Below are 72,089 nucleotides of genomic sequence, written 5' to 3' on the forward strand. Positions count from 1 at the left end.
CATGTGATGTTATGGAACACATGTTGGTGTAAGGCGGGCATGGCACACCTTGAAAAATAGTGGCGGCTGGGAACTGCGTAACGCGGGGCGGCCACCCACATCAGGCTGCAAAAGGCCTTAGTGTCCACAAGCTTAAATGGCAACATTTCAAGGTCCAGTAATTTGGAAAGCTGCTCATTTAGTCCTCTGGCCTGTGGGTTGGTGAGTATTTTCGCTTGCATTCAAAGGCCTGGGGTAAGGACATTTGGACCCTGTGCTGGGACACGGAAGTGGATGTGGCCGCTGATGGTGCTTGCGAAGGTCCAGATGCAGAGCGGGAGGCATCCGGGCCTGTGCCTTCGACAGGGGATTGGCCAGCACGTAACATAGGGGAAGAGGAGGCAATGGTGTGACCTGCAGACACAGATTGTGGACCTAGGCGTTCGTCCCACTTATTACAGTGCTTGGATGCTATGTGGCGGATCATGCTGGTGGTGGTGAGGTTGCTAGTGTTCACGCCCTGGGTCATTTTCGTATGGTACAGGTTGAAATCTACTATTCTTTTGTAGTCCGCACTTTCCTCAAAAAAGCGCCATACGGTGGAAAATATACCCTTGGCAAAGGAGATTTCTGCAAGGGGGCACTTCAACAAACAGTTGCGGGCCTGTTTGGTGGGGCCCACCTTCTCCCTTTTTGCACCCCACTGCTTCTTCCAGCCTGTTGCGGTGCTGCAGATCCCCCCCCCCCTGTACTGCTCTCCTCGCTCGGCTTTCGGTCAGTGCCCTCATCGTCCACCACCTCCTCTTCCACTTCCTCATTCTGATCATCCTCCAAATTTGTTGACCTGACCACAACCTCAGTTATTGGCAACTGTGTCTCATCATCATCCACCTCATTAAACACAAATTTCCGTTCCCCACCATCATGTTCTTGTTACTGTGGACGCTCAAGAGGTTGGGAATCAGGGCACAGGATCTCATGTCCCACTTCAAGCGTGCTTGGCGAGATGGCCAAATCAAGTAATGGCGATGAAAAGAGGTCCTCGGAATATCCGAGTGTGGGATCACTTGTTTGGCCATACTGTACATGGTGGGAGGAAGGAGGATCAGGGTGAGGATTGTGTTGACCAGACTCCTGGCTACTGAGACTGGACTTGGTGGAATACAGGGTGGTGCTTAACCGACTGGAAGCATTATCTGCTGCAATCCAACCAACCATCTGCTTGCACTGGGCTGATTTCGCTAGCCTTGTTTTGTGCTGCCCTGAAAACTGGGACATGAAGCTAGGTATCGTGGATGATTGTTTTTCTTGTGCTCTGGCAGCAGGCACAGTTTCCCGCGCCCAGGGCCATGGCCTGTGCGTGCACCATCAGCATCACGGCCACTTTCCAGGGTCTTACTGCTCGCCTTCTTCATTTTAAATGTGATATATGCTTGAAAGTATGTCACACGTACAGTAGCATAGGATTTGGAAGTGTATGCGCAAAAATTTTTACAAAGGTATTTGTGAGGAGGAAACGTTATACAGGACAGGTACCACAGGTAATGTCACTGTTCGCAGTGTCTACGGAAAAAGTACACTGGATGTCACTGATATTTAAGGGATGCGCACACTTTAAACAGAAGATGTGGCACAAATAATTTAACTGTGCGCAGCGGAGTACTACACGGTATTTAGCGCAGGATACGCTAAAAATATATATTGCTGCTGTCACACACAATAGTCCTTAAAATGACTTTTGGGTCTCTGAGAAGTTTTTTGTATAAAAATCTTCCTATTACACTCCATGCACTGTCTTTCCCTTCCTATGCACAGCTTTCCCTAACACTGATCAATTTAGGGCAGGTTGCGCTACAAACATATATTGCTGCTGTCACAAACAATAGTACTTACAAGGACTTTTGGGTCTCTGAAACGTTTTTGTACAAAAAAAAATATATTTAATTACACTCCCTACACTCTCTGTCCTTTCCTATGCTCAGCTCTCCCTTACTACGAATGAGCCAAACATGAGTCAATATATCACCCGATGACGTGTTTCGGCAAGCAAGCCAATCACTGTAATGCCAGTAGCCAACATGGCTACTGGCATTACAGTGAGGGCAGTAGTTACCTGCACATTTATTGGCTGCGGAGACTCGAGCATGGCGCTCGAGCACATGTGGTACTTGGCCGAGATACTGAAGCCGAACAGGTGTTTGGCCGAGCATGCTCAATCAAAACTATTCCTGACTTGTTGACAACTGTGTCTCATCCTCATCATGAACCTCTTGAGACACTAATTGCGGTTGACTTATTGGCAACTGTGTTTCATCATCATCATCCACCTCTTGAAACACTAATTGCCGTTTCCCACCGTCATCTTTTTCTAAATGCTCGAGTTTGGGAATCAGTGTACAAGATCTCCTCATGTCCCTCTTCAAGAGGGCTTGGCAAGAGGGCCAAATCAAGGAATGGCACTGAAAAGAGCTCCTCGGAATATCCGAGTGTGGGATAACTTGTTTGCCAAGACTCTCCATTGTAGGAACAAGGAGGATCAGGGTGAGGATTTTGTTGACCAGACTCTTGGCTACTGAGACTAGACTTTGTGGAAGACAGGGTGGTGCTTAACCGAATGGAAACATTATTTGCTGCAATCCAACCGACCACCTGGTCGCACTCGTGTGACTTCGAGAGTGGTGTCCTGCGCAGCCCTGTAAACTGGGACATGAAGCTAGGTATTGTGGATGAGTATGTTTCTTGTGCTCTGGCAGCAGGCACAGTTTCCGCTCGCCCAGGGACACGGTCTCTGTGTGCACCATCAGCAACACAGCCATTTCCCTGTCCCTTACTGCTCGACTTCTCCATATTAAATGGTATATATGCTTGCAAGTATGTCACACGTACAGTAGCGCAGGTTTTGTAAGTGTATGCGCAAATAAATTAAACTGAATGTCACAGATATTTAGGATGCGCAAACGTTATACAGGAGATGTAGCACAGGTAAGGTCGCTGTCACCAGCGGCGAAAATATTAAACTGAATGTCACTGATATTTAGGATCTGCAAACATTATACAGGAGATGTAGCGTGTGTAATGTCACTGTCACCAGCAGCGAAAATAATAAACTAAATGTCACTGATATTTAGGATGTGCAAACGTTATACAGGAGATGTAGCGCAGATAATGTCGCTGTCAGCAGCGGTGAAAAAATTCTACTGAATGTCACTGATATTTAGGATACGCAAACGTTATACAGGAGATATAGCGCAGGTAATGTCGCTGTCACCAGCCGCGACAAAATTAAACTGAATGTCACTGATATTTAGGATGCGCAAACGTTATACAGGAGATATAGCGCAGGTAATGTCGCTGTCACCAGCCGCGACAAAATTAAACTGAATTTCACTGATATTTAGGATGTGCAAACATTATACAGGATATGTAGTGCACGTAATGTCGCTGTCACCAGCGGCGAGAAAATTAGACTGAATGTCACTGATATTTCGGATGCGCTAACGTTATACTGGAGATGTAGTGCAAGTAGTGTCGCTGTCACCAGCAGCCAAACAATTGCGCTGAATGTTACAGCCCAAATGTAACACTACAGATGTAGCAGAGGTTGTGTCACTGTCAGCAGTAGTGTTGAGCGCGAATATTCGAATAGCGAATTTTTTTCGCGAATATCGGCACTTCGCTAATTCGCGAATATTTCGAATATGGTGATATAAATTCGATATTTCGAATATTCGTTTTTTTTTTTTTTTTTTATATTTTTTTCTTTCCCACTTCCCTAAAGTTGTTCTACCTGTCCCTTGGATTCCGGGCTTCCTGGCTGCTCCAGTCAGTGCCCGTTGCCGCTTCTGCCGACTTGCGTGCTCATGGAGCGTCCCCATCACCATGGGAACGTCTCCATATACTAGAATGTACTGTCGGATTTGAGAATTACGTTGAAATCGCAATTCGATTATTTCAAGTTATAAAAATCGAATTTCGATTTTTAACTTAGCACTGCTATATTCCATATTCGTTAATTCTAGCCTAATATGGACTATAGCAGTGCTAAGTTAAAATCGAAATTCGATTATTATAAGTTGAATTAATCGAATTGCGATTTCAACTTGGACCTGGTTTACTATGGTTGGCTTGGTAGAATTAGCGAATATGACGAATATATTCGTTATATTCCACAAAACGAATATGGCGAATGTATTCGTTATATTCCACAAAACGAAGATAACGAAATATTCTCCATCTCTAGCTAGCTACCTACCTATCCATCAACTTCGCTAATTCTAGCAATCATATAGCAAAGTTTACTATAGAGACAGCTAAGTTTAATTCGCTATTCGATTATATTATATATTTTTTTAAAATAAATACAATAATTATGATAATTATCAGGTATTATAATTATTCTATTTACTTTTCTAAAAAAATCAAAGTAATTTTCGCATAGCGAATTAAACTTAGCTGTCTCTATAGTAAACTTTCCTATGATTGCTAGAATTAGCGAAGTTGATGAATATGGAGCTAAAACGAAGATGCTGAATACTTCGTTATCTTCGTTTTGTGGAATATAACGAATATATTCGTCATATTCGCTAATTCTACCAAGCCAACCATAGTAAACCAGGTCCAAGTTGAAATCGCAATTCGATTAATATAACTCGAAGGAATCGCATTGCGATTTCAACTTAGAAGTAATGCTATATTCCATATTCGTTAATACTAACCTAATGTATTTTGCTAAATCGTAATGCGATTACTTCAAGTTATATTAATCGCATTGCGATTTATATTTGATGCTGCTGCTGCTGGGTCTTTAATGGAATGGGTCTAGAATTAACGAACTTTAACTGATATTGAATCTTGCAGTGGTAATTTTTAATCACAATGTGATAATATTTTCTATCATTAGTAACCACATTGTGAATCCAAATTTTATAATGCACTATTCTGACATACAGTAATATATTTGTTTTATTAGTTAATTCTACCAATACCACCTATAGCAAAATCTCCAAAGCAGGAATTGCAATGCAATAAAAATAAGTTGCATTTTGAATTCAACACTATTGCTAAAATATTCGTATTGCTGGTATTGTTATAGTTAACAAGTCACCACTACATCTTATGGGTTAAGATGTCCACCATCGGTATTACTGGTGGTCACGCACATTAGCCGTGGGTGTATGCAGCCACACAAAGCAGGTGGCCACTGCGCCCGCATAAGTATTAATCCATGTTTAATTATTCTGCTGGATGAAGTATAGCTACGTCATTGGGTGTGAAGCGGTAAATGATTATGGCACAAATTATGGTGGTTACATCACACTACAATGTCTGTAACATGTATGTATGGAGAGCAGACAAATGTCTCTCATAAGCACATAGCACCTCTATTTACGTGCTACACACTGTATATCCAACGCTATAAAATCCACACCAACCCCACCTCCCCCCTTAAACCCTCCACCACCTTAAACCCCCCTCCATCATGTCCCCCCCCCCCCACCTCCTCACTCACACACAGTTTATGAGAAGTAAAGATTGACCTCCAGTATTTCAGTATTCGCTGGTTCATTTACCATAACCCAGGGTGCACAGCGTAGAGGCGAACCAGATGTACACCCCATACCGTACCGTCACCTCACTACACAGGTACACCTCTCCTTAGATGACCATTGGCCAATACCCCATTGCTCATACCCCACACACAATGGAATGTTCTAACGGTAACCTAAAATCAATTTTTCTTCATTCATATATTTTTTTTTAATTTTGATGACATGATCACATTAAGTACAAATACTTGTATTTCCAAAGTTTTTGATTACATGTATGCATGTTGTGCAAGGTCTATGATTGGACCTGGTCCCGTCACGCGTGTTGCTAAGAGCGCCACAGTCCGCAGTATTCGGTTTGAATTGTGGCACACACATGACCACCGGCACAAGAAAATAGTCATAGTGAATAAGTGGTGCGACCATAAGCGGCGCCATGTCTATTACCCTGTTTCCATGTAACGGCGGCTGCTGTATGTAATGATAATGAATTATTACTTTGGCCCAGACTAAATTGTCCGTACTCTAACCCCATTGGTTAAAATAAAACAAAACACAATAAATGAGATAGTCAATAAATTTTTCGAAAACAATCTTTAAATAAAGAAAAATATTATTAACAAATAACAGAAGTAACGTACAAAAATAAAATGAAAAAAATTATGGAAGCCTTTTCATGTCTATCAGCTCTTGGATCCCTTCCTCAAAGGCCTTTTGGTTGGTCATCTCCATCACCGTTATCTCATGTGAGAATTGGAGCTTCAGCTCCCTCATCCTCCTCATTTGATTTGCCCTCAATTGCTTCATCCTCTCGAGCTGCTCCTGCCTCATCTTTTGAAATTTCCGTATACACCTGTTAAGCTCTGTAAAAGTAAAGGAAATGTACATTTTAAATCTACTTTAAAAGACAATCATTGATTGGTGTATAAAGCAGATGAATTCCTGTCTGACCCAGGAAGAAGTACATCAGCGACTTAAAAAGATTAAAATAGACAAATCGCCAGGACCGGATGGCATACACCCCCGTATCCTAATGGAATTAAGTAATGTCATAGCCAGACCCTTATTTCTGATATTTGCGGACTCTATACTGACAGGGAATGTCCCACAGGATTGGCGCATGGCAAACGTGGTGCCAATATTCAACAAGGGTCTAAAAACAGAGCCTGGAAACTATAGGCCGGTAAGTTTAACATCTGTTGTGGGTAAACTGTTTGAAGGTTTTCTGAGAGATGCTATGTTAGAGCATCTTAACAGAAATAAGCAGATAACGCCATATCAGCATGGCTTCGTGAGGGATCGGTCATGTCAGACTAATTTAATCAGTTTCTATGAGGAGGTAAGTTCTAGACTTGACAGCGAAGAATCAATGGATGTCGTGTATCTGGACTTCTCCAAAGCATTTGACACTGCACCACATAAAAGGTTAGTATATAAAATGAGAATGCTCGGACTGGGAGAAAACGTCTGTACGTGGGTAAGTAACTGGCTCAGTGATAGAAAGGGGTGGTTATTAACGGTACACACTCAGATTGGGTCACTGTCACTAGTGGGGTACCTCAGGGGTCAGTACTGGAGGGGTCACTGTCACTAGTGGGGTACCCCAGGGGTCAGTATTGGGCCCTATTCTCTTCAATATATTTATTAATGATCTTGTAGAAGGCTTGCATAGTAAAATATCAATTTTCATAGAACACACTAAACTGTGTAAAGTAATTAACACTGAAGAGGACAGTATACTGTATATATACTACAGAGGACAGTATACTGCTACAGAGTGATCTGGATAGATTGGAGGCTTGGGCAGATAAGTGGCAGATGAGGTTTAACACTGACAAATGTAAGGTTATGCACATGGGAAGGAATAATGAAAGTCACCCGTACATAGTAAATGGTAAAACACTCGGTAACACTGACATGGAAAAGGATGAATGAATTTTAATAAACAGCAAACTAAGCTGCAAAAACCAATATCAGGCAGCTGCTGCAGAGGCCAATAAGATAATGGGTTGCATCAGAAGGGGCATAGATGCCCGTGATGAGAACATAGTCCTACCACTTTACAAATCATTAGTCAGACCACACATGGAGCACTGTGTACAGTTCTGGGCTCCTGTGAACAAGGCAGACATAGCAGAGCTGGAGAGGGTCCAGAGGAGGGCAACTAAGGTAAAAACTGGAATGGGGGGCGGTGGGCACACACACGACTACAGTACCCTTAAAGATTATGAAAATTAGGGTTATTCACTTTATAAAAAAGACGACTGAGGGGAGATCTAATTACTATGTATAAATATATCAGGGGTCAGTACAGAGATCTCTCCCATCATCTATTTATCCCCAGGACTGTGACTGTGACGAGGGGACATTTTCTGCGTCTGGAGGAAAGAAGGTTTGTACACAAACATAGAAGAGGATTCTTTACGGTAAGAGCAGTGAGACTATGGACTCTATACTGTAAGAGCAGTGAGACTATGGACTCTATACTGTAAGAGCAGTGAGACTATGGACTCTTTACGGTAAGAGCAGTGAGACTATGGACTCTATACTGTAAGAGCAGTGAGACTATGGACTCTTTACTGTAAGAGCAGTCAGACTATGGACTCTGTACTGTAAGAGCAGTGAGACTATGGACTCTTTACTGTAAGAGCAGTGAGACTATGGACTCTTTACTGTAAGAACAGTGAGACTATGGACTCTTTACGGTAAGAGCAGTGAGACTATGGACTCTATACTGTAAGAGCAGTGAGACTATGGACTCTTTACTGTAAGAACAGTGAGAATATGGACTCTATACTGTAAGAGCAGTGAGACTATGGACTCTATACTGTAAGAGCAGTGAGACTATGGACTCTGTACTGTAAGAGCAGTGAGACTATGGAACTCTCTGCCTGAGGAGGTGGTGATGGTGAGTACAATAAAGGGATTCAAGAGGGGCCTGGATGTATTTCTGGAGTGTAATAATATTACAGGCTATAGCTACTAGAGAGGGGTCGCTGATCCAGGGAGTTATTTTGATTGCCTGTTTTGAGTCGGGCTCGGAATTTTTTATTCCCCTAAAGTGAGGAAAATTGGCTTCTACCTCACCTTTTTTTTTTTTTTTGCCTTCCTCTGGATCAACCTGCAGGATAACAGGCCGAACTGGATGGACAAATGACTTTATTCGGCCTTATGTACCATGTTACTATTTTAATCCATTATATATTGGTTTAGTTAGGATTAATAATAGTTCATTAGACTTTATGGTTATGGACTTATTAGTTAAGTTAATGCTTTTTATGTATATTAATTACTTTATAGTGTTCATGTTTTATATTACTGTTGTGTGTTGTACGTTCTTTGTTGACATTTTTTTATATAAATATTAATATTGTTTTGTGCACTTTCATTTTTTAGTCTAAGAACATTTTTATATTTTGGATGTTCGTTACAGCCATTATTAAACAGTATGCCTCATTTAGATACTTTACGGAAATCAGTACACCAGTAACATCAGCTAGCTGTAAAAAAAAAAAAATTACTAGTATTTAATTAGGGTCCGTGTTTTTGGACTGAGTGCCCAGACAGATATAGTGGCACAGGTCACTCCCATACTCCATCAAGCCTTTTTAATAAAGTTTGGTTTAAAAATGCTGTTCTTTTCAAGTGTGGACAGGAGATGTGAAAACTTAACCTGCGGAGAAATAAGCATGGTCTCTGACAGACCCTAAAGACTGGTGATATACTAATATTGTTGTTACACTGCTTGGAGCGAACGCAAAGTGGAGGACTTTAGGTTATGCAATATCTGAAGTCTGAATAAGAATTAGAGGTTTAACTTGAACTTGTTTAAAATTGTTTTCTTGACTAAAATCTGCCTGTGGTGAAGACTAAACTGACACCTGTATGTGTGTGGGGACATTTTTTGAATTAAAACAACAGAATGTATTTACCCTCCTGGTGGGGGGTGGTCACCACCTCGTCTTGTTCCTCCTCCTCCTCATTCTCCTGGACCTCATCTGCCTCCGGTGGGCTATGGGCCTGATGCCCCGATGGTCCTGCCTGCTCCTGTTCCTGCTCCTCATCCTCCTCATCCTCCTCATCCTCCATCAGCTCCTCTTCCACCACCACCACCTTCATCTTATTGGAGCGCTTAGGGCGCACTTTAGGAAGAGTAGCCCCTGTAATGAACAAATGTTACAAAAATCCAATATAAACAAGCAAAGCAAAAAAAAAAAAAAGCTACCGGTACACAAATGAATCTATGGTGTGATCTCGATGGGATGATGATTATTACCCCTATGTTTGATTTCACATGATTTGGTGTTTGATGAAACTATGAATGAAGTCTTTCAGATGGTTTACAGTTGAGTACGTTAAGAGCTAGGATGAGGTACCGGGGGGGTATTTGTTTGTAAGGTACTGTTGCAGGGTTATTGAAATGAGGTGGACCAAGTCAACTGTTTTGACATTGGATAAGGGTTTACATCATATATCTGTATCTCGCTGTCAGTGTATGTATATATTGTAAATATCCGCTACGTGTCCCACCATGTACTAAATCCGTGCTGGAGAACTTTTAGGCAGAAGAGAAACCCAACTAAATTATTTATTGCAAATTTCCAACGTTCCCATTGTACCATAATACCAGTATAGTCTGTCCTCTACACAATTATCATTTTGCTGTAACAGCTGCTTACATTCAATATGCTGACTGTGCTGTTAATAGTGTGCCTGCCAAGCTGTATGGTAGGAAAGGTCTAAAGGCGATTAGCACCTTAGACCTTTTCAAGGGTATGCGGCCCACAGAGAGGGCTCTGAGTGCTGCCTCTAGCACCCGTCCCATCGGTTCGACACCACTCAACTAAGTTATCAGTTGTAAAGGGATAGAAATACTTATTTGACTAACTGAACACATAAATAACAATAGGTGGGTGATAGAAAATTAATGTAAGCATCATACCTGGACAGTTCCTGTCTCTGACCTCTTTGATAAATTTCATTTTGTGCCTCTTCAGGTCGGACCATTTTTTTAAGTAGGCATTCTTTGAATGCCTCCTAGAATTCAAGTTAAACAGGTGCTGGGCAATTCGCCTCAGAATCACCTGCTTCTCTAGCCGTGAAGTCTTTTCATCATACTTTTTTTCCAACATGTTCTGCAATATAACAATTAAATGATGTAATCCCAAAATTCTAAAACGAGTACATATTTATATAGTTCACTATGGAACTATATGAAAGTAAAGTAATAATTTTTTTTTTATTAAAAGCAAATATACAAAATAAACTTCACATTGGACGCCACTTTAACAGTGACTTTCAACAATGGCCTCCCATGTAACAGTGACCTTGACAGAGTCCGCCCTTTTAATAATGACTTTGACAAAGACCTCACCTTTAACAGTGACTTCCCCTTTAAGAGTGACTTGAACAGCTGCTTCCCATTTAAGAGTGAGCTGTAACAGTGGCCGCACCTATAACAGTGACTAGAACAGTGGCCGCCCCTTTAAGAGTGACTTGGAACAGTGGCTGCACTTTGGACTTGAACAACAGCACAGTGACCGCCCCTTTAACAGTGACTTGGAACAGTGACCGCCCCTTTAAAAGTGACTTTGAACAGTGGCCGCACCTATAACAGTCAATAGACTAGTGACCGCCCCTTTAACAGTGACTTGGAACAGTGGCCGCCCCTTTAAAAGTGACTTGGAAACTGGCCGCACCTATAACAGTCAATAGACTAGTGACCCCTTCAAAGTGACTTGGAACAGTGGCCGCCCTTTAAAAGTGAATTTGAACAGTGGCCGCACCTATAACAGTCAATAGACTAGTGACCGCCCCTTTAAAAGTGACTTGGAACAATGGCCGCACCTATAACAGTCAATAGACTAGTGACCGCCCCTTTAAAAGTGACTTGGAACAGTGGCCGCCCCTTTAAAAGTGACTTGGAAACTGGCCGCACCTATAACAGTCAATAGACTAGTGACCGCCCCTTTAAAAGTGAATTTGAACAGTGGCCGCACCTATAACAGTCAATAGACTAGTGACCGCCCCTTTAAAAGTGACTTGGAACAATGGCCGCACCTATAACAGTCAATAGACTAGTGACCGCCCCTTTAAAAGTGACTTGGAACAGTGGCCGCCCCTTTAAAAGTGACTTGGAAACTGGCCGCACCTATAACAGTCAATAGACTAGTGACCGCCCCTTTAAAAGTGAATTTGAACAGTGGCCGCCTAAGGCCTATAACAGTCAATAGACTAGTGACCGCCCCTTTAAAAGTGACTTGGAACAATGGCCGCACCTATAACAGTCAATAGACTAGTGACCGCCCCTTTAAAAGTGACTTGGAACAGTGGCCGCCCCTTTAAAAGTGACTTGGAAAATGGTCGCACCTATAACAGTCAATAGACTAGTGACCGCCCCTTTAAAAGTGACTTGGAAACTGGCCGCACCTATAACAGTCAATAGACTAGTGACCGCCCCTTTAAAAGTGACTTGGAACAATGGCCGCACCTATAACAGTCAATAGACTAGTGACCGCCCCTTTAAAAGTGACTTGGAACAGTGGCCGCCCCTTTAAAAGTGACTTGGAAACTGGTCGCACCTATAACAGTCAATAGACTAGTGACCGCCCCTTTAAAAGTGACTTGGAACAATGGCCGCACCTATAACAGTCAATAGACTAGTGACCGCCCCTTTAAAAGTGACTTGGAAACTGGCCGCACCTATAACAGTCAATAGACTAGTGACCGCCCCTTTAAAAGTGACTTGGAACAGTGGCCGCCCCTTTAAAAGTGACTTGGAAACTGGCCGCACCTATAACAGTCAATAGACTAGTGACCGCCCCTTTAAAAGTGACTTGGAACAGTGGCCGCCCCTTTAAAAGTGACTTGGAAACTGGTCGCACCTATAACAGTCAATAGACTAGTGACCGCCCCTTTAAAAGTGACTTGGAACAATGGCCTCACCTATAACAGTCAATAGACTAGTGACCGCCCCTTTAAAAGTGACTTGGAAACTGGCCGCACCTATAACAGTCAATAGACTAGTGACCGCCCCTTTAAAAGTGACTTGGAACAGTGGCCGCCCCTTTAAAAGTGACTTGGAAACTGGCCGCACCTATAACAGTCAATAGACTAGTGACCGCCCCTTTAAAAGTGACTTGGAACAGTGGCCGCCCCTTTAAAAGTGACTTGGAAACTGGTCGCACCTATAACAGTCAATAGACTAGTGACCGCCCCTTTAAAAGTGACTTGGAACAATGGCCGCACCTATAACAGTCAATAGACTAGTGACCGCCCCTTTAAAAGTGACTTGGAAACTGGCCGCACCTATAACAGTCAATAGACTAGTGACCGCCCCTTTAAAAGTGACTTGGAACAGTGGCCGCCCCTTTAAAAGTGACTTGGAAACTGGTCGCACCTATAACAGTCAATAGACTAGTGACCGCCCCTTTAAAAGTGACTTGGAACAATGGCCGCACCTATAACAGTCAATAGACTAGTGACCGCCCCTTTAAAAGTGACTTGGAAACTGGCCGCACCTATAACAGTCAATAGACTAGTGACCGCCCCTTTAAAAGTGACTTGGAACAGTGGCCGCCCCTTTAAAAGTGACTTGGAAACTGGCCGCACCTATAACAGTCAATAGACTAGTGACCGCCCCTTTAAAAGTGACTTGGAACAATGGCCGCACCTATAACAGTCAATAGACTAGTGACCGCCCCTTTAAAAGTGACTTGGAAACTGGCCGCACCTATAACAGTCAATAGACTAGTGACCGCCCCTTTAAAAGTGACTTGGAACAGTGGCCGCCCCTTTAAAGATGACTAGGAAACTGGCCGCACCTATAACAGTCAATAGACTAGTGACCGCCCCTTTAAAAGTGACTTGGAACAATGGCCGCACCTATAACAGTCAATAGACTAGTGACCGCCCCTTTAAAAGTGACTTGGAAACTGGCCGCACCTATAACAGTCAATAGACTAGTGACCGCCCCTTTAAAAGTGACTTGGAACAGTGGCCGCCCCTTTAAAAGTGACTTGGAAACTGGTCGCACCTATAACAGTCAATAGACTAGTGACCGCCCCTTTAAAAGTGACTTGGAACAATGGCCGCACCTATAACAGTCAATAGACTAGTGACCGCCCCTTTAAAAGTGACTTGGAAACTGGCCGCACCTATAACAGTCAATAGACTAGTGACCGCCCCTTTAAAAGTGACTTGGAACAGTGGCCGCCCCTTTAAAAGTGACTTGGAAACTGGTCGCACCTATAACAGTCAATAGACTAGTGACCGCCCCTTTAAAAGTGACTTGGAACAATGGCCGCACCTATAACAGTCAATAGACTAGTGACCGCCCCTTTAAAAGTGACTTGGAAACTGGCCGCACCTATAACAGTCAATAGACTAGTGACCGCCCCTTTAAAAGTGACTTGGAACAGTGGCCGCCCCTTTAAAAGTGACTTGGAAACTGGCCGCACCTATAACAGTCAATAGACTAGTGACCGCCCCTTTAAAAGTGACTTGGAACAATGGCCGCACCTATAACAGTCAATAGACTAGTGACCGCCCCTTTAAAAGTGACTTGGAAACTGGCCGCACCTATAACAGTCAATAGACTAGTGACCGCCCCTTTAAAAGTGACTTGGAACAGTGGCCGCCCCTTTAAAAGTGACTTGGAAACTGGCCGCACCTATAACAGTCAATAGACTAGTGACCGCCCCTTTAAAAGTGACTTGGAACAATGGCCGCACCTATAACAGTCAATAGACTAGTGACCGCCCCTTTAAAAGTGACTTGGAAACTGGCCGCACCTATAACAGTCAATAGACTAGTGACCGCCCCTTTAAAAGTGACTTGGAACAGTGGCCGCCCCTTTAAAAGTGACTTGGAAACTGGTCGCACCTATAACAGTCAATAGACTAGTGACCGCCCCTTTAAAAGTGACTTGGAACAATGGCCGCACCTATAACAGTCAATAGACTAGTGACCGCCCCTTTAAAAGTGACTTGGAAACTGGCTGCACCTATAACAGTCAATAGACTAGTGACCGCCCCTTTAAAAGTGACTTGGAACAGTGGCCGCCCCTTTAAAAGTGACTTGGAAACTGGCCGCACCTATAACAGTCAATAGACTAGTGACCGCCCCTTTAAAAGTGACTTGGAACAGTGGCCGCCCCTTTAAAAGTGACTTGGAAACTGGTCGCACCTATAACAGTCAATAGACTAGTGACCGCCCCTTTAAAAGTGACTTGGAACAATGGCCGCACCTATAACAGTCATAGACTAGTGACCGCCCCTCTTAAAAGTGACTTGGAACAATGGCCGCACCTATAACAGTCAATAGACTAGTGACCGCCCCTTTAAAAGTGACTTGGAACAATGGCCGCACTATAACAGTCACTAGGACTAGTGACGCCCCTTTAAAAAGTGACTTGGAACAGTGGCCGCCCCTTTAAAAGTGACTTGGGAAACTGGCCGCACCTATAACAGTCAATAGAACTAGTGACCGCCCCTTAAAAGTGAATTTTGAATCAGTGGCCGCACCTATAACAGTCAATAGACTAGTGACCGCCCCTTTAAAAGTGACTTGGAACAATGGCCGCCACTATAACAGCAATAGACTATTGACCGCCCCTTTACAAGTGACTTGGAACAGTGGCCGCCCCTTTTAAAAGTGACTTGGAACACTGGTCGCACCTATAACAGTCAATAGACTAGTGACCGCCCCTTTAAAAGTGACTTGGCACAGTGGCCGCCCCTTTTAAAAGTGACTTGGAAAATGGTCGCACCTATAACAGTCAAAAGACTAGTGACCGCCCCTTTAAAAGTGACTTGGAACAGTGGCCGCCCCTTTAAAAGTGACTTGGAAAATGGTCGCACCTATAACAGTCAATAGACTAGTGACCGCCCCTTTAAAAGTGACTTGGAACAATGGCCGCCCCTTTAAAAGTGACTTGGAAAATGGTCGCACCTATAACAGTCAATAGACTAGTGACCGCCCCTTTAAAAGTGACTTGGAACAATGGCCGCACCTATAACAGTCAATAGACTAGTGACCGCCCCTTTAAAAGTGACTTGGAACAATGGCCGCACCTATAACAGTCAATAGACTAGTGACCGCCCCTTTAAAAGTGACTTGGAACAGTGGCCGTACTTTGGACTTGGACAACAGCACAGTGACTTGGAACAGTGGCCGCACTTTGGACTTGGACAACAGCACAGTGACTTGGAACAGTGGCCGCACTTTGGACTTGGACAACAGCACAGTGACTTGGAACAATGGCTGCACCTATAACAGTCACTAGACCATTGACCGCCCCTTTAAAAGTGACTTGGAACAGTTGCCGCACTTTGGACTTGGACAACAGCACAGTGACATACTTTTTCGAGTCGAATTACTTACAGTGATGAAATACTCCAGCTCCTCATCTGTAAAATTGCTTCGCGACATCTTTGTTCCGTCTATCTCCACTCACTACTCGATCCCAGACACGCCCCTACAGACGCAGGCAGTGGCACGCACAGACGCACGATGATTTAAATGACGTTTTTTCGAGATAACGAACCAAACATAGTAGACTGTATAGGCAGGCAAATATCATATTGGTACCTTGCTCTAAGTTGTATTCGAGTGCGAATGTAACTTTTTTATATTGAGCCATAGACTATTACATTAGACAAATAGCGCTAATGTTCCATTCGAACTCGATCCAAACTTATAGTGGGGGACTAATTGGAAAATTGAATAATGTGAACAATTGACTTTTAGATTTAACAAATAAGAAAATAGAGCAGGATTCACTTATTGGTTGGTTAGGTTCAATCTGGACAGTAGTAAGTTAAAATAGCAATGCTAATAATTTAAGTTAAAATAATAGCATTGCGTAAAGACCTTATTATTAGCAGGATTAGATATCAATTCAACCTATTGGGTGAATCGAAAGTATTTACTAGCACTATTAGCATTGATAATCCAACTGCTATAATGCACTATTCATACATATAGTCATATATCAGTTCTATTTGTTAACCCCTTAGGGACTGGTCTATTTATCACCATAAGGCTATTTTTGCAATATCGGAACAGTGTCACTTTAAGTGGAGGTAACTTTAAAACGCTTTGATTTATCCAGGCCATTCTGAGATTTCTCCCCCCCCCTCCCCCCCTCACATATTGTACTTTATGATACTGTTAAAATGAAGTATAAATAATTAATTTTTATATATAAAATAATACCAAATTTAACCAATTTTTTTTTAAATTAACAAATTTTAAAGATTCAATTTCTTTACTTCTATAATACATATTAAGGCCTCAATAAAATAGTTATTACTTTACATCCCCAATATGTCCAATTAATTTTTAGTTGATTTTGTGAATGATATATAATTTTTTAACGTTGTTACAAGGCTTAGAAGTTTAGAAGCCAATCTTGAATTTTTCCTAAATTTTCACAAAACTAATTTTTAGGTACCAATTCTGTTCTGAAGTCACTTTGTGATTAGAGTTGAGCGAACACCTGGCTGTTCGGGTTTGAGAAGTTCTGCAGAACTTCCCAGAAATGTTCTGGTTCGGGATCCAAATCCGACCCTAACTTCGTCCCGAACCCGAACCCCATTGAAGTCAATGGGGACCCAAACTTTTCGGCATTAAAAAGGGTGTAAAAAAGCCCAGGAAAGGGCTAGAGGGCTGCAAAAGGCAGCAACATGTAGGTAAATCCCCTGCAAAGAAATGTTGATAGGGAAATAAATTAAAATTAAAATAAAATAAATAAAAATTAACCAATATCAATTGGAGAGAGGACCCATAGCAGAGAATCTTGCTTCACGTCAGCCCACCACTGTAACAGTCCATTGTCAGATATTTAGGCCCCGGCACCCAGGCAGAGGAGAGAGGTCCCGTAACAGAGAATCAGGCTTCACGTCAGCCACCACTGCAACAGTCTATTGTCAGATATTTAGGTAGTTAATTTCTATTCTGGACAAGGGATGGACAGGTCCTGTGGGATCCATGCCTGGTTCATTTTTATGAACGTCAGCTTGTCCACATTGGCTGTAGACAGGCGGCTGCGTTTGTCTGTAATGACGCCCCCTGCCGTGCTGAATACACGCTCAGACAAAACGCTGGCCGCCGGGCAGGCCAGCACCTCCAAGGCATAAAAGGCTAGCTCTGGCCACGTGGACTATTTAGAGACCCAGTAGTTGAATGGGGCCAAACCATCAGTCAGTACGTGGAGGGGTGTGCACACGTACTGTTCCACCATGTTAGTGAAATGTTGCCTCCTGCTAACACGTTGCGTATCAGGTGGTGGTGCAGTTAGCTGTGGCGTGTTGACAAAACGTTTCCACATCTCTGCCATGCTAACCCTGCCCTCAGAGGAGCTGGCCGTGACACAGCTGCCTTGGCGACCTCTTGCTCCTCCTCTGCCTTGGCCTTGGGCTTCCACTTGTTCCCCTGTGACATTTGGGAATGCTCTCAGTAGCTCGTCTACCAACGTGCGCTTGTACTCGCGCATCTTCCTATCACGCTCCAGTGCAGGAAGTAAGGTGGGCACATTGTCTTTGTAGCGTGGATCCAGCAGGGTGGCAACCCAGTAGTCCGCACAGGTTAAAATGTGGGCAACTCTGCTGTCGTTGCGCAGGCACTGCAGCATGTAGTCGCTCATGTGTGCCAGGCTGCCCAGGGGTAAGGGCAAGCTGTCCTCTGCGGGAGGCGTATCGTCATCGTCCTGCCTTTCCCCCCAGCCACGCACCAGTGATGGGCCAGAGCTGCGTTGGGTGCCACCCCGCTGTGACCATGCTTCATCCTCATCCTCCTCCACCTCCTCCTCATCCTCGTCCTCCTCGTCCTCCAGTAGTGGGGCCTGGCTGGCCACATTTGTACCTGGCCTCTGCTGTTGCCAAAAACCTCCCTCTGAGTCACTTCGAAAAGACTGGCCTGAAAGTGCTAAAAACGACCCCTCTTCCTCCTCCTCCTCCTCCTCCTGGGCCACCTCCTCTTCCATCATCGCCCTAAGTGTTTTCTCAAGCAGACATAGAAGTGGTATTGTAACGCTGATAACGGCGTCATCGCCACTGGCCATGTTGGTGCAGTACTCAAAACAGCGCAACAGGGCACACAGGTCTCGCATGGAGGCCCAGTCATTGGTGGTGAAGTGGTGCTGTTCTGTAGTGCGACTGACCCGTGCATGCTGCAGCTGAAACTCCACTATGGCCTGCTGCTGCTCGCACAGTCTGTCCAGCATGTGCAAGGTGGAGTTCCACCTGGTGTGCACGTCGCATATGAGGCGGTGAGCGGGAAGGCCGAAGTTACGCTTTAGCGCAGACAAGCGAGCAGCGGCAGGAACTGAACGGCGGAAGCGCGCACAGACGGCCCGCACTGACATGTCAGGGTAGTTGTGAATGAACTTCTGCACCACCAAATTCAGCACATGCGCCAAGCATGTGCTTGAAACCGGCTAGTCCCAGAGCTGCAACGAGATTTCGCCCATTATTATTAGAATGGCATTGGGCCCCACCAAATATCGCTGTAAATTCGGGCGGCTACTGGGACCTAGGGTATTTGGTACACTAGGACGTCTGGCTGTGGCAGAACGGCCACGTCCTCTCCCAGCACCAGAGGGTCCACTAACACCACCACGACCATGTCCGCGTCCTTTACTGGATGTTTTCCTCATTGTTACCGTTCACCACAATAAGAAAAATATTAACATAGAAACATAGAATGTGTCGGCAGATAAGAACCATTTGGCCCATCTAGTCTGCCCAATATATCTGAATCCTATGAATAGTCCCTGGCCCTATCTTATATGAAGGATAGCCTTATGCCTATCCCATGCATGCTTCAACTCCTTCACTGTATTTGCAGCTACCACTTCTGCAGGAAGGCTATTCCATGCATCCACTACTCTCTCAGTAAAGTAATACTTCCTGATATTACTTTTAAACCTTTGCCCCTCTAATTTAAAACTGTGTCCTCTTGTGGTAGTTTTTCTTCTTTTAAATATGCTCTCCTCCTTTACCGAGTTGATTCCCTTTATGTATTTAGCAGTTTCTATCATATCCCCTCTGTCTCTTCTTTCTTCCAAGATATACATGTTAAGGTCCTTTAATCTTTCCTGGTAAGTTTTATCCTGCAATCCATGTACTAGTTTAGTAGCTCTTCTCTGAACTCTCTCTAGAGTATCTATATCCTTCTGGAGATATGGCCTCCAGTACTGCGCACAATACTCCAAGTGAGGTCTCACCAGTGTTCTGTACAGCGGCATAAGCACTTCACTCTTTCTACTGCTTATACCTCTCCCTATACATCCAAGCATTCTGCTGGCATTTCATGCTGCTTTATTACATTGTCTTCCCACCTTTAAGTCTTCTGAAATAATTACTCCTAAATCCCTTTCCTCAGATACTGAGGTCAGGACTGTGTCAAATATTCTATATTCTGCCCTTGGGTTTTTACGCCCCAGGTGCATTATCTTGCACTTATCCACATTAAATTTCAGTTGCCAGAGTTCTGACCATTCTTCTAGTTTTCCTAAATCCTTTTGCATTTGGCGTGTCCCTCCAGGAACATCAACCCTGTTACATATCTTTGTGTCATCAGCAAAAAGACACACCTTACCATCGAGGCCTTTTGCAATATCACTTATGAAGATATTAAACAAAATTGGTCCCAGTACAGATCCCTGTGGAACCCCACTGGTAACATGACCTTGTTTTGAATGTTCTCCAATGTATTGAATTCAAATTCAGGCCTTTTCTTAAAGACAACTAACACTATCTGGCTATCTATTTAGGTACCGTATTACACTAATACAGGCACAGCAGTAACCACAGATTTAGCTGAATATAAATTTGAGGCCTAGTACTTAGGCGCTGGGTGACAGGTATAGGTTTACAGACAGAATTAGACTGGGATATGCACAGTAGCGTGTGTGTGAAGTTATTCCGAATGACCCTATGTGCACCTTGAATATTATATACCCTTTAAGGGATAGATTTCAAATAGGTCTGATACAGCAGAAACAACTAAATTCTGAAATTGCTAATTTGGGAATTGTATTTCAACCCTGAACAAAAATATATCCTTTGCCAGACAGTATTACAATTGGCTGGCCACAGCTGAAACACCCGATTTAGGGAACTGCTATTTTGGCAATTGTATTTCACCCCTCAATAAAATAGCAAGCACAGCCTAGCCCCTGATGTAGGATATAGACAACAAATAACCACCCTATTGATGGTTAAATGAACTTGGTGGCAGTTTGTGCTGGCGCACCACAAGAGACAAAATGGCCGCCAATTACCATAGAAAAAAGTGACTGAAAAACACTCTGGGCAGCCTAAAAACAGTGAGCAATTGAATAGCAGCAGTTCAATCATCCACAGCTGCAGATCGATCACTGAATTAAGTCTTTTGGATGAGTTAAGCACTGCCTAATCTCGCCCTAACGCCGCAGCTGCAACCTCTCCCTACACTGATCAGAGCAGAGTGACGTGCGGCGCTACGTGACTCCAGCTTAAATAGAGGCTGGGTCACATGGTGCTCTGGCCAATCACAGCCATGCCAATAGTAGGCATGGCTGTGACGGCCTCTTGTGGCAAGTAGTATGACGCTTGTTGATTGTCTGCTTTGTACTCTTTCAAAAAGTGCCAAGAAAGCGATGAACAACGAACACCGAACCCGGACTTTTAAGAAAAAGTTAGGGTTCTGTTGCGTGTCACGGACAACCAAAAATTCGGTGCGAACCAAAACTATACATTTCGGCTTCGCTCATCCCTATTTGTGAGGCTTACCTAATAGAAACCATGCAAAAATGAGACCATTATAAAAAACTACACCCCTCAAGGTATTTGAAACTGATTTTGAAAATATTGTTAACCCGTCCGGTGTCCCACAGGAATTAATTGAAAATAGAGATACAATATTTAAATTTCTATTTTTTGTAAGATTTACCATTTTATTTATTTATTTCCAGTTCCAAAGCAATGGTTAACTGTCAAACCAAACTCAATATTTATTGAGAACTGTTTTTTTTTTTCACCGTGTCCTATTTGAAGCCCCCCTGATGCATCCCTAGAGTAGAAACTTGAAAAAATAGGCCCATTTTACAAACTACGGGATAGGGTGGCAGTATTGTTGGCAATAGTTTAGGGTACATATGTTTTTTGGTTGCTCTATATTAAACTTTTTGTGAGTGAAGTTAACCAAAAATAGCTGTTTTATCACCGTTTTTATTTTTTGTTATTTACAACATTCATCTGACAGGTTAGATTGTTATTTTTTTTTTCATAGACTTGGTTGTCACGGATACCTAATAGGTATCATTTTTAATTTCTGAACTTTTTACACAATGATTTATTATTAGAAACCAAACAATCGTGTTCTATTGTTTACATAGTCGGAGAACCATAATTTGTTAATTTGTTTTGGCGATTAACTTGGTTAGGGTATTGTAATGCTGCAGAACCACAAGCAACCAGGCAAAGATCTGAACAAACGTGGATTTATGGAAAACACAGCAGTAAAGTCCAAGCCAGAAATCATACAGAAATAACGTAGACCAAATAATAACCTCTGTGGGAAAACGTCAGAGAAAAGCCAGACCAGGCTAAAGTTCATAAAGAAGAGTCTGTGAAACCAGGTACCTAAGGATGAGACGGTGAAGTATCCAAGGTCTGATCCGAGGCCACACACGGTGCAACTGTAGAGCAGAGACTAGGTTTCCAGAGGCATTCACTTGATAGAGACAAACAGAGTTCATGCATGGAACAAACTTAGTGAACCTGAAACAGCATACTCCCAGGTTGTAGAGACAACAGTGAGCACTGATCACACAGGGAGATCACCTTTTAAACACCTGCTGGTCAATCACAGAGTTCTGTTTTTCCGAACCTCATAGGTCATGCGATGATCCTACTCATTAGCACCTGTGCATCAAATCCCTAATCAACTTTGAATTTGTGCACAGATGCGTTTCCTGCCAGTGACCGACGTAGCGCATAAGATGCACGCACACTCGGCCACGCATTTCTTTACAAATAACCCCTCGGGCGTGCACGCGTACGCCCAACACACTTGGCACGGGCACTGTATTGTGCCAGCATGGACGCCGGAACGGAACTCTCAGGAGACACCGGAGCCAGGACCGGCCGCAACGTATTGCCATCAGCCCAGCAATTCTGCCACAGAGATCCCCGCGGCCCTCCCCTCCGGCGCCCATGCGGACGCCTCACTGTATCTGCCGGCAAGGGAACCAAAACCGCAGAGTCCCTTACAGGTATGATTTTAGCTGGATTTATTGGCACTTGAATTGGCTCTATATACCTATTAGGTATTTTTTTTTTTGCATAGTAATTTTTGGTGTATTTTGTTTAAATTTATTTGGTGAGAAATACTGTATTTTGACATGGAACATTTTTTTTGGATGGTTGACCAAAAAATTTTTCCAACTTTATTTTTACCTTAATTTATTTTTGGCAATTTAGAACTTCAACTTTTGGGGGTCTAATCCCCTTTACAATGCATTCCAATACTTCAGTATTGGAATGCATTGGCTTTATGAATAATACTTTGTCGATTACTCATACAGTTCCCGTGGCCTGTGACATCCAGAGGGCTGGATCTCACAGGCTCATCACCGGAAGGCAGTGCAATGTGCAATGGGCAGTGCAGTGTTATAGTTAACAAGTTACCACTGCATCTTATGGTTTAAATGTCCACCATCAGTATTAGTGACGATCACAGACATCAGACGCAGAAGTATAGCTATGTCATTAGGTGTGAAGCTGTTTGATTATGGCACAAATTAAAGTGGTTACATCACACTACAATGTCTGTAAGATGTATGTATGGAGAGCAGACAAATATCTCTTATATGCACATCTCACCTTTAATAACGTGCTACACACTATATATCCCACGCTATAAAACCCACACCAACCCCACATCCCCCCTTAAACCCTTTACCACCTTAAACCCGCCTCCATCAACTATTCCCCCCCCCCCCCCCACCTCACTCTCACTCAAACACACATACACAGTTTAGGAGAAGTAATGATCGACCTCCAGTATTTCAGTATTTGCTGGTTCATTTAGCGTTACCCAGGATGCACCACGTGGAGGCGAACCAGCTGTGCACCCCATACCGTACCGTCAATTCACTAGACAGGTACACCTCTCCTCAGATGGCTAATACACCATTCCTCATACACCACAAACATACATTTTAAATTCAATGAAATATTCTAACAGTAACCTAAAATCAAACATTTTACATTAATTGAACTAAATTTTTGCTTATTTTGGTGACATGATCACATTAATTACTAAGACTTGTATTAAATTTTTTTGGCATTACATGTATACATGTTGTACAATGTCTATGATTGGACCTGGTCCCGTCACGCGTGCTGCTATGAGCGCCACAGTACGCAGTATTCGGTTTGAATTGTGGCACACACATGACCACCGGCACAAGAAAATAGTCATAGTGAATAATTTTTCCAACCATATGCTGGACCATGTCAATGGATCTTGTCGATCAGAACAAAATAATGTCCCGGTACAATGCTGACATAACATCGCCAACACTCAGTAATGTACATGTTCTCTTATGAAAGTATTTATTTATATTCGTCTCAAAATGTTTACTTTCTACATGGTTACAAACGTAGCAAATAATTCATTTTACATATATATATATATCTATATCAAATGTACCATATGTATGTCTGTGCCTCAAAAACTCCAAAAAAACAACAATTGATTTCAATGAAACTTTGAACACAGATTCATTGCTAACAGGAAAGAATTGTTGTGGTGTTCTATGCTCTGTCGGACGTACTATCCTGAGACATACACAAATAAATTACAGTATGATAGCCAATACAAGCCTAACAGCAACACAACTGTTGTCTTATCAGTTAATACAAACTCGCTGGTCCTATTCCCGGTTGCAATAAGCACTGATCTCAACTTTTGACCTGTTTTAAGCTCCTGAAATATTCAGTCATATGACGGATGATGGCACAACCACACAGCGATATGCTTTGAGTTCGGTCTTACGCAATGTCATGTCCCTATCCGGATCTGAATCATAAATATTTGGAGGAGTATAATCAGGCTGTTAATGTAAAATAAGAATATTAAGAATATTAAGCCAGGGAGCATGACGTTCATATGACCGCACCTGTAGCCTCTGAAGACAACAGACCCTAATAAACATCTGCTGAGATCACCTCACACCTCATGCAGCTTCATAAGGAAACCTCAGACTGTATGTCTCCTGTTGCTATTCTTAGGCAACCAAACTAAAGACATGCTTATTAACCCTACCTTTATGCCTGGTTAATTTACAACTCAGACATGCCGAGAACTGGTATGGAGGATTAGCATAATGAGACATGCCTGTATTGAGGATAGGAGATAGAACCTAGATATGAAAATGCTGGGGCCTCACTCACATGATAAATGTGGTGACGGTCTCCTGTAAGGCAGAGGGGTGGCGTGTAATTGTTCCTCATAAATCCATGTGGGACCCAGCACAAGCACAGGATTTTTCATAACAATTGCACAGTCAAAGATATGGGCCATCTTTGCCAAATTATAGAAAATTAGCCTTTTCGCCATTATTAGTATACTGTTTATTTCATTTAATGACCCATTGAAACATGAAATAATTAAATAACAATGAAATATACCAGCGCGAATCATGGTCCTTCTTCTAGAGTAAATATATATATTTTTTTCTACATATACACTCACATAGTTAAAGATATATTATTTAACCTATTTCCAAATAAAATGTATATTTATTTATTTCTAAATTTAAATCATCCAGTCAGTAACAGCAATAGTACCTTCCCCCCCCAAAAAAAATTACCTTAATTGAGATATTAAGTTAGTCTATTTTAAAATATCTTTAACCCTTTTTTTGTAATTTGTTTTTAATCCGAAATAAGCACAATAAAACATTGATATAATAATTATTCTATACAGAACCCATCATATAATAATTTTTTGACGTAAAAATTGGTTATGCTTTAACATTGAAAAAATAAATAATTATCTGTTATTTTAAAGCAATTTATTCTTTATAATTTCCTTTTCAGAACTCCATTAAAAAATGTGTTGGAGTCTAATTTCAGTGTGGAGGAACAAGAGCAGGCGGTACCATTGGGCCATATTTCAGACTCGAGCCCACCAGATGTGGGTAAGAGGTGAAGCTGTACCCTCTCACCAACCACCTTCATTACCCTTATAGTCACTGGAGGAAGTCGAGGAGTAGGATGACGACAATGTTTTTACCACCACCATCATGGAGTCAAAATATTTTAGAGTGTATTTCATAAATTATTCACTGTCCACACACAGGTGTCAGTTTAGTCTTCACCACAGGCAGATTTTGCTCTAGCCAAAACTAATAAACCAGTTGCATTCCTAACTTTGATTTCTCTGTTAAACTACACATGTTGTTTTATTTTGGAGGATTTGAATTCACTCCAAGCAGGGTTGATATACAGTAGTATCTATCCACTCTTAATGGTTCTCCTGATAACAAGTTTGAACTGACAGCCCCTTCCGCTTTTCTATTTCATGACCACATTTCATAAGCGCATCTGGCATATTATATATTTTATATAATATACCTTTTTAGGGCTAAATTAACTTGTATAAACCAAAAAATAAAATTTAATTTTTAAATTGTTTCTTTAAAGAACTGTAAGCTATTTTTTTTCTGAAGTTTTGCACAGTAGTCAATTAGTGCAAAAACGTAATAGTGCAAAGTACTAATTACATTTAAAAATTATAATTATTTGACCCAAAAAATAAATTACTACGTGTGTGAACAAAATTCCGCTAAATTATGAATTTATCAATATATCAAATAGTATAATAATAAAATATTTTAAAATAGAAATTAATACAGTGTGTTAATTAATAACTAATAAAACTGTATGTGCATTTATTTTTTTCATGTCATTTAAAAATTACATTTATGTCATAATTTTTTTTTTTTTTTCAAACAAAAAAAAAATATATTGTTAGAAGAAAAAACCAGCATGGATTAGAAATTTTATAAGTGATTACGCAAATTTCATTGTTGGAGCATTTCAACCTCATTAACAAAAGAAAACCGGGATGAATTTAGTGCAATCCCACAAAAAATGTTGACATGATTTCTATAATAATCAGGTGATAATTTTCATTACATATATTCTTTAACAAAATTAATAATGTGTATAGCTACATCAAAATGTGCCAATAATTCTACATTCACAAAACCGGATTACCACACGGCTGCGTATGACGCCAGTCACACAAAACCATGTAGAGAGAGGCCAACACGGAAGTCAGACATCCCTCCCAGGATGACTGACGACACCATGTTTGAACCTCGATCCTTTTATAAAATAAATATAAATAATAAAATAATAAACTTTTTTTGTGTTTATCAATCAGTCCTGTACAGTTTTAACTGCACAACAACTGCTGACAATGGAAGTCCAGGTGCAGTCCCCACCTTTTACAGTGACAACCACAACTAGGCTCACCCAAACACAATTTTTTAAAAATAACAAACTAAAATAAAAAATTAAATCAAATTAAAAAATTTTGTGAATGTTGATTATTAACACTTAAAATAAATATTTATTTTTTTAATATTATCTTAATCATTGATTATACATAATGAGCATATCACATGTCAGAATAGCAAATATGACCACCAATTTCTGAGAAATGCAATACTATTTACTAGAGTAACTACAATTGTAAATAAGTGGTCCATGCTGGTTGTCTCCAAACAATATTGACAGACTGCTTAAACAAGTATTTTTTTTGTAATGTAATACAAGGATCAATCATAATTTAGCAGAATAATGTCAGACAGTAGAATTTAAATACTAAAGCTACAGAACAAGGGCTACCCTTTGATCTGCGTAACCCAGCACTGTCATGACAGGCATCAGCTTATAAATGATAACTCTTCACTAAAAGCACTGCAAATTTTTTCACAACTACGCAGGCATGATACATAAACACAAAATCTTATAAATGTCAACGCTATAGTGTAAGTTCTACACATACATAGGACTAAATATTCAGATTAAATACAGGAAATGGCACTATAAGATTAACTTTACTGGTCAAAGTTCTACAACTAAGTTAACAGCACCAAGACACACTGCAGCATCAGCAGGTAGAAGTAGGATTGCAGTATAAGGCCTATAAATATCTCGGCCTAAGTGCGCAGGACGGGCGGGCATCAGCAGCAAACTTTGTTTTAAATGTCATACAGACAATTCAACGTGAGGTAGATCAGCAGCAGCATTAACAGCAGGTAGAAGTAGGATTGCAGTATAAGGCCTATAAATATCTCGGCCTAACTGCGCAGGACGGGCGGGCATCAGCAGCAAACTTTGTTTTAAAAGTCATACAGACAATTCAACGTGAGGTCGATCAACAGCAGCATTGACAGCAGGTAGAAGTAGGATTGCAGTATAAGGCCTATAAATATCTCGGCCTAACTGCGCAGGACGGGCGGGCATCAGCAGCAAACTTTGTTTTAAATGTCATACAGACAATTCAACGTGAGGTCGATCAACAGCAGCATTAACAGCAGGTAGAAGTAGGATTGCAGTATAAGGCCTATAAATATCTCGGCCTAACTGCGCAGGACGGGCGGGCATCAGCAGCAAACTTTGTTTTAAATGTCATACAGACAATTCAACGTGAGGTAGATCAGCAGCAGCATTAACAGCAGGTAGAAGTAGGATTGCAGTATAAGGCCTATAAATATCTCGGCCTAACTGCGCAGGACGGGCGGGCATCAGCAGCAAACTTTGTTTTAAATGTCATACAGACAATTCAACGTGAGGTCGATCAACAGCAGCATTGACAGCAGGTAGAAGTAGGATTGCAGTATAAGGCCTATAAATATCTCGGCCAAAGTGCGCAGGACGGGCGGGCATCAGCAGCAAACTTTGTTTTAAATGTCATACAGACAATTCAACGTGAGGTCGATCAACAGCAGCATTAACAGCAGGTAGAAGTAGGATTGCAGTATAAGGCCTATAAATATCTCGGCCTAACTGCGCAGGACGGGCGGGCATCAGCAGCAAACTTTGTTTTAAATGTTATACAGACAATTCAACGTGAGGTAGATCAGCAGCAGCATTAACAGCAGGTAGAAGTAGGATTGCAGTATAAGGCCTATAAATATCTCGGCCTAACTGCGCAGGACGGGCGGGCATCAGCAGCAAACTTTGTTTTAAAAGTCATACAGACAATTCAACGTGAGGTCGATCAACAGCAGCATTGACAGCAGGTAGAAGTAGGATTGCAGTATAAGGCCTATAAATATCTCGGCCTAACTGCGCAGGACGGGCGGGCATCAGCAGCAAACTTTGTTTTAAATGTCATACAGACAATTCAACGTGAGGTCGATCAACAGCAGCATTAACAGCAGGTAGAAGTAGGATTGCAGTATAAGGCCTATAAATATCTCGGCCTAACTGCGCAGGACGGGCGGGCATCAGCAGCAAACTTTGTTTTAAATGTCATACAGACAATTCAACGTGAGGTAGATCAACAGCAGCATTAACAGCAGGTAGAAGTAGGATTGCAGTATAAGGCCTATAAATATCTCGGCCTAACTGCGCAGGACGGGCGGGCATCAGCAGCAAACTTTGTTTTAAATGTCATACAGACAATTCAACGTGAGGTCGATCAACAGCAGCATTAACAGCAGGTAGAAGTAGGATTGCAGTATAAGGCCTATAAATATCTCGGCCTAACTGCGCAGGACGGGCGGCATCAGCAGCAAACTTTGTTTTAAATGTCATACAGACAATTCAACGTGAGGTCGATCAACAGCAGCATTAACAGCAGGTAGAAGTAGGATTGCAGTATAAGGCCTATAAATATCTCGGCCTAACTGCGCAGGACGGGCGGGCATCAGCAGCAAACTTTGTTTTAAATGTCATACAGACAATTCAACGTGAGGTAGATCAGCAGCAGCATTAACAGCAGGTAGAAGTAGGATTGCAGTATAAGGCCTATAAATATCTCGGCCTAACTGCGCAGGACGGGCGGGCATCAGCAGCAAACTTTGTTTTAAATGTCATACAGACAATTCAACGTGAGGTCGATCAACAGCAGCATTAACAGCAGGTAGAAGTAGGATTGCAGTATAAGGCCTATAAATATCTCGGCCTAACTGCGCAGGACGGGCGGGCATCAGCAGCAAACTTTGTTTTAAATGTCATACAGACAATTCAACGTGAGGTAGATCAGCAGCAGCATTAACAGCAGGTAGAAGTAGGATTGCAGTATAAGGCCTATAAATATCTCGGCCTAACTGCGCAGGACGGGCGGGCATCAGCAGCAAACTTTGTTTTAAATGTCATACAGACAATTCAACGTGAGGTCGATCAACAGCAGCATTAACAGCAGGTAGAAGTAGGATTGCAGTATAAGGCCTATAAATATCTCGGCCTAACTGCGCAGGACGGGCGGGCATCAGCAGCAAACTTTGTTTTAAATGTCATACAGACAATTCAACGTGAGGTAGATCAGCAGCAGCATTAACAGCAGGTAGAAGTAGGATTGCAGTATAAGGCCTATAAATATCTCGGCCTAACTGCGCAGGACGGGCGGGCATCAGCAGCAAACTTTGTTTTAAAAGTCATACAGACAATTCAACGTGAGGTCGATCAACAGCAGCATTAACAGCAGGTAGAAGTAGGATTGCAGTATAAGGCCTATAAATATCTCGGCCTAACTGCGCAGGACGGGCGGGCATCAGCAGCAAACTTTGTTTTAAATGTCATACAGACAATTCAACGTGAGGTAGATCAGCAGCAGCATTAACAGCAGGTAGAAGTAGGATTGCAGTATAAGGCCTATAAATATCTCGGCCTAACTGCGCAGGACGGGCGGGCATCAGCAGCAAACTTTGTTTTAAATGTCATACAGACAATTCAACGTGAGGTCGATCAACAGCAGCATTGACAGCAGGTAGAAGTAGGATTGCAGTATAAGGCCTATAAATATCTCGGCCTAACTGCGCAGGACGGGCGGGCATCAGCAGCAAACTTTGTTTTAAATGTCATACAGACAATTCAACGTGAGGTCGATCAGCAGCAGCATTAACAGCAGGTAGAAGTAGGATTGCAGTATAAGGCCTATAAATATCTCGGCCTAACTGCGCAGGACGGGCGGGCATCAGCAGCAAACTTTGTTTTAAATGTCATACAGACAATTCAACGTGAGGTCGATCAACAGCAGCATTAACAGCAGGTAGAAGTAGGATTGCAGTATAAGGCCTATAAATATCTCGGCCTAACTGCGCAGGACGGGCGGGCATCAGCAGCAAACTTTGTTTTAAATGTCATACAGACAATTCAACGTGAGGTCGATCAACAGCAGCATTAACAGCAGGTAGAAGTAGGATTGCAGTATAAGGCCTATAAATATCTCGGCCTAAGTGCGCAGGACGGGGGCATCAGCAGCAAACTTTGTTTTAAATGTCATACAGACAATTCAACGTGAGGTAGATCAGCAGCAGCATTAACAGCAGGTAGAAGTAGGATTGCAGTATAAGGCCTATAAATATCTCGGCCTAAGTGCGCAGGACGGCGGGCATCAGCAGCAAACTTTGTTTTAAAAGTCATACAGACAATTCAACGTGAGGTCGATCAACAGCAGCATTAACAGCAGGTAGAAGTAGGATTGCAGTATAAGGCCTATAAATATCTCGGCCTAACTGCGCAGGACGGGCATCAGCAGCAAACTTTGTTTTAAAAGTCATACAGACAATTCAACGTGAGGTCGATCAACAGCAGCATTAACAGCAGGTAGAAGTAGGATTGCAGTATAAGGCCTATAAATATCTCGGCCTAACTGCGCAGGACGGGCATCAGCAGGCAATGTGTGGGCAGCAGCGGTGTGATCCCGGGAATGGGCCCCCACCAGACCCGGGCAACAACATACATCCACTGAGACAGATTGAGATTAATTATATACATTATAGATATGCATAAAATGTATGTAAATATATAAAGGAATTAACATGTACATATAGAACAAGATATCTCATTTTACATATCATGCACATGGAAAGTGCAGCGGAAATTTTTTTTATCCGTTACAACGACATCATGTGTTTTCTTGAAGCCAGGGGGCTGTGGAAGTGTCGGTGTTTAGCAGCGGCTCTTTCGTTCCTCCTCATGTCTGTGAGGAGGAATGTGTCCCGACGCTCCACCAACCCATACACGATCAGTATCGCACACACGCTAGTCTACATCCAACTGCTACACCCATCCCTCATGTGCCTGTGTGAGCACCGAAGGCAGTGATGAGTCAAGTTTCATCGGCCGGAGTCTGGAAGCATTCCGTCATGATCCGACGGGGGCAACGCAAAATCGATTTGGCGATGATGCAGCGTTGTTCCAAAGCTGATGGAATTGTCCACATTGGGGGTTCCACCAGTGAGCAACCTGCATGATCTCTTGCCGGTCATAGGGCATAATGATCCATTTTAAGAGGCTATTTTGAACAAACGTGGTATTGATGTCAGGCGCAAAGGGTGCATACATCAGCATGGCACAGCGGATCGCCAACACTGTCATCCAGCACAGTGCATTTTTCATTCTGTTAAGAGGGCAACAAATGTTCTTCACTTACATAAACTGTTTGTGCTTTATTAATCACGGTTATGGTTTAATTAAGTATTTTATATAATTAAAAATTATTTTTAGTTTATGTTCTATATCTATGTGCAGTAATACGGTCCAATAGAATGCTGATATCAGCACTATTACAAAATTTTATTGCTTCTGTGCTGAAATGGGTGAGATAGATATATTAATATTGCATTATAGACAACATCTATATATTTAGCTACCACATATGATCTATTTAAGTGTTGATTTTTTTACTCCTCCGTACAACCGCATTTTAGAGGACCGTATTAATGTACATTTATATAAATCCTGAAAGAATACTATTTTATGAAATTAGATAAAAAATAAATTTCTTTCTCACGGGCGATTTAAACACGTGGTAGGAATGCGTTATGTGAACGCATAGCACACGCACTGAATCATGAGCCATTATTTTTTATGGGTCTGTGTACATGAGCTTTTATTTTTCACGCATCAGTTGTGTGTTACTTAAAAAATGCAGCTTGTTTTTTATCCAGCATTTTTAAAGCAAGACACGGCCCATAGAAGTTAATGGGGTTGGGTGAAAAATGCATCGCATCCTCAAGCAGGTGTGGGCACGTTTTTCAATGATGGTTGTTAAGATATGTTCTTAATAAATCTGATTATTTTTAACTGAGGCGTGAAAAGCGCATCACAACGCATTGAACCAACGTTGAAAATAAATAAATGACTTAGCACAATCGCAGATCAAAGTCATTAACTTTGCTTGGAAGATCACATCATTTTACATGAAAGCTCACGCGACGCATTCGGACCATATGTGCGACGCCCATGTAAAAGTATCCAAGATGCTAATCGTTATGCACAAACAGTTTAGTGTCAGTTCTATGTAAGTGAAGAACATTTGTTGCCCTCTTAACAGAATGAAAAATGCACTGTGCTGGATGACAGTGTTGGCGATCCGCTGTGCCATGCTGATGTATGCACCCTTTGCGCCTGACATCAATACCACGTTTGTTCAAAATAGCCTCTTAAAATGGATCATTATGCCCTATGACCGGCAAGAGATCATGCAGGTTGCTCACTGGTGGAACCCCCAATGTGGACAATTCCATCAGCTTTGGAACAACGCTGCATCATCGCCAAATCGATTTTGCGTTGCCCCCGTCGGATCATGACGGAATGCTTCCAGACTCCGGCCGATGAAACTTGACTCATCACTGCCTTCGGTGCTCACACAGGCACATGAGGGATGGGTGTAGCAGTTGGATGTAGACTAGCGTGTGTGCGATACTGATCGTGTATGGGTTGGTGGAGCGTCGGGACACATTCCTCCTCACAGACATGAGGAGGAACGAAAGAGCCGCTGCTAAACACCGACACTTCCACAGCCCCCTGGCTTCAAGAAAACACATGATGTCGTTTTAAGTGAAAAGACAGTGTTCTGCTGCATCTTCCATGTGCCTTGATCAGGAAACCTGGCGTAGACTAGTGAGGTCAGATTGTGTGCTGTGTGGGCATGCACAGTAATTACTTAAAATAATAAATTATGTCAGATTTTTTTAAAAATATATGCAAAATCATAAATAAATATATGTTTAATAAATGTAAAATAAAAAAAAGAATCAATAAATTAATAACTAAATTGATCAAAAAGAAATTCAGTTTAATTCATTAATAATTCAATTCATATTTAAATATAAATAAATAATTTAATAAATAATTAAAAATATCAATAAATAAGTTAAAAAGATTAAAAAACAACGGATTTTGGGAGGGAGAGAAAAGGAGAGTGATGGACAAGGGACCTCTCAACGGCCTGAACCGACAGCGGGGGCCAAGAAGTCACTGCCGATCCAGGACTCGTTCATCTTGATGAAGGTGAGTCTGTCCACGGAGTCAGTGGACAGACGGGTCCTCTTGTCCGTGACCACCCCACCTGCCGCGCTGAAGGTCCGCTCAGACAGTACGCTGGAGGGGGGGCAACACAGTAGCTCCAGCGCATACTGAGCGAGCTCACGGCAGGTGTCCAGCCTGGCGACCCAGTACTCCATGGGGTCGTCGGTGCTCATGCTGTCGGAAGCACCGACTGACCCCATGTAGTCAGCCACCATGCGGGCCAGCCGCTGGTGGTGACTGCTGCTGCTGCTGCTACTGGGTCGCGCAGACTGGTAGAACTGCCTCATCTCACCCATAAGGTCACCAACTCGGCTGGTGCTGCTGGGACCAGCCGATGGCTGGGTGAGATGGGCGGGGAGAGCTGGAGCCTGAGGCCGCGGGTTAGCCTCCTCCAGCCGTTTGATGAGACAGGCCCGCAGTTTTTCCATCCGGGCCTGTCTCCGGCTGGTTGGGATGAACTGCTCCAGCTTCCCCTTGCATCTAGGGTCTAAAAGGGTGGCCAACCAGAAATCATCACTCTCCTTCAGTTTCCTGATCCGGGGGTCCCTCCTAAGGCAGCGTAGCATGTGGGCAGCCATAGGGAACAGGACAGCTCGCTGTGCCTCATCATGGCTGCCAGGGACCATGACATCCTGGTCCTCAAGCTGCTGTTCATGGTGGTCCCTGTTGCTGCTGCCCCACCCCCGGACTAACGGTGCCCCCAACACCGTCTCTCCCTCCTGACCAGGCACAGACTCCTGGACGTCGTGAATGTCTTCCTCCTCCTCCACGTCGTCCTGGGCCTGGTCCTGGTGGAGCAAGGCCGCCTCATCTTGCTCCACCAAGGCACTCTCCCCAGCCTCGAGCAGGCGATCTAGTGTCCTGTCCAGCAGGAACACTAAGGGGAGCACGTCATTGAGGCCGACATGCTCCCCGCTGACCATCTTGGTCGCCTGCTCGAATGGGGCCAACACATGGCAGACCTGCTGTATCTGCCCCCACTCCACATTAGTGATGTATGGAAGTGGGTTGGTTGGCCCTGGAGTGCCTAGGTCAAGCAGGTATTCCCTCACCGCCCTTCTCTGCTCCCACAACCTCTCCAGCATGTGGAGGGTGGAGTTCCACCGCGTCACGCTGTCGACAAGCAGCCTGTGAGGGGGCAGGCTGTTGTCCCGCTGCAGTCTGGACAGGGACGCGGAGGCAGTTGGGGAGCGTCGGAAGTGGCTGGCAATCCGACGGACACGTTGCACAATGTCACTCAACCCTGGAAATGTCCGTAGGTATTTCTGGACAACCAGGTTGAGGACATGTGCCATGCAGGGGACGTGTGTCAGACTGCCAGCATGGAGGGCGGCGAGGAGGTTGCTGCCGTTGTCACAGACAACCATACCTGCCTGGAGCCTTCGGGGTGTCAGCCACTTCTGGACCTGATCCTGTAGTGCTGATAGAACATCAGGTCCAGTGTGTCTCCGTTCCCCTAAGCTAACAAGCTGGAGCACGGCCTGGCAGCGGACGTGCCCCACACTTGCGTAGCTACGGGGACGCTTGCTGGGGGGCTCAGCAGCTGTGGAGACAGTGGCTTGAGGAAGGCTAGTGTTTCCACCCTGGACACCCCGTGGCGGCACCACAAAGTCTGATGCCGCTGTTCCCTCCCCGGCGCCTCGGAGGGACACCCAATGGGCGGTAAAACTAATGTAGCGCCCCTGCCCATGCCTGCTGGTCCAGGCATCCATGGTCAGATGCACCCTGTCGCTGACAGCATGATCCAGCGACAGGGAGACATTCTGCACCACATGCTGGTGGAGGGCAGGGACGCCGGTCCTGGCGAAGAAATGGCGGCTGGGGACACGCCATCTAGGTTGGGCCTGCTCCAACATCTGCCTGAATGGATTGCTATCCACAAGGTTGAAGGGCAGCAGATGTTGGGCAATAACCCTTGCCAGGAGCCCATTGAGAGAACGCACACGTCTGTCCCCGGGGGTGTAGGGCGCGGTGCGTTCCAAAGCCTCAGCAATTGAGGGCTGGCGCCGGACGGCAGAGGAGGAGGACTTGGAGGAGGGTGCAGTGGAGGCAGAGGTATGGCTGCCGGTACCAATACCTCTAGGAGAGGGAGTGGTGGAGTGGGACTGAGTCTGCGGTTGCTGCTGAACAGTGGCAGGAGGTGCTGTCCCCTGCACACTGGTGGTGGCGCTGCTGCTACTACCACCACGCATCTCTTCCCACTCCCGCCAGTGATTGACTCTAAGGTGCTGGGTCAGGGCACTGGTACCCAGCCGAGACAAACACCTCCCTCTCCTCACCCTGGCATGGCATAGCTGACAGATGCCAATTGTGACATCATCTGCTGCCAGGGTGAAATAGGCCCAAACAGGCGACTTCCGCCCCAACCTCTGGTCAGATGGGGCGGAGGATACCTGCGCCTGTTCAGGCTCGGTGCGCACAGTAGGAGCTGGCTGCTGCTGCCTGCCGCTCTTACCAGTGGAGCCCCTGACACTGGGCTCCCTGGTGACCTGGCGCACCATTTGCCTGGCCTGCCTACCTTCGTCAGTGCTGGTATCACGTGACGAAGGAGGTGGCACACACTCTGTGTGACCCTCCTCCTCAGACTCAAGGCCCCCATGTGATGGACCGAGAGGACCAGCAAACATGGAGCCCCTGCCATGGCTCTGCTGTCCCCTCACTGACACCTGAGTCTGACTAGGTGCGGGAGTAGTGTGGCTGACCCCACACGCACCAGTTGGAAGGGATGTGACTGGGGTACTCACAGGAGGGACCCCCTCCTCCTCCTCCTCTATCCCTTCCATAAGGTCCTGACAATCAGGTGGACTGAATTCAAGATCACCCTCCTGCATTAAGTCCCCCAAGATGTCCCTCTCACTCTCGCTAAACAGGAGCAGGGTAGCATCTTGGGGACTGGGGGGTGGTGAAGCAGGAGGAGGAGTTGCCCCATCGCTGCTGATGCTGCTGCTCCTGCTGCGAGCCTGGGCGGATGAATCGGTGGCGCTAGATTGTGCCACATATGCCACAATTGCATCCGCCTCGTCCGAACCAATTGGGCGGCTGCAATGCCCAAAAAAATCTGGGATCAGGCGTGCTCCACTGACTGCTGGCTGCTGTCCTGCGGCGTTCCTTCGCCTGCCCCTACTGCTCTGGCTGCGTGCCTCACTTTTGTGGCTCATTTTTTTTCTCTTTAACGGAACAAACAAAAAGACGGAAGGACGGATGGACGGACGGACTAAGACAAAATAAACACAACAGTCAAATTTTTTTTTGTTTTTTGTTTTTTTCTCCTAACTAACTACAACGGAACAAACACAAAGACGGACGGACGGACGGACTAAAACAAAATGAACACAAGTAACGGTCAAACTTTTTTTTGGTTTTTTGTTTTTTTTTCTACTAACTAACTACAACGGAACAAACACAAAGACGGACGGACGGACGAAGACAAAACAAACACAATTAACAGTAAAACTTTTTTTTTGTTTTTTGTTTTTTTTTCTACTAACTAACTACAACGGAACAAACACAAAGACGGACGGACGGACGGACTAAGACAAAACAAACACAATTAACAGTAAAACTTTTTTTTGGTTTTTTGTTTTTTTTTCTACTAACTAACTACAACGGAACAAACACAAAGACGGACGGACGGACGGACGAAGACAAAACAAACACAATTAACAGTAAAACTTTTTTTTTGTTTTTTGTTTTTTTTTCTACTAACTAACTACAACGGAACAAACACAAAGACAGACGGACGGACGGACTAAGACAAAACAAACACAATTAACAGTAAAACTTTTTTTGGGTTTTTTGTTTTTTTTTCTACTAACTAACTACAACGGAACAAACACAAAGACGGACGGACGGACGAAGACAAAACAAACACAATTAACAGTAAAACTTTTTTTTTTTTTTTTTTTTTTTTTTTACTAACTAACTACAACGGAACAAACACAAAGACGGACGGACGGACGGACTAAGACAAAACAAACACAATTAACAGTAAAACTTTTTTTGGGTTTTTTGTTTTTTTATCTACTAACTAACTACAACGGAACAAACACAAAGACGGACGGACGGACTAAGACAAAACAAACACAATTAACAGTAAAACTTTTTTTGTTTTTTTGTTTTTTTTTCTACTAACTAACTACAACGGAACAAACACAAAGACGGACGGACGGACGAAGACAAAACAAACACAATTAACAGTAAAACTTTTTTTTTGTTTTTTGTTTTTTTTTCTACTAACTAACTACAACGGAACAAACACAAAGACGGACGGACGGACGGACTAAGACAAAACAAACACAATTAACAGTAAAACTTTTTTTTGATTTTTATTTTTTTTTTCTACTAACTAACTACAACGGAACAAACACAAAGACGGACGGACGGACGGACTAAGACAAAACGAACAAACTACAAATTTATACGGAAGGACACTAAACTAAGACCCTACACTAAGCTAATATGTCAGAAGTTAATCTAAACCCTAACTCTATCTAAGCTAAGTGATACTGAAAATACTATCTAATTCCCTATCTGTATTTAATCAAATCAAACTAACTAGTCCCTACTCTACACTGAACTTTATATTAAATGAGCCCTAACACTGCCTAAACTAACTAACTTTCTGAACTATCCTGCAAACTATCTAATTAATCAATTCCCTAATCCCTATCTATCTAATAAACTATGATTTAGATCAATGCACAATTAGATCAATGGAAAATTCAATTGACAAACAATCAAGCTCCTCTCACTTCAACAACTAAACCCACAAAATGGCAACCGGGCGGTGTCTTGATTTATATAGTGAAGGGGCAGGCTACTAACCGATTGGTTGCTATGGATGTTGCTAAGGTGTGACAGGCCATTCCCATTGGCTATTCAAGGTAGGAGAGGGGAGGGTTGACGATTCTACTCTGTCAGTTTGAAAAAAAAAATAAAAAATGCGATTTTATCGCTAATTTTAAATCGCATTTCGATTTTCATGCCCAGTGCTGAGGTAAATCTCCCGCCATTTATTTTTCTTGTGACATTTTAGCTTATTTTAACGCATGTAGTATACCAACTATATCCAACACTGTTTAATAAATTGTATGTAAAGAGAATTTTATGATTGAAAGATTCAAAACGCTATACTCGATATCGGAAAAATAAAAAATAAATCGGCTTACTCGATAATTACGTAGTTGTCATTATCGCGTAATGCGATTGTAACTTTATTATGGTGTTAAGCTAACTTTTGTGCAGCATGATTATGCATACAAAGATAAATCGGCTTACTCGATAATTACGTAGTTGTCATTATCGCGTAATGCGATTGTAACTTTATTATGGTGTTAAGCTAACTTTTGTGCAGCATGATTATGCATACAAAGATAAATCGGCTTACTCGATAATTACGTAGTTGTCATTATCGCGTAATGCGATTGTAACTTTATTATGGTGTTAAGCTAACTTTTGTGCAGCATGATTATGCATACAAAGATAAATCGCCTTACTCGATAATTACGTAGTTGTCATTATCGCGTAATGCGATTGGAACTTGTATTCCATATTCGTTAATTCTATCCTAATATGGAGTATTCCATATTCCATAGCAGGTCAAGTTGAAATCGCCATGCGATTCCTTCGAGTTATATTAATCGCATGGCGATTTCAACTTGACCAGGTTTACCATGGTTGGCTTGGTAGAATTAGCGAATTGACGAATATATTCGTTATATTCCACAAAACGAATATAATGAATGTATTCGTCATATTCCACAAAAGGAATATAACGAATGTATTCGTCATATTCCACAAAATGAAGATAACGAAGTATTCTGCATCTTCATTTTAGCTACCTATTCATCAATTTCGCTAATTCTAGCAATGATATAGGAAAGTTGACTATAGAGACAGCTAAGTATAATTCGCTATGCGATTATATGACTGCTTTTTTTTATAAATAGTATAATTATAATAATTATCAGGTATTATAATTATTCTATTTATTTAAAAAAAAGCAGTCATATAATCGCATAGCGAATTAAACTTAGCTGTCTCTATAGTCAACTTTCCTATATCATTGCTAGAATTAGCGAAATTGATGAATAGGTAGGTAAAATGAAGATGCAGAATACTTCGTTATATTCGTTTTGTGGAATAGGACGAATACATTCGTTATATTCGTTTTGTGGAATATGACGAATATATTCGTCAATTCGCTAATTCTACCAAGCCATTGAAGCCATATTCCATGCTTATGGAGCGTCCCCATCACCATGGGAACGACTCCATATACTAGAATGTACTGTCGGATTTGAGAATTACGTTGAAATCGCAATTCGATTTTTTCAAGTTATAATAATCGAATTTCGATTTTAACTTAGCACTGCTTTATGCCATATTAGTTAGCCTAATATGGCATATAGCAGTGCTAAGTTAAAATCGAAATTCGATTATTATAACTTGAAAAAATCGAATTGTGATTTCAATAGGAGAGTAGCCTTTAAGTTAAAATCGAAATTCGATTATTTAAAATCGCATATTAATCGCGATAACAAGAATAATGACGAATATTCGATTTCGACGAATATAAAACGAATATTCTATCGAATATTCGCGAATTTCGTCGAAATCGAATATGGCACCTGCCGCTCATCACTAGTCAGCAGTGGCCAAACAATTGCACGCAATTTAGCACAGGTTGCGCTAATAATATATATGGCAGCCAGATAAAACTATAGTCCTATTCCTGTCCCTACACTATCTGTCTCTTCTGCTGCAGCTCTCTCTAAGACTGAGCCGAACCAAGCGTCATTGGGTGCTATATAGCACCACATGACACGTTCCGGACAGCCAATCACTGTAATGCCAGTAACCAACATGGATACAGCATTAGGCTACATGCAAAACACGGACGGCGTCCGTGTGCATTCCACAATTTGCGGAATGGCACGGACAGCCTTTTAATATAACTGCCTATTCTTGTCCGCAACGCACGGACCACGGAACGGAGCAACAGATGCGGACAGCACACAAGTGCTATCCGCATCTTTTGCGGCCCTATTGAAGTGAATTGGTCCGCATCCGAGCCGCCAAAACTGTGGCTCGGATGCAGACCAAAACAACGGCCGTGTGCATGAGGCCTTACAGTGAGTGCCAGTACCTCTGCGCACATTTATTGGCTGCATAGCACTCATCAAACTTGAGTGTAGGAGACTCGAGCATCGCGCTCGAGCAAACGTGGTGTTCAGCCAAACACCGTGATGTGCCGAGCATCGCGATGCTCGAGTAATAAAGTGTTCAGCCGAGCATGCTCGCCCAACACTAATAATTTCCAAACTTTGACTATCACTTCTAGTTTATTAATGTATGATTATTTTTGCATTTTGGGTTGAAATCCTCCCTACAACATCTTACTTGTCCATGCCACTCATTTTAAGGATGAGCAGACTGTGCCAGTCCCAGGATGTAAATCAAAACCTCTAGTAAACCATTGTCCACTGTCTTTTATGTTTTTTTTATATTTTTCTTGTTTCAAGGTTTTTTTTTCTGTCTCCTGCGGTATAAACAGAATGCATTTACAGGAAGTTTCAGTGACGGCCCTGTGATTTCATTGTTAAATGTTCCACGTTGCCCTTTGTTTTTGATGGAGATGATCCTAAATGCTTCTTTCAGTGAGGGAGAAATGAAAGGCTGCATCATTTTGTAATTTTAATATTCCGCTGCGCACATCTGGCAAACCTTTTTATCTTGCTTTAGAGAAATGTGCCCAACTGTTTCCTTGAGATTTTTCTTCTTCCCTATAAATAACCTAAAGCAACATGAATATTCTCACTTGTCAGTGCCGACCCATTTCAGAGGTTTGTAGGATACATTTTGTTTCCCGCTTTCATCATATTTACGGTATATTATTGAAGAAAGAATAACAATAATAAGGTTATATCATTAGCGAATTGATTCTTAACCAATTGAGTTTCTTTTGAATTTCCCAAAATTCGATTTCAATATGAAGCAAAGGTTTTGACGATTCAATTATGGACAATTGCACAAAAAGGCTCCTGCCACTTTACATTTTAAATTCTGTACACTAGTGAGGGAAACAGGGCAGGGAAGATGAAGACAGAGAATCACATGTCCTTGATCAGAGTCCTAGCATGTTAGCCTCACAGCCAATCAGGAGAGAGGATATTGACTTGTCTACTAGGCACTATGTAAGGTCCCAAGGAGAGATACCATTCTGAACTGGTAGGACATGTCTGTCACATATCTAGTTACATAGGTATACTGAATTGCTTGATAGAAAGATATGTTTTAGCACTAGGGACAGGATATGGGGAATTAGTGTATTGTGTTTTTTACAGGGCTTGAGCTGTTTAGTGATATAGTATATACAGGCCCTGTTGTACTGCACATCTGTTTTTAAAGAGACTGCTCTTTTTTAGGTGCAGGAGCTAGCTAGCAGTCCAATTAAAGGGTTTTTCCCACTTCAGCAAGTGGCATTTATCATGTAGAGAAAATGAATACAAACATACTAATGTATTGTGATTGTCCATATCGCTTCCTTTGCTGGCTAGATTCATTTTTCAATCACATTATACACTGCTCGTTTCCATGGTTACGACCACCCTGTAATCCATCAGCAGTGGCCATGATTAAACACATACCAGTACAAAAAAAATCTGTATAAACAGCAAACGTTGCCAAACAGGGATAATTATAGATAAAATACAAACGTCAAAAAATTAATTAAATATGCGCAAAATAATAAAACAGCTGAACACCTGATCGACCAGAATATCTGAATGGTGAAAGTATAAATATTAGCTTCAGGCAGCACCAGGTAGGGGCAAGAGGAGGGCAGCTGAAGGGTCATCAGCAATGAGTGCTTCCATTGTGGAAACGCTCATCTCCCAACTGCATCGCAGTACTGGCAAACTGGCAAACATTTTACTGGCAAACATTTTAAGGAGTCCTCAGGACGGCGATACAGATGTCTATGCTGCGGCAGGGGAGGGAGAGGTGTGTCCCCTCCTGTTCCTCTGATAGGCTGCCGGCCTAGTGCTGGCAGCCTATCAGAGGCCGGTGCAGGCGGCGCGTCATCGCGCCGCCTGAGCCGTATAGCGAGGGACACAGGGGGGCTATTGGCACATGATAAGGGGGGCTAGTGGCAAAAGATAAGGGGGGCTAATGGCACATGATAAAGGCAGGCTAATGGCACACGATAAGGGGGGCTATTGGCACATGATAAGGGGGGCTAATGGCACACGATAAGGGGGGCTAATGGTACACGATAAGGGGGCTAGTGGCACATGATAAGGGGGGCTATTGGCACATGATAAGGGGGGCTAATGGCACATGATAAGGGGGGCTAATGGCACATGATAAGGGGGGCTAATGGCACATGATAAGGGGGGCTAATGGAACATTATAAGGGGGGCTACTGGCACATGATAAGGGGGGCTACTGGCACATGATAAGGGGGGCTACTGGCACATATGGGGGACTACTGGCACATAATGGGGGCTACTGGCACATAAGGGGGGTTAGTGGCACATGATAAGGGGGGCTACTGGCACATGATAAGGGGGGCTAGTGGCACAACATACGGGGGGCCACTGGCACATAAGGGGGGCTACTGGCACATGATAAGGGGGGGCTACTGGCACATGATAAGAGGGGGCTAATGGCACATAAGGGGGACTACTGGCACATAAGGGGTGGCTACTGGCACATAAGGACGACTACTGACACATAAGGGGCGGCTCCTGGCACATAAGGGGAACTACTGGCACATAATAAGGGGGGGGTTACTGGCACATAATAAGGGGGGCTAGTGGCATATGATAAGGGGGCTAGTGGCACATGATAAGAGGGGCTAATGGCACATGATAAGGGGGGCTAATGGCACATGATAAGGGGGGCTAGTGGCACATGATAAGGGGGACGAATGGCACATGATAAGGGGGCTAATGGCACATGATAAGGGGGGCTACTGGCACATGAAAAGGGGCGGCTACTGCCACATGATAAGGGGGGCTACTGGCACATGATAATGGGGGCTACTGGCACATAAGGGGGACTACTAGCACATAATAGGGGCTACTGGCACATAATGGGGGCTACTGGCACATAAGGGGGGCTAGTGGCACATAAGGGGGGCTACTGACACATGATAAGAGGGGGCTAATGGCACAGAAGGGGACTACTGGCACATAAGGGGTGGCTACTGGCACATGAGGACGACTACTGGCACATAAGGGGTGGCTACTGGCACATAAGGATGACTACTGGCACATAAGGGGCGGCTACTGGCACATAAGGGGAACTACTGGCACATAATAAGGGGGGGTTACTGGCACATAATAAGGGGGGCTAGTGGCATATGATAAGGGGGCTAGTAGCACATGATAAGGGGGGCTAATGGCACATGATAAGGGGGGCTAGTGGCACATGATAAGGGGGGCGAATGGCACATGATAAGGGGGCTAATGGCACATGATAAGGGGGGCTACTGGCACATGAAAAGGGGCGGCTACTGCCACATGATAAGGGGGGCTACTGGCACATGATAATGGGGGCTACTGGCACATAAGGGGGACTACTAGCACATAATAGGGGGCTACTGGCACATAATGGGGGCTACTGGCACATAAGGGGGGCTAGTGGCACATAAGGGGGGCTACTGACACATGATAAGAGGGGGCTAATGGCACAGAAGGGGGACTACTGGCACATAAGGGGTGGCTACTGGCACATAAGGACGACTACTGGCACATGATAAGGGGCGGCTACTGGCACATAAGGGGAACTACTGGCACATAATAAAGGGGGGTTACTGGCACATAATAAGGGGTGCTACTGGCACATAGGGGGGCACTCTGGCTACTGGCACATGATATGGGGGGGCTCTGGCTGCTGGCACATGATGGTGGGGGGCTCTTATTACTGGCACATGATTGGGGGGCATCTTACTGGCAAATGATTGGGGGCATCTATGGGGGCACATCTTACTGGCACATGATTGGGGGCATCTATTGGGTCACTTATTACTGGCAGATAATTGGGTGGCACTATAGGGGCATCTACTGAGGCTAAAAAGAAGGGGCATTTTATACTGGGACACATTATGGTGGGTACTATGGGGAAGGGGGGAGCACTATGGGGTCATCTACGGGGGCACTGAGAAGGGGTATGTTATATTGGCACATTATGGGAACATTAGCTCAACTGGGGGCATTACAAAGGGGTATTCTTTGCACATTATAAGGAGAACTATTTCTAATGGGGGGCATTATGGTGGGCTTTATTACTCCCCCATTGTATGACCCACTAGTAGCAGCACCAGCCTCTCCCTGCTCTGCTCTCCCTCTGCCCCTTATCCAAATCCTTATTATGAAATATTTATCATTAGGATAAAGCACAACATCAGCTCCGCCGAGCCCCCGGCCAAAGTGTGGAAGTGGTGTCCGAGATCCCCAAGGGTCAAGCCTAGTAACTGTAAGTTTTCATGTGAAATATGTTTGTTTGTAGTTGATCTTTATTAGCAATTTTACATTGCAGATTTTTTTTATTTTTTTTGCAGCATATAGGTGAGATTTTTTAAATATTTTTATTATTTGGTCGAAAGGCTCATTGGGGGAGGCGGAATTGTAACAGGACTGCCGTAGAATATCTAAAATAGCTGGTCAAGTAAAATGTTGCATGCAACAATCATTAAATAGGTGTCCAACAAAAAAGGGGCGGGTCAAAGAGCATGGTAAAACACTGTCTGAGCATGCTGAGAGTTGTAGTTTTGCAACAGTTGGAGGCATCCTGGTTGGGAAAACACTGTGATAATATGAACAATGGGGGTTCTACAAAAGAGCTATCGTGGGGCAAAGTTCATATTCGTGTTTACACACGTGTTTTAAAATGAATGCTTTCTCCTATTATAAACAAGTAAATAATGATGCAATGCTATGGGGCTGGTTTTTATCCCCAGTCCGGCCCTGGTATCAGCTTAGCACAATTATATTTGGAGGACACTATGTTTTTGGCACTCTAAGTTTCAGGGACACTATTTGTGTCACGGATCAGTGGATGTGAACCCACTGTGGCACTGACTAGCAATAGTTCAGAGGGGTGTGACTAAGCAACTACCTGGATTTCACTAGAGCTTCAGATGGTGAGGATAGGCTTGACTGTCGGAAGTTGCCAGGGGCTACTCTGGAGTATAAACCAGTCAGTGACAGCTGGTCCAGGCAGACCCGGAGGTACCTGCGAAGGTACTGACAGTATAGACGTAGTAAGCCAGGCAGGGTCGTTACCAGGAACAACAAGACAGGAACCAGATGATGAGGCAGAGACATAGTCAGGACTAGAAAAGGGTCAGGGCAGGAAGCACAGGAGCAAGGTCAGACAATCCGGGTCGGCAACGGGAGAGACAAAGCAAGCAGGCATAGAACAGACTAGAAGCAGAGTCCAGGAACGAAGTATAGGTCAGGAACACAAGTGGTTATCAAGTTTTTTAGCAACAGATTAGGACCTTGACTGAGGTATCCAGGAAGAGGGCTGAGCCACTTAAATACCTGCAGGAGAGCCATGGTTGGTCATCAAAGTCACCTGACCTAACCCACACAGCCCAGGGAGTGATGCGCTCCACCCTTAAGGCAGTTAAACCATACATTAGCAAAAAGCATGCTGTGGCCCGGGCTGAATGGAACCCATGGAGCGGAATCCTAAGCACCACAGCACGTACAGGCGACGGAGTCCAGGACTGCAGAGGCAGCAAGCGGGGGGACAGCGGCGCACGGCACCCGCTGTTACAATTTGCTTGGCACAGTTATTTTTTAGGGCTCTGTGTGCCAATAATTATTGAAGGGGAACTATCTGAATGGTACTAGTATTTTCAGGGGGATTATCTGTTTCTGCAGTATAGTATTGGGAAGCACAGTGGGCACAGTATTAGAGGTGGCAGGATGGGGTGATCAGAAGGTGAGGAGGAGGATGGAAAAGTATGTTTGTCAAACTCTGCAGAGACAAGAGATGGCTGAAAGAAATCATCTTGGCCGTTTAGTCTGAATGGAGAAGATGAAGAAAGAGAACGTCTACATCAGAGGACACATCACTGGATGTAAGAGGTATGTGGTGCTGTATTAGCCTGTATGTTTTGTAGCTCTATATGTAATGTTTTCTAACTATGTGTTTAACAGTAGGGCTGGAGGAAAGAGGTTAGGTTAAGAAATTGGCATGGGGGGTGGCATTTCGGTTTTTGCCAGGTGCACTCCTGGCTGGGCTCACATCACATTTTTGTTTTAAGTTGAACGCATACAACAAACATATAGGTCAAACAGATGCCTTAGATGGATATCATACAGTGGCATCCGTCACCACAGAGTTCCATTGTATTCAGGACTGAATGGAAAAGCATTATGTACTACATTTTTGTATCCTTTTTTTTTTCAAATGTATAAGTTAAATGTAGGCCACAAACGGGATGGGAACCCAGTCTAAAATGTAGGAAAGTGTAGTGGGAACAGACATCAGTCCATTCATACAACTGGTAGGGCATCTAATACCTTTGTCTGTTAATATCGTGTCCCATGTCTCATGCTTATATTCCATGTCTTATTTCTGTTTTTGCAATGTGCCTCTTTTTTGCAAGTTTGTCCCTGCTATCTCCCTGTACCTCGCCTCCTCCCTTCTCTCTGTGCCTGCCATTTTACATACATGCTGTTACTCTTAACATTTTCCGTCGAACACTGGCCAAAAAAAAATCTTTTCACCTAAAGGTTGTGTAGAATTACAAGGATTCAGCCTGGAAATGAGCCTCATCTGGATTTGTTATGCATCTTGCAGTGGACTTGAAGCTATCTGATAGATATCAAGTTGAAGTTGGTCAAAAACAAACCACCATAGCCATACTGTCTCATGATACTCATATTTTAGCATAGGTATTAACTCAGAATAGTTGAAGACAGACTATAATGTCCTAAAGTCATACAATGTCTGTTGATAAGGACACCATGTGAGATGCTAAACAGAGATGCAAATGATTTGTGATATTCAAATCATAATCCCCCAAAATTAAATCAAATGAAATTAAATTCACCATGAATAAAACAAAACATGACAATAGTCTAAAACAGAACAAATCAGAGAATAAACAAGGGAATTCTTCAGAGCAGGAATTTGGAAATTACCCTACAAAAAATCTCACCAAAGCTCAAATGAAACACACTGTTTTATTGAGACACAATCTATAAACACTTAAAAGGGATGAATCACTACAACAGAAAAAGTGTGTTTTTTTAGTATTAGTATTATAGTATAAATTAATAATATGCTGAACTTGATGGTTTTCTTTTATCAGCCTTATGGACTACAGCAGGGATGAGCAACCTTTGGCACTCCAGCTGTGGTGAAACTATGATTCCCAGCATACTTGGAATTCCTATAGAAACATATGGAGCATGCTGGGATTCGTAGTTTTCCAAAAGCTGGACTGTTGGAGGTATCTGACCCTTGGACTATATTATACTACTATGCAATCCTAATCAATAGTAACGACCTAGTGTGCCTGTTCAGGATTAGAGAGTTCTTGAACAACAAGGAGCTGTACCTGTTGCTCAAAAAGTTCCCCCTGCTGCTTTATTGCCAGGGCCGGATATACACAGTAGCTACCTCTGCACTTGCGGCTCTACTCGAAGCAGTGCAAGCGCAATGAGCAGGACACCGGTACAGTGGGCCAGCCATGCAGTGGGTCAGTATATAAGTGTAATAGTTTGTGACGCCAACTGCAGCTTGCGCAGGTACTGTAACAGGGCCCTTTAAGATGTTATAACTTACGTATTAGGTGAGGAATGCCAGAGGGGGAAAATGTCTCTGTGTAGCAGTAGGTGTAGTGTCAACGGTGTCTCCTACCTTGGTACGGCTGGACGCCTGGATCCTGGCTCACTTGCAATAAATTGAGTGTAGTCAGTAGGAGTTCTGGTGGAATGATTGAGATCCAGACAGAAGATATAATCCGACTTGTCTTTGCTGAATAGCAGCTTTAAATCCATACAAGTTGCAGCTTTAATCTTGGGTCCCAGCAGGTTTAGCAATATGTGGCAGGAATTTATATATATATTCTGCTTCTTGTCATATGCCTAAAGAATCTGGCAGGTATAAGTCTTCTGCTCTGTCTGACTTCTGCTTGTAGGGGCCTGACTAGCTGAGGAGGAATTTGGCTTCTCCTGGACTTTGGATATGTACTCACAGCTTGGCTCACAGGGTATGCTTCTTCCTGGAGGCTGGAGGTGGCTGCTTCTCTTGTCGACCAGCTGAGGCTGATGGCTCAAGCTGGGAAGATGGATCCTTGCCTCAGCCGAGGCGGGATCCAGGGTTGGGATCCCTGGTTCTGGGAGCTCCTACTAACACAACCTACCCCAGCAGGGGTGGCTGGTACACTGCCTAGAACTTCCCTCCCTCTGAGGTGGGATGTGAGATCATTCCACTCTTCCTCAGAAAGGGGGGAGTTAGCCTGGAATGGACTATTCCAGACTAGAGATACTAACTATGACCTGCTACATACTGCTGCCACCTGCTGGTGTACATTGAAATGACAGCTAATACATAATTCAGGCCTAAAAATACATATATTGGTAATGCACAGTTGAATAACTCAAGATGGAAATACACATATACACCTAACATTATGAAGCAGGGTGACAGAAGTTTAGTGACATACTTCAGGATGTTACACAAGTGTGATATTGTCAGAAACAGAAGAGATGTCCAGCCCTGTCAATCAAGCAGAGGGGTGGGCGCCTCTTGACCAGTAGAGACAACCGCTCACTGCTTGAGAACTCTTTTTTAAGAATGAATTGATTCACTCATCTCGATTCAGGACCATCAAATGGAAATGAACAGAAGGGTAGAATATGAACAGCATTAAGTAGTTAATATCTTCTTTTTCTCCTGCTCTGTAGAAATTATGCAAATGTATAATGTTAGTTATTCATTTATTTACATGAAAAATAGAAAAGTGACCCTAAGAAAACACCTATCGCAGTAGAAGGAGGGCGAGAAGGAGAAAAAGGCCTAAAGGGGTTGTCCAGGAATTTTACTATTGATAGCCTATACTCAGTATAGACCATCAATATCTGATCGACAGTAAGTGTCAGGATGATCCTGCTGTGAGGAAGGGTACTTATGGGACATCCATACTGTGTAGTGGGCACTAAGGAGTATATACTAAAAGGGGTCACTGAGGGGGCATCCTACTTCAGTGGTGGAACTAAGAGGGCAACATGCTGTGTCAGGGACACTGAAGGGATCACCATGCTATAAGGAAGGAAATTAGGGGACATGCAACTGTGAGGAGGCACTTAGGGGTCATCCTACAGTGAGGGGCAAGTAGGGTAATCATACTGAGTGGTAGTAACTAAGAAAGGCATCTTACTGTGTGGGGGTCCCTAAGGGGACCTAAAACAGTGTGGAGTGGTACTAAGGGAGAAAAATACTGTGGGGGCAATAAAGATGCATTAAGAATTTCTGAGGGGCACTAAGGGGCATAATTATTGTCTGAGGGAGGCACTAAGTGAGGAGGCACTAAGGGGCACCATTGCTGGGGGCACGAAGGAGATTACAATTTAAATTGTGGCTTATTGTAAAAAAAAGACCACTGGTGTCTCTCTGTCCCTTTTTTTGCCTTGGACATTCACCCAATGTATATCCTGGTATGTGGACCTGGACAACCCTTTGAAATCATATAAATGATCTGGTCCATAGGTGAGCAGCATTAGAACAGGAGCTATTCTTGTTACTATTTTTATTGGGTTTGATTTCCTATTGAAAAAATATTTTCAGCCAATTTGTAGACCAGTAAATCTCTAAAATTGAGATGCCTAGCAAGAAAATGATATTTTGCCATACAGATAGATACACACAGCTTATAAAAAAATTTGGAGACTATCATATCAACACCCTAGGAGAAATATCAAAAGAGAAGTAAGGTTACCAGCGCGACACACAATCTGGCACCCTTAAATCCAAGAATTATCTATTTGATTATTAGTATTATTCTATGTGTAATTTATCTGTTTATCTGGACCCTGTATTACCTATTTATCTGGAGAAATTAACACTATATACACTGTTCATCGAAATGCAGTATGACTTATCGCATCTGGATGCTGTATGCATTATTGATCTAGACGCTATGATCAATACATATCCAGATGCTGTATACTATTATCTGGATGCTGTACACACTATTTATCTCGCCACTGTGTAATAGAGTACAATGCAGTGGTCACAGGCATAGAGATTTGCCTTATGACAAAACAGTATTGAGCCTCTGTAGAGAAAATGTTTTGCTGCCTTTAGTTCTTTTCTGATCTTGAATTATCTGCGGCACAATAAACATAAGGGGATCTAAATTTAAATTGTAAGAATCAGCATAACGAGCGCCATTCAGCACCATGCCAAGTAAATTGAATCAGTATAGGAATTTTAAAGCTCTCTCAACACCTATTTTCTGCTAAACTTCTAGTCAAGAAAAAGTTATTGTCCCTTCCATCATGAAAAAAGCCACCCAAGTAGAAGACCAATGAATCAAATACCTGCCACTAAAAAGACGTTTTGGCTGGAATCATGCAGTTTTTGTATCCAAGAGTGTCTGGCTCAAAATTTGCACCGAAAACCGCCACAGAAGCTGCATGACTGATTTCAGGCTTGTGCTACTCACATAGCCAAATGGCCAGATGTCGTCACCATCATCAGACTGCAAGCGAATATACACATGTAGTATCAAAAGCATGTACAAGAACACAAAAATCTTTGATTGATACAGTGTCTTTCACCTGCAAAATCCTCTTCTTCTCCCATCCTCTACTGACAAGATAGCAAACTGTGTGACATCACAACAAGGGATGGGCGAATCATATAAAGTCGATTCGCAAAAAACGTTGTTGTAATTCTGTACGGAGTTCCCGCTCAGTACAGTATTACAATGTATTGGCTCCGATGAGCCAAAATTATTACTTCGCGAAATTGCACGAGACTTTGTGTAATAACTTTGGAATTAATTATTACTGTAAAAAACCTTGGTACCAAACTCGGGTTGGGTTTCAAGATACCACTAGGAACCGAACCCGAGTTCAGTTCCAAAGGTTTTTATTGTAATAATTAATTCCTGAAATTATTACACGAAGTCTTGCGCGACTTCACAAAGTAATAACTTTGGCTCATCGGAGCCAATATATTTTAATACCTACAGTATTACAACAACGTTTTTTTGTGAATCAACTTCGGATGTTCCACTCAAGGTCGATTCGCTCTTCCCTAATCACAACATATCTATGGGGATACACTAAGAAATTTAAATGGTCACTAACTTTTCAAACAAGTTCCTCTCAATGGTCACTTTCAGTGAACTTGAACAAATCTGTAAATCACTTTGATTAAAAATGATGTTATCCAAAAATTCATGTTATCCACCCTAAAAGTAAACCCTCACGGGCAGGGCCCTTTCTCCTTCTGTACCAGTTTGTAACTCGTCTTATTTATGCAATTGTCTGTGTTATGTATGTATACCCCTTTTCATATATACAGCGCTATGGAATAAATGGCGCTTTAATAATAAATAATAATAATGATAATAAAAACACTTCTAAAATCTCTGCCACTAGGGTTCTCCCTTTTAGCAATTTTTGCTGCCTACTTAGGCTACCTTGACACTTGCTTTTTCATGGGTCTACAAAAACAGATCCGTTACAATAATACAACCGCATGCATCCATCATGAATGGATCCGTTTGTATTATCTGTAACATAGCCATGACGGATCCGTCATGAACACCATTGAAATAGGAGACGGATCCGTTTTCCATTGTGCCAGATTGTGTCAGATCCATCCTCATTGACTTACATTGTGTGCCAGGATGGATCCGTTTGGCTCAGTTTCATCAAGCGGACAGCAAAATGCTTCAGGCAGCGTTTGGTCTGCCTCCAGAGCGGAATGGAGACGGAACGGAGGCAAACTGATGCATTCTGAGCGGATCCTTTTCCATTCACAATGCATTAGAGCAAAACTGATCCGTTTTGGACCGCTTGTGAGAGCCCATGACGGATCTCACAAACGGAAAGCCAAAACGCGAGTGTGAAAGTAGCCTTACTGTTACTAGGTGAATCCTCTCCTGTCTAGCGGATGAAACACCAGAGATAATACATTACCTATTTTGCCTATAGTGTGCAAAGAATCCATCCCTAATTCCAGACATAATGCCCCTTTACCCTGTTCGAGCAGATTATCAGTAATAAGAGTTCGTAGGAACGCTCATTAACGATAATCTACCAGTGTAAAGATGCCACCAATTTACCTGATAACCGAGCAAAAAGCTTGCTGCCGGCAAACAATAATTCTGTATAGGGAACAGCAATGACATCCAGGAGCAATAGCTCCTCCCTATACTGTGCCTCCACTGCCAAATGCTTCCTTCGCGACAATTGTCTGCTCAATCGGGCCACGTAAACGGGCTTTCTGTCAGCAGATTTGTACCTGTGAAACTGACCTGTTGAATGTGCGCTTGGCAGCTGAAGACCTCTGTATTGGTCCCATGTTCACATGTGCCCACATTGCTGAGAAAAATGATGTTTTAATATATGAGCCTCTAGGAGCAACGAGGGCGTTGCTGTTACACCTAGAGGCTCTGCTTTCTCTGCAACTACCGGACCCTCTCTACTTTGATTGACAGGGCCAGGTAATGAAAACATCACCATGACTTGCCCTGTTAATCAAAGTGCAGAGGACACAGCAGTTGTAGAGAGAGCAGAGCCTTTAGGTGTAACAGCAACGCCCTCGTTGCTCTTAAAGGCTCATCTGCATAGATTAAAACATTTTTCTCAGCAATGAGGACACATAGGAACATGGGACCAACACAGATGCATTCAGCCTGCTAAGTGCACATGTAACAGGTCAGCCAGTGCCATAGGTACAAATCTGCTGACAGATGCCCTTTAAGTTGACTTTCTCAAAATATTCTTTTATACAGGATTTCAGATTTAAAAAAGAATGACTTGAAGCACAGTATATTAAAGATGACATGCAGGATATTTCAGCTTTTCTGATTAGTGTATGGCATTCACGGTGTTTGGTGTCCTGCATTAACATAACAAAACTAGCATGCTGGAAAGTTAATAGAATTTGGGAAAGATTTTTCTTGCTGTAACATCTAGAAGCAGGTGGCTATTGTTATTCTTGAGTGATTACTACATAAATACAATGGATTCTCTTTCTCATTTGTACATGACAACGACTGGAAAACCCTACCACTTATGAAAGTTAATGGAGCTTCAATGGCTGAAGCTCAATGAAGAAATGAAAGCACACCATCCTGCCACCGGCCATTACAGATTCTCTTTTACTTTCCTAGCTGCCTCCTGTTGTGTTTATCCTGACTTCATTATCCTCACCTGAAGGCGCATTGGTTTTTGAATTAATACAAAGAAAAGTTTGTATAAAATCCATCATATTATCCACCAACTATGCAGCTAAGGTGAAAACAATGCTTAAACACAACATGGGTTTCCGAAGGTTTGAGATCTTGAGACTAATTTATGCCAACAAAATAGAGTTCTCTCTGTAGGAGCCGCATGTTTAGCTCCAGAAATTAGATTCATGGTATCTCTTAAGGAATGCCAACTAACTTCTGAGGTCTACTTAGTACACTAACTGCCTTGTCACTTGATCTGTGACATAACGCTAATCATATTTGTCTTCGATAAGGCACTTATTTTGAGAAGAAAACCGTCTTCAGAGTCCAAACAATGCTGTTGGAAAACCAGATCTTGAGGGAAAAGCCTAGTGAACAGGAAGGACTAGAAGGGGAGAATGGTCTATATGTTATCCATACTGTAGCAGGAGAAAAGATGGGATAGGAGAAGATTGTACCTTTGCAGGGCTACAGCTTATTGACTAGATATCCACTCGTTTGGTCCATTTCTATATTTAAAAAAAGCACCGTATTTTTCGCTTTATAAGATGCACCTGATGATAAGACGCACCTAGGTTTTTGAGGAAAATAATAAAAAAAAAATGTTTAACCAAAAGGTGTGCTTTTAGTGGGTTTTGAACTAATAGTGGTCTGTGGATGACACTAATAATGGGGATCTGTGGACATTGTTATGGAGGGGATCTGTGGATGACACGGAGTGAGTGATGTTACGCTACCGGCCGGGCTGCCTGCTACGGTAGTTTGACAGTGAGTACTATAGAGGATTGCGCTACTGCAGAGGATTGCCATACTTTAACAAAGCTCCCATGACTACACTTTATATATAAAGACTTCTGTGAGCTGGGCCTGGTGTAATAGAGTACAGTGACTGTAGCAGGCCCCGCCGCTATTCCAACACCAGTTGCCGGCCTCCAGCCCCTCCTCCCTCCCCGCTGATACATTGCAGGCTGCTCTGTGCAGCATAGCGGCCGGTGATGTATCAGTGTCAGCAGAGTAAAAATTACAGCATTCACTTCATAAGATGCATTGCCATTCCCCCCCCCCCCCTCTTTTGGGGGGAAAAAGTGTGTCTTATAAAGCGAAAAATACGATAAGTAAAATTTTCTCAACGATCTTTCCTAAAGATATTTTTAAAAAAAGAATGTAGAAATCAAACAGTAGGAATCATGCTAAAAAATAAAGAAATTACCAGTTAACGCCTTTGCAGATCCAGGACTGCTGTTTAAGTGGTCCCTGCAGGTCTTCATACAGTATATTCTGCTGAAGCAATAAATTGCCTGCTTACCCATGTGATGATCACTACAGTCAATTACTGGCCTCAGTGATGTATTTAAAGGAGTTCCCCTGGAATGATTTAAAATGGCTGCCAGCAACCTGGCCTACAATGTGAGCAGGACTAGCTGCATCCACTTGCAGAACTGCCTAGGGGCTGAGGGGGCAGTATCTCAATACATTCGGCACTTTTATATACTACACATTGAAGAGTTTTCCTGTCAGGCTGATCAGCCATGATTGCATATGGTAGGCAGGATCACATCATTACTAGTGTTGACCGAATCAAAGCATCTAAAGTGGAATTTGATACGAAGTTTAGAAAAAATTAAATTTGCAACAAATCCGAATTTGCTCACACTTCATGGTAACAAATTTTATTTGTTTTTTTACTAAAATGGTGGCTACACATGTTACAAGCTGAAAGTAAGAAGCCCTGGAACGCGATATGATCCATAATGCTATGCAACCAGCCAATCAGCAGATGGCCTTCCCATTTGATGTCATAGTCCTATAAAAAGCCTAATCCTGCCCAGTCTCCGCCAAGTGCTAGGGAGGGTGTTTAAGAAGCTTTTAAATGTGGAATATTGGATAGGGAGACTGCATGGACAGTGCAGGGACAGTGTAGGGAAATCATAGGAAGAGTTTTTACACACTGTAGTGTAAGCATACGGAGACTGCAAGGACTTTAATCAGAAGCTGAAGGGATTCTTAGGAGACAGCCCACTTTGCATCAATCCCTGTGTATGGCACAGATCTATCTAATTGAACAGTGTCCACCTTGTTTAATAGATAAGCAATTTTATTTGGCTTTGATTATCAAATTGGGGTGAATAAGATGTCTATTTGCACTGTTATTGAGGTGTCCTCCTTGTTAAATAGATAAGCAATTGTCTTATGCCTTGATTGTCAAATTGGGGTGAATAAGCTGTCTAATTTTACTATTGTCGGGGTGTCCACCTGCCTGTCACAGTAACTGTTTCACTACCAGAATGGACTAGTTATGCGTATCGCTGCAATGCACCAAGATACACCCTCCTTGCAGGCTGGGATATAGCTGATTTAACGTGCTTCGTGACAAATTAATTTGTAACGAAGCAAATTTGGGGGAAAAATTTGGAAAGCATCTGAATTGAATTTTTGAAAACTTCTCTAATTATTACCATCTATTATACAGGTCCTTCTAAAAAAAATTGCATATTGTGATAAAGTTCATTATTTTCTGTAATGTACTGATAAACATTAGACTTTCATATATTTTAGATTCATTACACACCAACTGAAGTAGTTCAAGCCTTTTATTGTTTTAATATTAATGATTTTGGCATACAGCTCATGAAAACCCAAATTTCCTATCTAAAAAAATTAGCATATTTCATCCGACCAATAAAAGAAAAGTGTTTTTAATACAAAAAAAGTCAACCTTCAAATAATTATGTTCAGTTATGCACTCAATACTTGGTCGGGAATCCTTTTGCAGAAATCACTGCTTCAATGCGGCGTGGCATGGAGGCAATCAGCCTGTGGCACTGCTGAGGTGTTATGGATGCCCAGGATGCTTCGATAGCGGCCTTAAGCTCATCCAGAGTGTTGGGTCTTGCGTCTCTCAACTTTCTCTTCCCAATATCCCACAGATTCTCTATGGGGTTCAGGTCAGGAGAGTTGGCAGGCCAATTGAGCACAGTAATACCATGGTCAGTAAACCATTTACCAGTGGTTTTGGCACTGTGAGCAGGTGCCAGGTCGTGCTGAAAAATGAAATCTTCATCTCCATAAAGCTTTTCATCAGATGGAAGCATGAAGTGCTCCAAAATCTCCTGATAGCTAGCTGCATTGACCCTGCCCTTGATAAAACACAGTGGACCAACACCAGCAGCTGACATGGCACCCCAGACCATCACTGACTGTGGGTACTTGACACTGGACTTCAGGCATTTTGGCATTTCCCTCTCCCCAGTCTTCCTCCAGACTCTGGCACCTTGATTTCCGAATGACATGCAACAGTCCAGTGCTGCTTCTCTGTAGCCCAGGTCAGGCGCTTCTGCCGCTGTTTCTGGTTCAAAAGTGGCATGACCTGGGGAATGCGGCACCTGTAGCCCATTTCCTGCACACGCCTGTACACGGTGGCTCTGGATGTTTCTACTCCAGACTCAGTCCACTGCTTCCGCAGGTCCCCCAAGGTCTGGAATCGGTCCTTCTCCACAATCTTCCTCAGGGTCCGGTCACCTCTTCTCGTTGTGCAGCGTTTTCTGACACACTTTTCCCTTCCCACAGACTTCCCACTGAGGTGCCTTGATACAGCACTCTGGGAACAGCCTATTCGTTCAGAAATTTCTTTCTGTGTCTTACCCTCTTGCTTGAGGGTGTCAATGATGGTCTTCTGGACAGCAGTCAGGTCGGCAGTCTTACCCATGATTGCAATTTTGAGTAATGAACCAGGCTGGGAGTTTCTAAAAGCCTCAGGAATCTTTTGCAGGTGTTTAGAGTTAAAGGGATTCTGTCACCTCCCCTCAGCCAAAAAACGATTTAAAAGCAGCCATGCAGCACAGCTTACCTGGATTAAGCTGTGCTGTTTAATCTTGAAATCCGTCCAGCAGTTACTTTAAAAAACGACTTTGATCAATAAGGAAATGCGTCCTGAAGGTGCCCAGAGGGGCGTTTTTTTCTTCCTAGTGAGCCCAGTACCGCCCCTCTTTCAGTGCCCAGTCCGCCTTCCTTGTATTTTCTAACTGCCGCCCCCAGCCTGCCACAGCCTCTCCTGCCTCTCCTCCCCCTCCCTCACGCCGAACGAAGTCTCGCACAGGCGCAGTACCCACTGAGGGCTGCGCCTGTGCGATCATCAGGAGACTGAGGGCGGCAGCTTCATCTTCGTCACTGGGCATGCGCAGAGCCCAGTGACGTCCGATGCTTGCTCTTCCCTGCTGACTGAGGGAAGAGCGAGCATCGGACGTCACTGGGCTCGGCGCATGCCCAGTGACGAAGATGAAGCTGCCGCCCTCAGTCTCCTGATGATCGCACAGGCGCAGCCCTCAGTGGGTACTGCGCCTGTGCGAGACTTCGTTCGGCGTGAGGGAGGGGGAGGAGAGGCAGGAGAGGCTGTGGCAGGCTGGGGGCGGCAGTTAGAAAATACAAGGAAGGCGGGCTGGGCACTGAAAGAGGGGCGGTACTGGGCTCACTAGGAAGAAAAAAACGCCCCTCTGGGCACCTTCAGGACGCATTTCCTTATTGATCAAAGTCGTTTTTTAAAGTAACTGCTGGACGGATTTCAAGATTAAACAGCACAGCTTAATCCAGGTAAGCTGTGCTGCATGGCTGCTTTTAAATCGTTTTTTGGCTGAGGGGAGGTGACAGAATCCCTTTAATTAGTTGATTCAGATGATTAGGTTAATAGCTCGTTTAGAGAACCTTTTCATGATATGCTAATTTTTTTAGTTAGGAATTTTGGGTTTTCATGAGTTGTATGCCAAAATCATCAATATTAAAACAATAAAAGGCTTGAACTACTTCAGTTGGTGTGTAATGAATCTAAAATATATGAAAGTCTAATGTTTATCAGTACATTACAGAAAATAATTAACTTTATCACAATATGCTAATTTATTTTAGAAGGACCTGTATAACAGTGCAGCATGTAGTGAGGCCCTGCACCCTCCCAGGCAGCTCTAAAACTGGGGCAACCAGTCCAGCCCATATTCTAAGACCAGTTGCTGGTGGCATTAAAATCACTCCCAAAGAACCCCATTAACAAGTCTGCTGAGGCCAGCGATTGATTGAAGCAGTCATTGGGCTACATGTTATCACTACAGCAATGTAAACAAAGACTGGTGAGGACCACTGGAGCGGGAGTGGTGGGGGGTTACATTCAACAAGTGAGTATTGCGTTTTTTATTTTAGACAAGTTCCTGCTGTTGGCCAGTTTGCTTACATTCTAGCAGATAAACCCTTTTAATTCACAAAAGGTAAGCCAAATTCCATACACAGACTACTATCCTCAAGCAACAAGGCTGGTGGAAAACTTTTGAATATTTGAGGATGATGTCTCTGTGTTTCGCATTCTGTATCATCTCTCCACTGTATTGGTCAATGCCAAAAAGAATAAATACTACAGGTGAAACTCGAAAAATTTGAATATTGTGCAAAAGTCCATTTATTTCAGTAATGCAAATTAAAAGGAATTGCATTAATGTAGCTTAAAATTCAAATTTTGTGAAAAGGTTCAATATTCTAGTCTCAAAGTGTCACACTCTAGTCAGCTAATTAATCCATACCCCCTGAGCAAAGGGGACCTCAAAATTGAGACTTTGGGTTTTCATAAACTGTAAGCCATAATCATCCAAATTATAACAAAGGCTTGAAATATCTCGCTTTGCATGTAATGTGTCTATCTCATATATTAGTTTCACCTTTTAAGTCGCATTACTGAAATAAATGAACTTTGCACGATATTCGAATTTTTCGAGTTTCACCTGTATGTGTAGCACAAAAGCATGCAAACATTGAAAAGATGGATTTCTCTAAAGTGTAATAATAATAAGTGCATAGGAGAAGCGATAGGAGAATCTCAGCATGGCTACCACAGCATCTTGCAGCGGCATGCTATTCCATCCGGTTTGCGTTGGACCATCATTTATTTTTCAACAGGACAATGACCCCAAACACACCTCCAGGCTGTGTAAGGGCTATTTGACCATGAAGGAGAGTGATGGAGTGCTGCGCCAGATGACCTGGTCTCCACAGTCACCGGACCTGAACCCAATCGAGATGGTTTGGGGTGAGCTGGACCGCAGAGTGAAGGCAAAAGGACCAACAAGTGCTAAGCATCTCTGGGAACTCCTTCAAGACTGTTGGAAGACCATTTCAGGTGACTACCTCTTGAAGCTCATCAAGAGAATGCCAAGAATGTTCAAAGCAGTAATCAAAGTAAAAGGTGGCTACTTTGTAGAACCTAGAATATGACATATAATCTGTTGTTTCACACTTTTTTGTTATGTATATAATTCCACATGTGTTTATTCATACTTTTGATGCCTTCAGTGTGAATCTACAATTTTCATAGTCATGAAAATAAAGAAAACTCTTTGAATGAGAAGGTGTGTCCAAACTTTTGGTCTGTACTATATATATATATATATATATATAAATAGCAGAAAAAGAGATTTGGCGGCACCAGTCTGTTGGCTCAGGTGCTATGTCCAAAGGAATGAGCTTTCCACCTTCTTATATATGTAGAGAATCGGACAGCACTCCAAGACTTGAAAAAAGTAGAAATCTTTATTCACCCATGTGAAAAATAATTGCAACGTTTCAGCTCACAATCGAGCCTTTCTCAAGCAATGAAACACAAGACTGTGCATGTCTTATACAGCTTTTTCAAAAATCAGACAACCAATGAATTTTACAAATCAAGACATGTGACTAGTAAACATGTGAAAGTAGTTCACCTCATTAGATCATGTGAACAATTACTTATGCAAAGTACCATACTGCTGGATACACAGGGATGTGTCCATTAGTGTTGCATCCAGACTTGTAACATTTAAATAATGTATACAACAAAGTGCATATGTGCATAGATAAAGTGCATAAAGATACAAAAGAATTAAATCATATATTAATGTTTAAAATCATACACCACGGAGGCTGAGGGAAAACAGTGAAGGTTTGATCATGTTCGACAAAACCGCATGTTCATGTGAATACTGGCCAAAAGCAGCACTGTTGACTAATACTGTCAAAACCACAGAATGTCAAAGACAAACCTCCGCCTACAATGTGCGCTCGCAACTGCGCTCCAATATATCCTCGGCAGCCAGATATCATAATATTGCCGTGTGGGAGCTATTGCATACGCACAATGTGACATTATTAAAGGCATCGTCTTTGTAGCAAGGCGCTTGACACTGTATATGCTTCACTGTCAGGACCCATCAGAGAGGGATCCAACCTCCCGGGTAGATCAACCCCTCCAAAGTTATGGTCAGGTAAGGGGGACACCACATGCAAATGTAGTGCACCCCGAACCGTCTCATTATAACGGTCCATAGACAGTGTAATGGGGATCTCCCATATAAATCACTTAATAGCAGAAATTGATTTTGACACAGCGTGGATACAGTAACAGAAGAGGATCTATCCAGTTAAATTTATACACATAGAACATCGCAAGCTGTCGCATGTGTCCAGACTTCTATGTTCACTGTTTCCGCATCAGTCTGTATGGTGTCTAAAAAACAATAAGAGAAAATTACTCATATGCTTGTGAATCTTATCTAAATTCCATCATCACAACAGGGATCATGTCAGAAAGCATAAAGAGTGGGGTATCAGGCAGTTATCTAGAAGCATCCAGGGTTGTATTCCACATTTAACCCTTTAGGTTTTAGGCTATCTAAAGTGTAGATCCACCACATTTCTTTATTTTTCAATATTTTTATTCGATTGCCCCCTCTCCTGGGGGGGGGTACATGATCTACAATCCAGCATGTTAATTCACGTTCTGAATGTTTCTGCTCAGAAAAATGCTTCGGTACTGGTAAATCATGTCGTTTTTGGCGAATTGAAAATCTATGGTTATTTAACCTGGTTTTCAAATCAGTGGAGGTTTCTCCCACATATAAAATTTTACATGGGCAGGTTAACACATAGATTACAAAATTAGAATTGCACGTCAAATGAAAATTAATAGGATAAGTTTTACCAGTGGCAGGGTGTATGAAGCTGCGTCCCTTGCCTATGTATTTGCAATTTACGCAGCTTAAACATGGGAAGCTGCCCAATCCATATTTTGACAATTTCATTTGACGTGCTCGCTGCCTTGAACCACAATCTGCTCTCACCAATTGATCTTTCAGACTGCTAGCTCTCCGGTATGAAAACAGGGGAGGCAGTCTAAATTCTTGAATATCACTGAAGGTATTGCCCAGTATACTCCAATGTTTTCTAATAATCTTGCTAATAGCTGCACTTTCCTCCGTATGTGTGGAGATAAAAGGAATCCGACGTTGGGGACTTTCCTTATCTTTCCTCACTAAGGTCAACTCTCTGTCCATCTCCAGAGCCTTATGTTTGTGTGTATCTAGCAACTTTGGCGGATAGCCCCTGTCTTCAAACTTCCTTGACATATCCTCAAGGGCCTCCGTCAAATTGCTATCCTCTGATGTTATCCTACGTACCCGCAAAAATTGCGAGTACGGTAAATGCCTAACCATATTTTTCGGATGATTGCTATCATACCTTAATATGGTATTCTTGTCCGTAGGTTTAGTGTATAATTTAGTAAGGAACTTTTCCCCCGACCAGACAACCGTGGTATCAAGGAACTGTACCTCAGTGTGTGAAAAAATCAAAGTGAATTGAAGATCACTATTAATGCTGTTTAAATACATATGGAAGTCAATTAATTCCTTCTCCGTGCCAGTCCAAATGAGGAAGACGTCATCGATATAACGCCACCACCGCAGAACATGTCTGAAGTGGTGTGAAACATAGATGACGTCTTCCTCAAATTTTTGCATAAAAATATTCGCGAACGTTGGGGCCACATTCGACCCCATCGCTACTCCCCTTAATTGCTTATAAAAGGAATCTTGAAACAGAAAATAGTTCCAATGTAGAACAATGCGCAAGAGAGATAAAATGAAATGTATGGCTGATTCAGTCATTGAGGAGAGTGCTAACATACATTCAACAGCCGTTATGCCCAACGTGTGGTCAATTGAGGTGTAGAGAGAGACTACATCGAAAGATGCAAGAATATATGTCTGCTCTCTATCCACCTCAATTGCGTTGAGTTTACACAAAAAATCGGTCGTGTCTTGAATGTGTGAGACCGCCCCTGTCGCAAAATTGCGAAGTATCTTGTCCAAAAAAATGGCAATGTTGCTGAATATTGACTCAGAGCCAGATACTATCGGCCGGCCAGGGGGATCAACCAGAGATTTGTGGACCTTGGGAAGCACATACATCACTGGTGTGACTGGATGTGTCACCACAAGGTACTCACAAAGATCCCGGTCGATCACCCCTGCCGCCAATGCATCAGTAAGACACTGTCCAATAATCCTGGCAATCTCAAATTTTGGGTCATAATTAATCAGCAAATACACATTTGTGTCACTAAGCTGACGTTCTATTTCCGCAATATATTTGTGTTTATCAAGGATGACTACCCCCCCACCCTTATCGGCAGGTTTAATTACCAAATGGGGATCATTCCTTAATTGATCTAAGGCGGCTATTTCAAATTTCGTCATATTAGGACGGGTAAATCTATGAGTAACAGATGATTTCAGAGCGGACAAATCCTTTTTAACCACGTTCATAAAGGCCTCCAACGCAGGGTTGTCAACCACTGGTGTGAAGGTACTTTTCCCTGGTAGACTGAGTCTCCTCATGCAAAACTCGCTCGCCGGAGGGGAGTCAGTCTGCACTTTATTGTGAAACCATATTTTTAATTTTATAGATCTAAAAAAAACACACATATCTGTCTCAAGATTAAACCAATTAACATGTGCATTTGGACAATATGACAATCCCTTAGAGAGTACACTCACTTGAAACGGTGTGAGTAACTTGGAGGATAAATTAATGACAGTCATTTCTTCCTTTGCTGCGGTTTGCTCTGAGGTCGTAGCTTGCTGTTCCGGGTTTTTATGCCGTCTGTGTCTACGTCCTCCTCTTCGGGTCCGGTTCCGTTTACAAGTGCTGTTTCCTTCCCTAAAAAAGGGGCGCGAGAAGATGTGGATGTGGACAGCTGTGGCAATCTCTTCTTTCTTTTATTATCATTATAATTCACATTAGGATTTCTAGTGTCCGTCTGCCAGGTATAAATATTCCCTTTCTTATAGTCGTCTAAATCTCTGTTCCATTTGGAACGCTTGATTTCCTCCGCCTCAACTTGAGTTTTTAGTAGCCATGCGGCTGATCTTTCAAAAAATGCAGTGGATTCTTCAAGTGTCAGAAGTGTTTTCAAGCGTTCTTCTGTCTCACTAATTTCTACCGACAAGATGGAAAGTTCGGTTTGCAAAAACTGTATATTCAACAAAATGAAGTCCAGTGAGTATCTGGTGGAGAGTGCCTCAAACTTTTTGCAAAAAATAGAGTCATTTGTGAACAGATTGGGGCGTAGGTTGGATCTCATTGTCATGGAACCATGAACCAGACGTACAACAAGAGATAAGTGGAAAATAAGAAGGTTTTATTGAAGAGCAAGCCGTAAGCAAAGTCCGAACGGATGGCTAAACCGAAGCAGGGTCTTGCGGAGACAGAGGTCAGGAACCAGAAGGGTAGTCAGACGAAGCCAGGAACAGGAACCAACGGGGTAGTCAGACGAAGCCGGAATCAGGAACCAACGGGGTAGTCAGACGAAGCCGGAATCAGGAACCAACGGGGTAGTCAGACGAGGCCAGGATCAGGAACCAGAAGCAGCAGCAGTCTTGGAAGCATGTGAACACAGGAGGACCAAGCAAGGAACTGAAGCCACAGACCTCCTATATATATGAGCTGGGCATCCAGCTCCTCCCAGTGGGAAGGAGGAGCCGCAGGGTGGGAGGCTACAAGAAAACCCAGAAACCAAGATGGCCGCCAGCACATGTCAAACGAAGGGAACAGCAAGGAGGTAAGACCATGACAGTACCTCCCCCTCAAGGGCCCCTCCTCCGCGGAGTAAGGAACGGTTTCTGAGGGAAGCGTGCGTGGAAGGCTCGGAGCAAGACAGGAGCATGGACATCTGCGGAGGGAACCCAGGAACGCTCCTCTGGACCATAACCACGCCAATGGACCAAAAACTGCACCCGACCGCGGACCAGGCGTGAGTCCAGGATATTGCTCACCTCATACTCCTCACGATTGCCCACTTGGACCGGACGAGGCCGAGGAATCGAGGAAGTGAAACGATTACACACCAGTGGCTTCAACAGGGAGACATGAAACACATTGGAGATCCGCATGCCAGGAGGAAGCGCAAGGGCATAGGCTACCGGGTTTACCCTGCGAAGCACTCGGAAGGGACCAACAAAGTGAGGCGCCAGCTTGGGAGTGGGCACTCGAAGGTTGAGGTTGCGGGTGGACAACCATACGCGGTCTCCGACCTGGTAGGAAGGAGCGGGCGCTCGTCTGCGATCAGCCTGGAGTTTCTGGCGCTGCGCAGAGACCTCAAGGGACCTCTGGATCTGTACCCAAGAAGCACGTAGGACGGAAAGGTGATCCTCCACAGCCGGAATATCCTGGGGAGAGAATACCTCCGGTAACACGGCAGGTTGGAACCCATAATTGGCCATGAAGGGAGACGTCCCAGAGGAAGAGTTCACCGCCGTGTTCCTGGCAAACTCAGCCCAAGGCAGGAGGTCAACCCAATTGTCTTGGTGATCGGAGACATAGCAACGAAGGAATTGCTCCAAGGCCTGATTGGATCGTTCTGCGGCCCCATTGGACTGAGGGTGGTAGGCCGAGGAGAAAGAGAGATGAATCCCCAACTGGGAGCAAAAGGCGCGCCAGAACCTGGACACAAACTGACTCCCCCGATCCGACACAATCTCCTTGGGCAAACCGTGCAACCGGAAGACCTCCCTGGCAAAAATCGAGGCCAACTCTTGTGCAGAGGGTAACTTCTTGAGAGGAACACAGTGGCACATTTTGGAAAACCGATCCACAATCATGAGAATGACCGTATGGCCTCGGGATGCAGGGAGGTCCACAATGAAATCCATCCCCAGGTGTGACCATGGACGCTCCCCGGTGGCTATGGGTTGCAAAAGGCCCAACGGAAGGTGCCGAGGGGACTTACTCTGGGCACAAACGGAGCATGCCGCTACATATGCGGCGATGTCGGAACGTAGAGAAGGCCACCAGAACAGACGTGAGACCGCCCAGGACAGCTGATTCTTTCCAGGGTGCCCCGCGGCCTTGGAGTTATGGTAGGTTCGCAACAACCGAGTGCGCAACTCCTCAGGCACAAAACATCTGCCGTTGGGTCTCCCAGAGGGAGCACCAGATTGAGCCGCCAAAATCTGCTCACCAAGAGGAGAAGTCAGGCTGGTGCGAATAGCGGCCAGGATCTGATTCGGGGGTATGACCGTAGTCGGAATCGACTCCTCCCCGGACAGCTCGGAGTACTGCCGTGATAAGGCATCCGCTCTGATGTTCTTGGAGCCGGGTAGGTAGGAGACCACGTAATTAAAACGTGACAAGAACAGAGCCCATCTGGCCTGACGTGGTGTCAATCTCTTGGCCTCAGAGAGGTAGGTCAGATTCTTGTGGTCCGTCAGGATGAGAACCGGAACCACCGAGCCCTCGAGCAAGTGCCTCCATTCTTTAAGGGCCTGCACGATGGCCAATAACTCCCTGTCACCAATCTGATAGTTGCACTCCGCGGAAGACAGTTTCCGGGAGTAAAACCCACAAGGAAGCAGAGGACCCTCTGGTGTTCTACGCTGAGACAGGAGGGCGCCTACTCCCGTCTCAGACGCGTCCACCTCGAGGACAAAAGGCAACCCAGGGTTGGGATGCGACAGAATCGGAGCCGACACAAAGGCGGACTTTAGAGCCTCAAAAGCTCGGATGGCCTCGAGCGGCCAGACCTGAGGATTACTGCCCTTCCTGGTCAGATCCGTGAGAGGCTTGGCTAGCATGGAAAAGTCCCTGATGAACTTCCGATAATAATTGGCAAAGCCCAAAAAGCGCTGCAGGGCACGAAGCCCACTGGGCTGGGGCCACTGTAAGACAGCCGAAACCTTCTCAGGATCCATGGAGAACCCCTCAGCGGAAATGATGTAACCTAAGAAGGTTACCTGGGATCGGTGAAATTCGCATTTCTCAAGCTTACCGAACAGCTTGTTCTCTCGTAAGCGTTGCAACACTCGTCTGACATCCAGAATGTGGGCCTCCATGGATGCAGAATATACCAAGATGTCATCCAAATAGACCACCACACACTGCTGCAACAGGTCACGGAAAACATCGTTGATGAATTCCTGGAAGACTGCGGGCGCATTGCACAACCCAAAGGGCATAACCAAGGATTCATAATGACCGGTCCTGGTGTTAAACGCGGTCTTCCACTCATCGCCCGCCTTGATCCTTACCAGGTTATATGCCGCCCTCAGGTCGAGTTTGGTAAAGACCGTGGCCCCTTTGAGGCGATCGAACAGCTCGGAAATCAAGGGTATCGGGTAAGCGTTCTTGATCGTGATGCGATTGAGACCCCTGTAATCGATGCAAGGCCTCAACTCGCCGCCCTTCTTTTTCACAAAGAAAAATCCAGCCCCTGCCGGGGACGAGGATTTGCGAATGTGTCCGCGTGAAAGCGCCTCCCTCACGTACTCCTCCATGGCCTCATTCTCCGCTACCGACAGTGGATAGACTTTGCCACGAGGAGGAACGGCACCGGATTGTAACTCTATGGCACAATCGTATGGGCGGTGCGGAGGTAGGGCAACCGCGCGCACCTTATCGAATACATCCCGGTACTCTTCGTATTCAGGAGGCAACAGAGAGTCCGAGGAAGTACACAGCAACTTGACAGGCCCATGGATGCAACTAGCCCCACACTGCAGTGACCACGAGAGGATCTCGACCGATCTCCAATCGAAAGTCGGATTATGCTTCTGGAGCCAGGGGTACCCCAAGACCACCGAGTAGTGTGGAGACGAAATAACCTGGAGACAGACCGACTCTCTGTGAACGGCACCAATGGCTATCCCCACTGGAAGGGTCTCATGAGTCACGTGTGGCGGCAGAAGGGGTCTGCCGTCTATCGCCTCAAGAGCCAGTGGGGAACCTCGAGGCTGCAGAGGAATGGAATTGGCGGCAACGAACACTCTATCAATGAACAAACCACCAGCACCAGAGTCCACCAACGCCTGGGTCGTCACCGAGCCCCCGACCCAGGAGAGGACAACCGTGATCAGTGGTTTGTCAACACGGGAAACCGGGGACGAGGAGACTCCACCCAAGATCTGCCCCCGACAGGACCTCAGGTGCGAGCGTTCTCCCGGACGGTTCGGACATGCCAACCGAAAATGCCCACCGAGACCACAGTACATGCATCGGCCCTCGCGTCTCCGGAGTACCCTCTCCCCCTCAGACAGGCGAGCAAACCCCCGCTGCATGGGTTCACCCCCAGACAAGTCATCCCCAGGAGGCGTGGGAGGAGAGGGAGGCACGGGTGGGACAGCAAACGTAGGCGCCAATCTGTTAGGAGACCTCCGCAGGCTCTCCTTAAAGGAAGGTCTCTCCCTGAGTCTGGTGTCAATCAAAATCAGGAAAGAAATAAGAGACTCGAGCGCCACTGGTAGGTCCTTAGCTGCAACCTCATCCTTCAAGGCATCCGAGAGACCATGAGAGAAAGCAGCGACCAGAGCCTCATTATTCCAGCCCACCTCTGCTGCCAGGGTACGAAACTCAATGGCGTATTCAGCTACGGATCGTGAACCCTGTCTGATGGACATAAGGAGCTTCGCAGCAGAGGCAGCACGAGCCGGCACATCGAATACCTTCCGAAGAGAAGCAACAAAACCGGAAAACTCGGCAACCACCGGATTGTTGTTCTCCCATAAAGGGCTGGCCCAGGCCAAGGCCTTGTCCGAGAGCAGCGAGATCAAGAAGCCCACCCATGATCTCTCAGTAGGAAAGGCATGTGGCAGCAACTCGAAGTAAATGCCCACCTGGTTAAGGAAACCTCGGCACTGAGTTGGCTCTCCCCCAAAGCGCTGTGGAAGGGGGGCAGAACCGGTCATACCCTGAAACACCACAGGCGCAGCAACAGGTGTCAGGGTAGACTCTGGCGCAACAACCGGAGCGGCAGTAGGAGCGGGCCCAGGAGCGACAACCGACCCATCGGCAACGGAAGCTAAATGAGCCGTGCGTTCAAGCAGGGTTTGCAACGCCACAGCGAACCGACCCAACAGGTGATCCTGCTGATCAAGTCTGGCAACCAGCGTAGGTAGCGAGGGTGGCCCTGTACCGTCAGAATTCATGGCTTGGTCCTAATGTCATGGAACCATGAACCAGACGTACAACAAGAGATAAGTGGAAAATAAGAAGGTTTTATTGAAGAGCAAGCCGTAAGCAAAGTCCGAACGGATGGCTAAACCGAAGCAGGGTCTTGCGGAGACAGAGGTCAGGAACCAGAAGGGTAGTCAGACGAAGCCAGGAACAGGAACCAACGGGGTAGTCAGACGAAGCCGGAATCAGGAACCAACGGGGTAGTCAGACGAAGCCGGAATCAGGAACCAACGGGGTAGTCAGACGAGGCCAGGATCAGGAACCAGAAGCAGCAGCAGTCTTGGAAGCATGTGAACACAGGAGGACCAAGCAAGGAACTGAAGCCACAGACCTCCTATATATATGAGCTGGGCATCCAGCTCCTCCCAGTGGGAAGGAGGAGCCGCAGGGTGGGAGGCTACAAGAAAACCCAGAAACCAAGATGGCCGCCAGCACATGTCAAACGAAGGGAACAGCAAGGAGGTAAGACCATGACACTCATGCCCCGAGGTATGCGTTTGACTTTATAATATTCGCCCAATGTAGTCATATGAAGACGTAATGCAGTAGATTTCTTTGTTAAAAGGTCATACCTTTTTTTCAGCTCCTTAGTGGAAGGGATGTTTAGAAAGGCTGCATCTCCATCAATCCCACGTATAATGCTCTCGGCCTCCTCCTGTGTGAAGGTGGATCCACATGTTGGATCAAGTTCCATGGTGAAAAATTATAGTATAAAAAATTGTTGTATAAATAATTCGCTGTGCTCTGCCAAAGAAGCTGTATACAAATAGCAGAAAAAGAGATTTGGCGGCACCAGTCTGTTGGCTCAGGTGCTATGTCCAAAGGAATGAGCTTTCCACCTTCTTATATATGTAGAGAATCGGACAGCACTCCAAGACTTGAAAAAAGTAGAAATCTTTATTCACCCATGTGAAAAATAATTGCAACGTTTCAGCTCACAATCGAGCCTTTCTCAAGCAATGAAACACAAGACTGTGCATGTCTTATACAGCTTTTTCAAAAATCAGACAACCGCAGCAAAGGAAGAAATGACTGTCATTAATTTATCCTCCAAGTTACTCACACCGTTTCAAGTGAGTGTACTCTCTAAGGGATTGTCATATTGTCCAAATGCACATGTTAATTGGTTTAATCTTGAGACAGATATGTGTGGTTTTTTTAGATCTATAAAATTTAAAATATGGTTTCACAATAAAGTGCAGACTGACTCCCCTCCGGCGAGCGAGTTTTGCATGAGGAGACTCAGTCTACCAGGGAAAAGTACCTTCACACCAGTGGTTGACAACCCTGCGTTGGAGGCCTTTATGAACGTGGTTAAAAAGGATTTGTCCGCTCTGAAATCATCTGTTACTCATAGATTTACCCGTCCTAATATGACGAAATTTGAAATAGCCGCCTTAGATCAATTAAGGAATGATCCCCATTTGGTAATTAAACCTGCCGATAAGGGTGGGGGGGTAGTCATCCTTGATAAACACAAATATATTGCGGAAATAGAACATCAGCTTAGTGACACAAATGTGTATTTGCTGATTAATTATGACCCAAAATTTGAGATTGCCAGGATTATTGGACAGTGTCTTACTGATGCATTGGCGGCAGGGGTGATCGACCGGGATCTTTGTGAGTACCTTGTGGTGACACATCCAGTCACACCAGTGATGTATGTGCTTCCCAAGGTCCACAAATCTCTGGTTGATCCCCCTGGCCGGCCGATAGTATCTGGCTCTGAGTCAATATTCAGCAACATCGCCATTTTTTTGGACAAGATACTTCGCAATTTTGCGACAGGGGCGGTCTCACACATTCAAGACACGACCGATTTTTTGTGTAAACTCAACGCAATTGAGGTGGATAGAGAGCAGACATATATTCTTGCATCTTTCGATGTAGTCTCTCTCTACACCTCAATTGACCACACGTTGGGCATAACAGCTGTTGAATGTATGTTAGCACTCTCCTCAATGACTGAATCAGCCATACATTTCATTTTTAGTGTTGGGCGCGAATATTCGCGATGCGAATATTTCGCGCGAATATCGCATATTCGCGATTTCGCGATTTTTTCGAATATCATGCCATAAATTCGATATTGCGAATATTCGCGTTGGTTAAATTAGATGATACACAATAAGTTCAAGAACTTCAGTTCACTTGTGTTGATAAATGAGTTTGAGTGACTCTGAGTTTCATTCATTTAAGGTGTTGTTTTGCATCAAGGCTCTTTTTCAAAGCCATAGCCAAAATCCTGCCTTTTTTGCGATTTTCCGTAATGCGATT

The sequence above is a fragment of the Bufo gargarizans genome, chromosome 6, assembly GCF_014858855.1.
Source record: "Bufo gargarizans isolate SCDJY-AF-19 chromosome 6, ASM1485885v1, whole genome shotgun sequence".
NCBI classification, from domain to species: domain Eukaryota; kingdom Metazoa; phylum Chordata; class Amphibia; order Anura; family Bufonidae; genus Bufo; species Bufo gargarizans.